Consider the following 72,089-nt stretch of genomic DNA (forward strand, 5'->3'; position numbering starts at 1 on the left):
TTGAGGGTATGGAAAAGATATTGTAATGATGGCAAAGAGCATAGACCACTCCTTCAGAGGACCTGTAGTTCTCAGCACACTTTTGGGTAACACGCAACTAAATGTAACTTCAGATCTAAGGGTTCTTATGCCCTCTTCTGTACTCAGCAGGTGCCTGAACACACACACACACACACACACACATTCTCTCTCTCTCTCTCTCTCTCTCTCTCTCTCTCTCTCTCTCTCTCCTCTCTCTCTCTCTCCCCCTTTTCCCTCTCCCTCTCTTTCTTTCTCAAAATAACAATGAATCTTCAAAAAAAAAATTCTTGAAAGGTTACCCAAGCTGTGACCAGGGCCAGTGTCCCAAAGTACATTATGAAAACCTCAGAGGATGGATTGTTTTACCCCAGCTTTCTCATTTTGCCCCACCAACTCCTGCTGTAATGTCAGCAGAGGTTGGAGAAGAGACAGAACCATAGTCCTAACTGGGAACCCTGCCTGAGTTGGACTCCTATCTTTCCCCTATTTTGCATATATATACCAACCAATGAACCTGCCTAAGACTACAGGAACCTCTTAACATGACCTTTTTATAGGCAACCCAATCCTGTGTGCCCTCCCAGTCACTTCCCTCAGCCATCAAGAGTTTTCTCTTCTGCATAGTAAGCCCCCTTGATTCGTTCCTCCTCATGGCCTCTATACCCCATTGTTAGTGGTCTCAAGGCAGAACCCAATAAAGAGAATCTGCATCTGTGTCACTTGCCTTGCTAATTTTGGGGTCTCAAAAGTTATGGAATCCTTCTTCTAATTCATTTACATGGCCCTGGTCACAGCTTGGTGTTTTGTAAAAATCACTTGTTCTACCTTGTTATCATATTCTGCTTTTCTCAGAGACCACTTCCTAGGCTATAAGCAAGTGAACTTGTATTTAAAACAGAAAATAAGAGATATAGCTACCATGTGTGTCTTTCTGAGTCTGGGATACCTCACTCAGGACAATCTTTTCTAGATCTCAACATTTGCCTGCAAATTTCATAATTTCCTTGTTTTTAATTGCTGAGTAGTATTCCTTTGTATAAATGTACCATGATTTCTGTATCCATTCCTCAGTTGAGGGGCATCTGTTTTTTTTTTTCAGGTTCTGGCTTTCTTTGGAAGAATGCCTTACTAATTTTAATATGATTGCTTTCTGTGTGTGTTTGAAAAGGAAATGGGGGAATAAAGTACTGGGGGATAAATGAATCAATGAGCTGAGAATTCGATTTATCAAATGGGATGATGTGGCATGCTCATCATCTCATCTGTAGTTTTCTTGACGCTTTAAGAGCAAAGGATTACACAGAAGCCACTATTAAAATGTGGCCAGTAAGGTGTGTTTATGCATTGCCTGCTCTTCCTGGTTGTCTTCCTTTTGTCACTCTACTACCACCACTCATATTTGTTTATGACCAAATTGCATAAAATTCTGGAATCTGGAGATATCTAGATAATCTGATTTCCACAAGGATAAAAGGTGTCTCTCATTTTTCAGAAACAGGTATTTGTTTTAAAATAAACTTTCAACATTTGATGCAGATCTCTTTCTACTCTCACCCACCCCAAAGAAACGACGTTTTTCTGTTTTTAAATATTATTTATTTTACCTCCCAACCACAGTTTCCCTTTTCTCCTCCCCTCTCAATTCTTTCCTCTCCCATCATCTCCCTCCTCTTTCCTTTTTCTTCAGAAAAGAGGAGGCCTCCCATGGATATCAATCAGCCTACCAAATATTAGATGCATCTGCCAGGCCCAGTGGTGCACACCTCTAATCCCAGTACTATGAGGGGCAGAGGCATGTGGGTCTCTGTGAGTTTAAGGCCAGCCAGCTCTACAGAGAAACCCTGACTAGAAAACAGCAAGAACAACAAAGATTAGATGTTTCTTCTTGTTTAATTAATTAAGTTATTTATTTATTACAATTTATTCACTTTGTATCCCTTCTGTAGCCCCCTCCCTAAACTCCTCCCAGTTCCACCCTCCTTCTTCTCCACCTATGCCCCTTCCTTAGTCCGCTGATAGGAGAGGACCTTCTCCACTACTGTCTGACCCTGTTCTATCAGGTCTCATCAGGGTTGGCTTCATCATCTTCCTCTGAGGCCTGGCAAGGCTGCACTCCCCAGGGGGACATGATCAAAGAGATGGCCACTGAATTCATGTCAGAGACAGCCCCTGCCCCTTTACTAAGGAACACACTTGGAAACTGAGCAGCCTATGGGCTTCCTCTGAGCAAAGGGTCTAGGTCCTCTCCATGCATGGTCCTTGGTTGGACTATGGGTCTCTGCAGGACCCCCTGGGCCCAAGTTTTTTGTCTGTTGTTCTCCTTGTGGAGTTCCTGTTCTCTCTGAGTCTTTCTATTTCCCTCTTCTTACATAATGTTTCCTTAGATGCATCTTCTTTTATTGAGGCTAGAGGAGGCGCCCCATTAGGGGTAAAGGGTCCCAAAAACATGCAACAGAGTCAGAGACAGCCCCTGCTCCCACACAAAGAGTGGGCTGCATAACTCTTACATATATGCAGTGGGTCTGGGTCAGTCTAGGTTGCTCCTGGTTTGCAGTTCACTCTCTGCGGTCCCCTTTGGGCCCAGGTTATTTGATTCTGTAGGTTTTCTTTGATGTCTTTGACCCATCTGGCTCCTATGACCCTTCCTCCACCTCTTTTTCAGGATTTCCCAAGTTCCACTTAATGTTTGGCTGTAGGTCTCTGCATCTGTTCCCTTCAGATGCTGGGCAAAGCCTCTTTCACAGCAGTTATCCTAGGCTCCTGTCTGCAAGTGCAGCAGAATATCATTAGCAGTAAAAAAAAAAAAAAAAAAAAAAAAAAAAAGCTGGGCTCCCTTTCACGGCATGGGTCTCAACGCTGAACCAGTTATTGCCTGTCCATTTCCTCAATTTCAGCTCCATCTTTACCTCTGCACGTCTTGTAGGCAGGACAAATTGCACTAAAGGTTTGATGGCTGGATTGGTGTTCTAATCCCTCCATTGGAAATTTTCCTGGTTACAGGAGATGGCCAGTTCAGGTTCCCTATCCCGCATGTGAGGAGTCACCCTCATAGACTCTTGGAAGTTTCCTTCATCCTCAGTTTCTAGTTCTTCTCAGAGATGCCCTCCCCATTCCAGTTGTCTTTCCCAGTAGTGTTTCCCTCAGTCCTCCCCCACCTGATCCCTCCTGCTGCCATCCCCAACCCTATCCAATCCCATTCCCTTACCCAACCACCCCCTCTACCACCCACCACCCAGCCCTCGCTCACCCATAATGCCTGTCCTATTTTCCCATCTCAGCGAGATTCACGAGTCCCCCCTTGATCCCTCCTTTTACATAACTTCTTTGTGTCTGTGGATTGTAGTATGGTTATTCTTTGTGACTATTATCCACTTTAAGTGAGTACAAACAATGCTTGAATTTCTGAGTCTGGGTTCCTCACTCAGAATGATCTTTTCCAGTTCTGTCCATTTGCCTGAAAAATTCATGGTGTCATTGTTTTTAGTGGCTGAGTAGTAGTCCATTGTGTACCTCTACCACATATTCTTTATCCATTCTTCAGTTGAGGGACATCTACATTGTTTCCAGTTTCTGGCTATTATGAATAAAGCTGCTATGAACATAAGTGAGCAAGTGTTCTTACAGTAGGATGGAGGGTCTTTTGGGTATATGCCCAAGAGTGGTATAGCTAGGTTTGAGGTAGAGTGATTCCCAATATTGTAAGGGACTGCCATTTTGATTTTCATAGTATCTGTACAAGTTTGCTCTCCCACCAACAATGGAGGAACATTTCACTTGCTCCACACCCTCACCAGCATGAGTTGTCACTTGACTTTTTGATCTTAGCCATACTTACAGGTGTAAGATGAAATCTCAGAGTCGTATTGATTTGCATTTTCCTGATAGCTAACAATGTTGAACATTTCTTTAAGTGCTTCTTGGCCATTAGAGATTCCTCTGCCAAGAATTCTCAGTTTAGATATGTACCCCATTTTCAATTAGGTTACTTGGTTTGTTGATGTCTGCTTTCTTGGGTTCTTTAACATATTTTGGATATCATCCTTCTGTCAATTGGTTGATTAAAATCTTTTCTCATTCTCTAGGCTACTGGAGAATCCACTTTTAAGTAATTGAGGTATCCCACACTAAAGTTCTCAACATATTTAATCATTAAATCTTTCCCCAAGGAGTAAAAAAAACTATGTATGAGTCAGAACAAGATGCATATTGTGTTAATAAACACCCACTCACCCCCAAATCTCAATAGCTTAAAGCAATAAATTAGTTCCCAGATAAGTTACAATGTTCAGTGCCAACTAACATGTGCATTTTGTACATGCGATCCTTGTTTCTCCATGGTCTTCACCAAGGACATGGGTTTACAAAGGATCCCTCTGATACAGGCCATCACAACCAAAGAAGCAAGAAAATCTGAAGGTGCTTCTTTCCAGGATAAGTGTCACTATGGCTCAAATTTCATTGCTTAGAGCAACTCACAAGGCCACACTTAAACTAGCAGTGCAAAGTAAATGTTCCCATAGAGAGGAGCACTAAAGGTTTTCAACAAGAAGGCCTTCCATCCTGACAGTCTAGAACAGGAGGTAATCTGTAAGAGGAAAGATCTCAACAGCGGATAAGAGATGGCCATGTCCTAATTAAACATAGTACTTTATCCATACAATAACTTGACTCTTCTGTAAAGTTCACATAAATGGTAGAAACACAGGCTCTGAATTGTCAGATAATTAAGGAAACTGAGTCAGCAACTAACACTAAAATATCACCATCAGTATGAGTTAAGGCTGGGGAAAAGACACAGCTCTTGACAAAAGCAAAGGGACTTGCCACCTTCCTACTTGTTCATCAAATGCTGTGACATCACACCCAAAGTTTGGCTCTATGTACTGAGGTTTCAGCTTCCCTAGAAAAATCACAATGGTTCATACTGTTGTTTTCATTCGAGCTAGAGAAGGAGTTTAGACCACTGACCACTGTCCACCATCGCTGTGCTTCCTTATAGAAAGGAACATAAAGGTACTTCAACATGAAAGTCCCTGGCCGATGACAGCAAAGTCTGTTCTACTGTGACTGAAACTCAAGGAACTGACTCAGCATCACATCACACTAGAATCCCGGCACTAATCGGAATAACTAAATTATTGGTTTTGCTTTCTGCTGTAATAAATGTGGACTCTTCACAGAACAAGCATCTTGTGTAGGTATGTGATCCCAGGACAGAATAAGCTAAGAAACAGATACATTAGATTTTTATACCCTTTTGTGAACAATAAGACAAACAAAAAATGTTAACTTCAGAAGCATGTATTTCTATTGTGTAGGGATAGCTATCCTATCACAGAACTGTATACATACTTCTAACCTTATCTGTCAAGCATATCAATTCACCCTGTAGTTCAGTGACACCCATCTTTAGAAATAAATAATTTTGCAGTAAATAAAAGAGGGTTTTTTTTTTTTAACAACATTACCTAAAAACAATTAGTTCTCAACAGCCCTATCTGGGGTCCTTATATAACATAAAATTAAAATTAAAAACTAATCAAAAAAAATTTATTATCAGCTCACTCCAAGCATAAGAAGGAAAGAACACACACAATTTCCAAGCCTATTAACCAAAAAAGAAGCAAAAGCATTTTTTATCCAAGATAGGAGGGATGACACAGAATCTAGTAAAATAAATTTATGATAAGACACATTAAATGGCAGCATTTGAATTGTCGGACTGAAACCAGCACACTTTAATATTTCCCTTTATGGAAAGGAAAATATTTTGGTACAATAAAACCAGGGCGTATACATTCCAAGTCTGTGCTGGCAGCTGACCAGACCGAAAGCTCATATAAACTGCACCTTTATTTTGTCTCGGTAGAGAAGCCTTCTCAGTCACGTGATAATCCACAAATGCAAACTGCGCTACTACTTGCCAGCATGCCTGGAATTACAATACAATACAATACAAACTGTTGATGGAATAGCTAACTACTCTCACATGTCGCTATTGGATATAAAACCAAAAGGCCACATGGAATAACAGCTGGACAATGTCTTATCTACTGCATATTACCCACCAGTCACACAAACCAGAAATTCCACCCTAGGCTCTTCCCTGAAAAAGATTAAAAAGTAATTCCCAAATCCACAACATCAATATCAACATACTTCAAAATTAACCAAGAAAAAAAAATACCCCTACACTGGATAAGTATGCCATGGTCTGTCTATACTATGTGAATATGTTCCCAATAATGACAGACTGCTGATATAAACAATAACATAAACAAGTGTTAAACCAGGCAAAAAACAAACACGAAAGTCTGCACTGAATGATTTCATTTATATGAATTCAAAAATAGCAAACTATTGTAAGAAGGGTCAGTAAGCTGAAGGGATGAGGTCTAGGTCTCCTATTTTGATTGTGAGGATACCTGTAAGACTATATAACTAAAAAATTCATGATCAGCTTGTATATATAATTAGTAAATTTTATTTCATTGAAGTTATATTTTAATAATCTCAGGAGAAACTTTAAAAATATAATTAAATATAGTAAAATGATGTCTTTAATCCCAGCACTTGGGATGCAGAAACAGGGGGATCTTAGGAGCTCAGAGAAAGACAAGGCTGCATAGTGAGACCATGTCTCAAAAAACCTAAATTAATAAATATCATCTACCAAATGAATATTTAAATCATATATAAAATTAATTGTATTTAGTGATTCATACCAACATTAAAATATTTCTATTATCACACTTCACGGGAGAACATTTTGGGAGCTGGAGAGGTGGCTCAGCAGTTGGCAGCACTTACCACTCATGCAGAAGAGCCAGGGTCATTTCCTGTCACCCACGTTTGGCCCACAATAGTGGGTAATTCCAGTTTGAGGGATACATTACCCTCTTCCGGCCGCCATGGGCACCACATGCACGTGATATAAATACATACATGGGCAAACACTTGTACACATAATAAAGAAAAAAAGGAACATTCAGTAGATTAGAAAAGTAACAATAATAAAGATGTTTGTGGTCTCTGGACATTTATATAAAAGTAGTGTTTTCAGAAAAGGTGCGACACATTGTATAAAATAGAAGAACCCAACACAACTAACTGAAAAATTACATTTTTGGAACATGGGAGCATATGCAGATTCTTTGTCTGCATCTCCCAAACCACCCAGAAGGAGCTTACTTAACAGTGACAGCTTCACTAATTAGCCAACAATGAAGTACATAGTTCTACTTTGTGTTTTGACTATTTTTAAATTGTGTTTTGACATATACTATAGGATAAACAGAGCATAGATTAAGTTTATTATAAGATAAAAATATTTTGAAAACCAAATCACAGCACTAATGTACATCTGATACAATCAGAGTGTCTAAGAATAATTATATGTTTATCAGCATCTATTTCCTACAGAGGTTGTGCCCACGGTTTTGTAGTTGTTGTTTTCTACACATTTATTCTAATTGGTTTTATTTTTTTGCCTTTCTTTTTTTATTAATTTATATTTTATTAATTACAATTTATTCACGTTGTATCCCAGCTGTAGCCTCCTTCCTCATCCCCTCCCAATGCCATCCTCTCTGCCTCTTCTTCTCCCTTGCCCCTCCCCCAGTCCGCATTTGCTGAAGGAGGCAGAGGCATGAAGATCATGAGTTCTAGGCCAGTCTGGGATACACATTTAGTCTATTTGGTCTTTTACTCTCCCTATCAAAATCTCAGCTCTACTTTCAAAAATATTTCTGAATAACACTAAATCTTAAAACGAAATGTAATTTCACACCAAGAAAATGACAAGGGGAAAAACCAAGCAAGATGTCATTTTTTTTTTTCAATGCAGTTTATTCAGGAACCTTGAACAATCCTCTGACCCTGGGGAAAGCCAGCCCAAAGCTTAAATAGCCTCTGGGTAGCCAACCCAGGCATGCCACGTGGGCAATGCAGATAGGTCCACATACATGGAAGCAAGCCAGATCCTCAGCCTTAGCCAAATGTGGAATTGTTCGTGACAGAGAGCACTCACCATCGGGAAGGTGGAAGGCAGAAACCAGCTCCATCTTTAAGGCATAGCATTCCGCAGCTCTCTACAGTTCCCCCTTTTTGTTTTAGACGCATCAGGCAAGAGTAGAGGTCTGATCTCTGATATTAGAAATAAATTGGGACTTTGTACCAATGTTCATTTAGGTGTCATCCACCCAAAGAGCATCAGACCCGTCTGATACCTTTTTCTCAGAGGCGGGACCTGGGGCATCAACCCGCATGCAATCAGACATGCTCTTCTCTGGGTCCAAAGCGGCTGACCCTGAGTGCAGTGCTTAGCCTCGCATCCTGAGCGTATCATTTTAGCTTTTTATGGTATCCAACCATGTTTGGGGAGAATGTCCTGCTTCAATGGCTGTAAAGGCCTGAATGATCATGGCTGCATCACACTGTTGTGAGACTCTAATCTTGCATATATACCACAGGCAAACCAAGGAGACCAACACTAGAAGGCCTGCTAAGGCTCCCATGCCCGCCCATTCCTTCAGATGATTCATGGCTGCAGCAATCCATGTTGATAATCCTGTGGCTAGTCCTGCGTCCACTCTGGTAGTATTTACTGTGACAATGGCCACTCTCAGCTGCTCCATCGTAGTATCGAATTCTCCAGTCCAATTACCTAAAATATAGCTCGACAATTGTTTAGACAGATTTGCAGCACAGGAAAAATTCTCATGTTGTATGCTAGTGACACAAAGTCCAGCATACTTTCATTGACAGCCAAGTTGAGCGATTTGCCATAGGGTATCAATTTGCTCCTGCACGAGGTCAATCCTCTGATTGAACACCATCAAGCTTCCTTTTAGTTGAGCATTAATTCCTTTATGTACAACTAAGGCATGAGCTACATTGGCTAAATGATTATTCAGGGTCTGAGTAGTCTGCCTAGTATGACTCATGGCTAATGCCCTTGTGGTAGCTCCAACAGCCGCCAATGAGATGGTAGTAACAATGGTGGCTGTAGTTCCAAGATCCCTTTTCTGTCTGAAGAGAGTCATAGCGTGAGGGGCATCAATGGGCACAGGCACCCAGTGAGGCATGCGAGTAACCAGGGCATACCTAAATTTACTAGCATTCCAGCATTGGGCAAAAAAGCAAGTATCATTACCACAATTACTTGGCTCTATCTGGCTAATAATGAATAAAAATGGGGGATATAGACAAACAGGTGTGGGCTTATAGGAAATATTATGAGAAGCCTTAACCCCTCGTTGGAACATCCTGCGTCAGTTCTAGAACTAGCAGTGGTGGTGTCCGAGGTCTGAGTAGGTTCAGGAGACCATTGCCCCCAGGGGCGAGACGTGTTCCATGCCAATTGACTAACTCCATGTTTTCCTCCAATTTTGAAAGTCATTTAAGGTTCTTAAATTATTTTTTCCCTTTTTTTTAAAATTTTTCATCAATTACACTTTATTCATTCTGCATCCCCCCATAAGCCCCTCCCTCCTCCTCTCCCAATTCCACCCTCCCTCCTCCCTCTGCTTGCATGCCACTCCCCAAGTCCACTGATAGGGGAGGTTCTCCTCTCCTTTCTGATCTTAGTCTGTCAGTTCACATCAAAAGTGGCTGTATTGTTCTCTACTATGGCCTGGTAAGGCTGCTCCCCCGCAGAGGGAGGTGATCAAAGAGCAGGCCAATCAGATTATGTCAGAGGCAGTCCCTCTTCACATTACTATGTAACCCAATTGGACTCTGAACTGCCCTGGGCTACATCTGTGCAGGGGTTCTGGGTTATCTCCATGAATAGTCCTTGGTTGGAATATGAGTCTATGGGAAGTTCCCTGTGTTCAAATTTTCTTGTTCTGTTGCTCTCCTTGTGGAGACCCTGTCCTCTCCAGCTCTTACTATTTCCCAGTTCTTACCTAAAATTCTGTTCACTCTGCCCAACAGTTGCCCATCCGGCTCAGCATCTGCTTTGATAGTCTGTAGGGCAGAGGCTTTCAGAGGCCCTCTGTGGTAGGTTCCTAGGTTGTTTCCTGTTTTCTTCTTCTTCTGATGTCCATCCTCTTTGCCTTTCCGGATGGGGATTGGACATTTTAATTAGGGTCCTCTCTCTTGCTTAGTTTCTTTAGATGCACAGGTTTTAGTGGGTTTGTCCTATGTTGCATGTCTATATGAGTGAGTATATACCATGTGTGTCCTTTTGCTTCTGGGACAACTCACTCAGGATGATCCTTTCCAGATCCCACCATTTACCTGCAAATTTCATGATTTCCTTATTTTTCATTGCTGAGTAATATTCCATTGTGTAGATGTACCACAATTTCTGCATCCATTCTTCAGTTGAGGGGCAGCAAGATATCATTTTTATAGAATATTCCAGACAACTTACCCAGAACTGTACAAAATATTTTTTAATATCTGCATCAGGGTCTCAGAAATGCACCAGGTTTTTCTTTTCCTTCTTTGAAAATTAGTATTGATCATATTGTCACCATAATCTTTTAAATTACTCCATACTAAGATAAATCACAAACACCATTTCTCTGTGCCCTCTGCTCTGATGTCCTTTTGATATTCTCCATCCCCACACTCCCCTAAACACACAAACACCCCAGTTGTTTATTTTTTTACCTCTCACTCAGACAGGTAATCCAAGTCCGGTCTGCCAGGAAGTTTTAGGTATGAAGACTTCCCTGACAGTACCTGTGGGGTTTTCTTTCTTCCTAAAAGGCTGATGAATGTTGAATATTCATGAATAACAAGGCCACAGAGAGACTCATTCAGACCTTCATACCAGCCCAGAATACTTTTCTGATATTTTTTTAAACAGGGAGATACACTTTATTATACACAGAGATTATTCAAAGTTAGCATTGTGCATTTCTCCTATCTCATGAAATATGAGGAGCTCCTGTACTCTCCAGGTCTTAAAACCACTTTGAAATCAATCTGGTGCTTTCTCAGATAATTAGGAATAGTGCTTCCTCAAGATCCAGCTATACCACTCCTGGGCATATATCCAATAGACAATCAAGTATAAAACAAGGACATCTGCCCAACCATGTTTGTAGCAGCTTTATTTGTAATAGCCAGAAGCTGGAAACAGCCCAGATGCCCCTCAGTAGAGGAATGGATACAGAAATTGTGGTACATCTACACAATGGAATACTAGTCAGCAATAAAAAACAAGGAAATCATGAAATTTGCAGGTAAATGGTAGGATCTTGAAAAGATCGTCCTGAGTGAGGTATCCCAGAAGCAGAAAGACACACAGGGTATATACTCACTCATAAGTGGATATTAGACATATAATATAGGATAAACATACTAAAATCTGTTCACCTAAGGAAGCTAATTAGGAAGGAGGATTCTGGCTAAGATTCTCTATCCCCATTCAGAAAGGCAAAGAGAATAGACATCTGAATATGGAGAAAATAGGGAACAGGACAGGAGCCTACCACAGGGGGCCTCTGATAGGCTCTACCTGCAGGGTATAGAGGCAGATGCTGAGACTCATAGCCAAATGTCCACTTCTAAACAATATCTTAGGAGGAAGCAATCCATTTTATCAGCAAGTAACAGAGACTCACGAGGAGAGTCATAATTTTCCCAAAATTCTGCTTTCCCAAAGTGTTCTGCTTGGATGTTTTACACAGCTTTAGTATAAAGACAAATGTAATGAGTAATGTCTTACATTTGCACAATATTGTAGAGTTTGATATGCTGTTCATGTGAGCACTCTTGAACTTAAGTTGCTCTGGGTTCACTTTTAGGCTTCCTGGACAATGGATTTTATAGAGTAAATTCTAACGTAATTTTAAAATTGTTTTGTACTATTCCACTGTGTTGTTAACTCTAAAAATATATTAATTTTAGGGACACATATTTGTTTACAATGTTCAAACTTGTTCATTATGCTCAATATTTAATCTCAAAAAAGGTTAAAAACTACTGCTTAGAAATAATCTTAGTCTTGTTTTCTGAATATGGTAATATTATTAATCTATAATAGAGCCTTAGACTTTTATAAGCTATGGTCATTTTACAAACTAAATCATGCAAAAAAAAATATTCTCTCTCTTTATGGGCTATGTTTGTGTTTTACAAGGCTCCAACTTAACAAGGATAAAACCTAAAGTCTTAGTCTTTAATGATTAAGATAAGCTATAAACCTTTTACTGATTAAATGGTTAAGCTTTATTTGGTATTTAAATCGGCTTAAAATAAACATGGTCCTCAAACACTTACCTCCAAAATATGACACAATCACAGATCATAGCATTCTATTTTACATTTCTGATTGTAGTTTAGAGTAGATAACTAAAGACAGACAGAGATTGTGTAACTCAAATATGCTAGCCTTCATACCCGTCAGAGACCCGCTGAACATGTCATTTTAACATGTTTAAGCTTATTATGACAGACAGAGACAAATCCTAACAGTAACTCCCAAGGTTGTCTCCAAGAAGATTTGGATGCGATGACAGATGACTTCAACCTAGATTATGGTATGCTAACCACTGGGAAAGACTGTCCCCAATGCCTTGCCCTCTGCTAGGGCCTACCCTGAACTGTGGACAAACTGGAGAGTTATTGCTGCCCAGAAAGTTATTATCTCATGTTGCAGAGAGCAAAGTGAGGTCAATCTCTCCCATACTCTTCCTCCTTAGAAAAAACTACTTATATTCTGCACATCATAACCAGACTGTCTGCCCCTGTTGCCATGGAGACCTGGGACAGCTGTCTAGTTAATGGACAATGGACTGACCAGTCAACTCTGTCATTGTGATAGATACATAGATTCATGTAGATTACAATTTACCCTTCTCAGGTCTCTGATTATGTGGACAGCTAAGCTAATGGTTGTCTGAAAGCTAGAAAATAGTCAGCTAGCTCCTTATCCCAAGGTAATCCGCAATGTTAGTTCATTAGTCAATTCGTTAGCTAGTTAAAACTACCAACTACCAGATCTCTTATTGTGATAAAGATAAACAGGCTTTAGATGCTTTCACATTCCTCTTCATGTGCAGGGGCCATGCCTTAAGCCTCACTCCTAGAGCTGCTATTGTCAAGTCTAGATACAGTCAACTTTATTACCAGACTGAAAAGCAGGTCTCAGATGTAACCCTTTTCCATTCATTTAGCTTAAGTACAGTGACTGCTCACAGTAGTTTCACCTGTCAAGGCCTAAGGATACAGACGTTTAAAGTATTAGGATCTAAGAAAATATTTTAAGGTCTAATAAGATATTTTAAGGTTAACAAGTACAAATAAAAGCCTAAATGGTATTTCTTCCTGTTGTTACTGTTGTATTAAGACTGCTCAGAGCTTTGATGTTAATATTTGGAATATTGATTTCTTTCCTTTTTCTTTTATTTCTCTTAATTAATTAATTTATTACAATTCCTACACTTTGCATACCTGCTGCAGCCCCCTCCCTCATCTCCTCCTACTTCCACCCACCCTCCCTCTTCTCCTCCTATGCCCTTTCCCTAGTCCCCTATAGTGGAGGACCTCCCCACCCCCAAATCTCACCCTAGCCTATCAGGTCTCATCAAAGCTGACTGCATCATCTTCCTCTGTGGCCTAGCAAGTCTGCACCCCAACCTCAGGGGGAAGTGACCAGAGAGCTGGACACTAATTTAATGCCATGTGAACTCTATTTCATTTTTTATTAATTTATTTATTTATTACAATTTATTCACTTAGTATCCGGCTGTAGACCCCTTCCTCATCTCCTCCTAGTCCTACCCACCCTCCCTATTCTCCTCCTATGCCCTTTCCCAACCCCCTTATAGGGAGGGACTTCTTCCCCTTCTATCTGACCCTACCCTATCAGCTCTCATCAGAGCTGACTGCATCATCTTCCTCTGTGGCCTGGCAAGGCTGCACCCCCCAGCCCAGGGAGAGGTAATCAAAGAGCTGGCCACTGAGTTCATATCAGAGACAGCCCTGTTCCCCTTACTAGAGAACCCACTTGGAAACTGAGCAGCCTATGGGCTTTCTCTGAGCAGAGGGTCTAGGTCCTCTGTATGCATGGTCCTTTGTTGGAGTATTGGTCTCTGCAGGCTGCCCTGGGCCAAGGTTAAAAAAAAAAATTCCACTCTAAGATCTGCTCTTATAGTTCCAAGATCAGGTTTTAAAATTTCCTTTAGTTTGTCTTTTAAATATAAACCTAAAAGTTATTCCTCATTGTGCTAGATTTATAAGCATATAGTCTTCTAGATAGAGAGAAAAGCCCCATTTCATGATGTGTGCTCATGTTGAAAATTAAGATCAAGTGAGTTTTTGCCCTTCTGCTTTGCTGAGGTTTCCCTCCTCCCTGAGGACACCCGCATTACTGTTTCACTGATGTCAGAAAGATTCGTGAGGTTCCTGCCTTTCCTAAGCTCACCTCAAAGAGTGCTTACATTTTTAACTCAAGTTTTTTCCTAAGCCTCTGCTATGCTATAACACAAAAATATATGTCTACTACCTTTTTTCAACTATGTGTATTTCTCTGCGGATAGCAATGATAATTCTAACATGTCTAAAATGTTAACATGTCTGAAATTTGACTCCCTCTGCAAACTTAAAAAGGATTCTCGTAAGCCACAGAAAAGCCACCTGAATCCACCTCTCAGGTCAAATGGATTCCAGATAAGTACTGCCAATCAACAGCCAAAGTTTCCCACCTGTTGCCTATTCCAGAAGGTGCTATTCCTTTCACTTTCCCTGGTTTTGGGACTTCTCACCTCCGATTACCAAAATCCTAAGTCCAAAGTATCAAATGTGCACTGAGACTCTATAGGCCTTCCCAATGTCCGTGCTCCCCATTTGTGGTCTGAAACACACCACTGGGACCCTATGCCCAGTCCACCCATGAGTGGCCCACTTTCTGGCTACCCCACTGCTGCATTCCTGCACCTAACACTGGTGATTTGTGAGTCTTCCCTTCTGGTTGTTGTAAATGCTTCCCATGAGTCCCACCAACCTACATTCAAACCCTTCATCTAGGAACTTTTCCCTTGGTTAAGACCCTCTCTAGCACGGTTTATGCTGCTGCTAAAAATCCTAGTACTAGGTAAACTGTGTCTGTCTGGATTATGCCCTTGGTTTCTGACCAGTACTGATGAGTTGCTGAACCAATCTCCTCCAGTCAAACCTTGCTCTTAGACACCTTGTTGGTCACTGACTCCACTCTTCTGGGAATAGTCCATTCACCTAGTCCTCCAGGCTCTCTAATGGGATGCCTTCTGGAAATTTTCAGATCCCCACGCCTAGCACCTGCTTTAAGGACTTCTAAGCTTATGCTCCTCTGCAACCAAACTTGGCCTCACTATCCCTTAGATAATGATTCAAACTGGGCACTTAATGGCTCTCTGAACCACTATATTATAGAGACCTATTTAATTACCATCAGCAATTGGACAGATGGTGGGGGGTTCTCTACGTTCAAGCTTTTTCTCTTCTTAGCCCCAAGTCTACCCCTTCTGCTTGCTCTCTCAAAAGGTTTCAAATGTATACCCAAGAAAAAATTTTTCCTTAACCTACTTGGCTTTGTCTTCTGCCCTTACAATTGTCAGTTCTCTACCAGGCCCAAGTGTTTCCTATATCCACAGCATCACCAGAGCAACCACCCACAGGTGCTCCAGTCTATGCTCAAAGACTGCATCAAGTTGGACTTGCATTTTTCTACCCAACCATAGATGATCTCACAGATCCTGCACAGCAAACAGAACAGCCTGCTGTTGGTACTTGGCCAATATTCCAGCCTTTGCTCCCTCCCCCCAATCAATGCCCCAATGTCACCTGGAAACAGCCAAAGACTGATTGATATCTTCACCCATTTAATAATTTATTTAATTTTATGTGCATTAGTGTGAAGGTGTCAGGTTCCTTGGAACTGGCATTACAGACAGTTGTGAGCTGCCATGTGGGTGCTGGGAATTGAACCCAGATCTTTTGGAAGAGCAGACAATGCTCTTATCCACTGAGCCATCTCTCTAGCCCCCAGCTATTTATTTTTAACAAAAGGCTGAGATGTTAGCCCTCTACCAGCTGCTGACATGGTAGGCAAACCCCACCCTCTAACCTGAACTTTCCAGGGCAGGTGCTTTCTTTCTTCACCAGGTAATCTGGACATTTTTTGTGCTCTTGCCTTGTTTTCTCTCTCTCTTACAGTGTTGCATGGCAGCTAAGAGCTGCTTCCAATGAACATACATTTACATACTTTGACTTGTCTTGCATGAGAAGAGGTCAAAATCCTCATTTCTGCCTTTACACCCCTTCCTAATTCCTCTTTTTTTTTTTTAAACAAAAAGGGAGGAATGTTATCATATAGGCAGGCCTACTAGCCTGCATGTAGGTTGCTTAGCAACCTGTGGTGTCATCACCTGCTGCCATAATAACACACACACACACACACACACACACACACACACACACACCTTTTTTCTCTCTACCTGTCCATCAGTCTGTCAGTCTGCCTGTCTGTCTCTTTCCCCACTTTGTTCTCACACATTGTCCGTTTGTCTCTCTCATGGCTCACTCAGTCTGTATCTTCTCTCCCTTTCTTTCCTGCCCTTCTCACAATAAATTTCCTTGTACTATACCTGTTGCGTGGTATGTAATATTTGTATCATAACAGAGATCCCATCCCATACAATGGCAACACAATTGGAGGAGGGGCAGTCTTACTAATTTAGAAACTCCCTCACAGACATACCCAGAAATTAATCTCCCAAGGGATCTTTAGATTCTGTCAAGCATACAATGAATATTAGCCACCATAATGAATAAACAAAGAGAGAAAACAATTAAAATTAGTATCTTCCATAAGCACCAAAGATTTAGGGTCTGTAACCCAGGCTAAAAGAGAGATATTGGATGGACAGAACAGACCACAGAGAGACATGTTGCTGTTATATCAAGCAGCAACAATGTGTCAGATCAATGCCACCTCGCCTAGTCACTCTGATTAGCTCTAGTACCAGTAATCCCATGTTGTCTTCAAATGGCAAGCTCATTATGTCTGTTTTGGCTCACAGCATCAGCAGCTGTCTGTCTACCAGCAGTATGTTCCAGGTGAGATGAAGCCTCGTTAAAAAGATTTAATCGTCTATGAACTCATGGTATTTCCTTCAGGAATTCATTTCCTGTTGAATATTTCTTACCAACTTTGTAAAGGATGTGACTATTTGGTATCTTGACTGTGAATTTATCTAAAATTTTTGTTCCATTGGATATTTCTTCCTTACTTAGCTAAGCGATGTTAAAAAATGTGCTGAGGATGTACATTTTGACACTGCTGGGAAATAGTTTTCATAAATAACTCTTCAGGCTGATCAATGTGGAAATCATTTAAAATGAAGGCCTCAAACTCAGTGACAGGTAGAGTCTTGTTTTATTCTGTTTTCCCGGAACACTCATGCTCTTTACTTCCCAAACATCAACCCAAACACAATTTGGTATATGGAGAGGAAAATAGTAGGATGAAGAGAATAAACTGGAAAAGAACAATATTAGATTCTCATATGCATAGTCACTCCTACGAGTGGCCTTGGGCTTTATTGATTAGATAATACGTAACTACCAAAAATATCCATTCAGGAAAATGACACAAGAGATCAATTTGACTTTGAGCAAGTTATGAACTATAATATGAATAAAAGAAGGAAGCATTCCATTATGCAATTTCCAGGGTGATTTGATTCTGGAATAAAAAAATCATTCTTAAAGAAAATGTTTCCTTTTGTAAGAACTTAAAAGAATGTTTTTCGGTTTTGTTCCTTCTTTTTATTTTTATTGTTGTTTTGTTGAATAAAAGAATTTATGCAAATGACATATGAAAAGAGACTAATAAATATTTCCATAAACTGTATTATTAATTGCTTTATGAGAGAAGAGACAGTGTCTTTGTCACTGAGTTCTATTGTTTTACAATTTTCCAATTTTATTCCAATTCCCCTATTATCTCAGATAATATTATAGTTACTGGATTCTAATTAAGCTTTTAAAGATGATTAAAATACTCCCACATTTCTTTCTCTTGTTGGTAAAGAAAACATTTGTTTGAATTTAAGTCATTTAGGAAAATCAGGCTTAGTGAAAAGACTGAAAGGGAACACAAGAACGGGAAGAACTACCCCCAAACTTAGGGAAATGCTGCAGATTAAACCATACACTCCCTTACTCATCTTTATTCATTATACCTCTTGGAGTTTGTCTTTTAAAAAGAGCTTGTTTTAAATGGTAAAAATAACAAGGGAAATTTAATAAATTTCTTCAAATCCTGCCGCCTGCGTTTGAATCGGTACAGTGCCAGCAGCCAGAACCAACCAAACAACAACAACAAAAACACAATTAGAATCTGGAGCTATTCACACTTGACATGCAATGAGACAAAGGGAAGTGGTAATAATACCAGTGCTGTAAGCTATAGACAGAGTCCTCAGGCTGCTTGAATAGTACCATTCCAGAGAGACACAGTGACATACACAGAATGTGTGTTTTCAAGTTCATTTTCTGGTTAAACAAAATCAGTTCCAATAGGCTTAAAAGCCAGTTGATTCATTGTTGGATATGCTGTCTCCTAAAGGCTGATACTGATACACACACACACACACACACACGCACGCACGCATCTTTCCAATAGCCATGAAATAAATAAAATACTCATCATGTTCTTAAATTGTATTGAGTCAGTATATGTCTTGATTGGTTCATTGGACATATAAGTCAGTCTTCCCATAGCTCCTCAGAGTTGTTGAGGACTTAGAGATTTTGGCACCATTTCATGTTCTTGAAGCCCTACCCGTGAGCTGCTTTGATATAAACTTCACAGATGAAATTTAAACTTTACAGTCAGGAAAAACAATGTTCAAAACCCAATTGCAGTCTGCCAATATGTGATCTTCAACAAGTTTTCTGTATGTCAACGTCTTCATATTTAGAGTGGAGATAGTGATGTCCAGTTTGCATCATGAATAAAATTAAATAAAAATAAATATAAATAATATATAAATAAATAAAATAAAAATAAAGTTAAATAAAGTAACAGCAGGAAACTTCTCAGCACCAAGAACCCATAGTCCAACCTCAGTCCTCTCTAACACCATCCACCTCCCCACACCAAACATCTCCATCTGGCTTTTGCCTCCTTCTTCTGGTATTTACATTGAATCCATGTATCAATCAGGTCAATAAATATACAGCAAAGTGCCTGTTTACACCTTCAAAACATCATTAACGCACTTTTGATTAAAGATGCATTTTAGACAGGTGCAATCTGCAAGTTCTGTGGTTTTCTGCTGCGCTCTGGGAAGAAATGAGAATGAATGGTTCCATTAATATTAATGCAAAATTACTCAGAAACCAGTGTTGTGTTTGCACTGCTTACCAAACAAAATGTTCCCTCAGTTTTTGCAAATGAGTGTTATTCTGAAGAGAAAATGAAATGCTGATCTGTTATCACTTCTAGGCAGCCATAAAGCAGGAAAAACTCAAAAAACAAAACTATGTGCATAATTTCTGCAGTTCACCAGAGATATAACCATTAATATAACAAGATAAAAATGTTTTTTCATTGTTAATAAATAACTCACTGGACAGTTTGGTCCAGAGTAAAGTCACATAATGATGTCTTGAAAATGGCTTTGCTTTTATTGCCTTAAAGGTTCTTCTGACAGCCTGAATTTATCAGATAATCATGTAACTCATCACATCTGTTTGGTTGTAGGAACACGGCCATAAATGCACCATGGATAAATGTGAAGGGTTGTTAGGACTCACTAGAGAAAATGAAATATGTACATAACTAGCCTTTGGGATATAAAGTTCTTTCATATGACAGAATAATAGGGAAGCTGTTTTTATTTTTAATAATTCATGAGTGTTAAATGTACTAGCAGTTTCTTACAGAGGATTATCATTATAAACATAACTTTACAGTTCTCCCACTCACCCTTTGCATCTTGTTTATATTTAACATCACTAAGAAGGACCCATTTCAATGCTGTTTGGCCACTAAGAAGCCTGTGACCTAAGCAAACTTACCATTCACTCCAAGGACGGGATGGCTCTGGCTCTAAGTCATTTGGCAAAGGCTGGGATTTTAATGACCTTAAGCAAGCAGGGCGGGCAGTTACATTGCCTGAGAAATCCAGAGCTTTTATACAGTTTATTCTTGTTGAAATAAGCTACAGCAAAAGTTTTGGCAGCAATCTAAACACAGGGGCAAAGGGTTTCAAGTGGCTATTTTTCTGCATGTAACTCTTTATGGCTGGTTCTAAAGGAGGGTGTTTATAGAAGCTTTGCCTGGAATAGAGTCAGATCTTTTTCGCTGGATAAAGTAAAAAAGAAGGAGTCCTCAGCTGGCATTTGTCTCCCCTAATATGGCCTTATAAGAACATGAAGAGCAAGTGTATGTGTGGTGGGGGTAAGGGAGAACCTTATACAAAGCTGATAATCCATCTGTCTTTTTCTTTGGAGATTGTTTTTAAAGATAAATGTGACATCCGTGACAAAGATCATTAAATATCTGTCCTTTCCTCCCTTCAGAGATGATCTGTATTAGCTAATTTTCTCATCACTGTGACAATATACCTGAGAGAAATAACTTGGGAGAAAGGGGATTTATTCTGAGTCTCAAAAAAAGAGGAGATACAGTCCCCATGATGGAAAAGACCTGGAAGTAGCAGTGAGGTGATTCCAAATCCAGGCAAGCTGAAAAAATGAAGATCAGTCTCCAGTGCCCAGTGGTCAAACAGTAACAATTGCTTTAGGCATTCTTGGTTTTCAATCTATGAGTTAGAAAACAAAAGATGACACTTATGTCATCTCACTTCAGTACTTGAAAGTCCTCAAAAGAACTTCTAGCAACATTCAAAGTCATACTGAACTCAAGAAGAGCAATTTCGAACTTGCCTCAACTGCCTCGCACCCAGAATTACTGTAAGGGAAATGCTGGCAGTCATACTTCCCAATGCCATCCCTCCTGGAGTCTAATTCTAAGACTATAATGAGTCAGACTATCTCTTCAATTTCTCAAGGAGAAGTTTGCAAAGCATTTACACATTGTATTTATGTAATTGTGTTTACATTTGCATTTATGCAACAATAGTTCAAGAAAAAGAGGCTATCAATCTGAGAGTGAGCAGGAGTGGGAAGGCTTGATGGAGGACCCTTGAGAAAGGCTAGAGAGAGAAAGGGGAAGAAAGAGTGATATAATTCTATTTTAATTAAAATATATATTAAAAAAATTCTTTCCTTAAAGTTATAAAAATTAAATGAATAAACATTCTATAACCGAACTTTAAATTCATAAAAATTATTAAAACAACCAATAGAAGCATAAGTAAAATATTTTCCAACACATAAAAATTAAAATCTGAAAGAAACACACAACATTTGAATGAATGTTTTTGCGTACCAAAGCTGGATATTAATGATGAAACAAGTAACAAATCAGAAACACAACTCCTCTGGTTCTGGAACCCCAGACTCTCTCATCTAGAGGACTGTTTGTCTTGGGAAAATCAGATTTTCATGATCATTTGTGTGATTATCATTTGAGCTAACATTCCCATTTAAGTCATGGGCTAAAACGAAGAAACTTAGAGAGCTTCAACACTGACCAAAGCTACTCATTACGAACAGAGCTGCCGAGAGAACAAGCACTTTCAGAAGAGCATCTCAGGCTGCTCTACTGACAACTACTTCCCCCCCACCCTTAAATTTTTCTATCCTAACTTCCCTCTTCCGAATAGATGCTCACAGTCCTACCGACTATACTGTAGGCTCTTATTCCTCTTATCATACTCTACTGCTCATTGTCTTCAGCTCTCAGTCCCTAAACATTCCAAATTCCTACTCTACATACTTTCCCAAAGCAATTTCATTAATTTCCATGACTTTCAATTCTGGTCATGTATTTTATATTTATAAGTCTACTCCGGATTCTACACTGATATGTGTGTGTGTGTGTGTGTGTGTATAAAATCACATTTGTAATATATGATATATATTATAACATGGCTTTCAAGTCCTCCTCTACCTATTGAATGCATGATAAAGTAGTTGTTCACATTATTCCTTGCTTAACACCCTTCTGCATTTTAATTAATTAATTAATTTTATTATTATTTACATTTTATTAACTCTGTATCCCAGCTGTATCCCACTCCCTCATTCCATCCCAATCCCACCTTCCTCCGTCATCTCCTCTCTGCCCCTTTCCAAGTCCACTGATAGGGGAAGACCTCCTCCCCTTTCATCCGACCCTGTTTTATCAAGTATCTTCAGGACTGGCTGCAAAGTCCTCCTCTGTGGCCTAGAAAGACTGCTCTTCCCTTGGTGGGTGGGGAGTTCAAAGAGCCCACCACTGAGTTCATGTCAAAAATTGTTCCTGTTCCCCTTACTAGGGTCACCCACTTGGTTACTGAGCTACCACGGGCTACATCCGAGCAGAGGTTCCAGGTTATATCCATACCTGGTCCTTGGTTGGAGAAACAATCTCATATAAGACCCTTGTGCTTGTGGAGCTCCTATCCTCTCCAGGTCATATTAACTCCCCCTTCTTTCATATGATTCCCTGCACTTTGCAAATCAAATACATATGTTGTCTAGCACAGTGGACAAAGCCTTCCACAATCAGCCCACTCCTAGCTTTAATTTTTTTTCACATTTTCCACTTACTCCATAATTAAGCAATACTGATCTGTAATATTGCTTAATAAGCAATACTGATCTGAAGACACTACCTTCCCACAAATTTATCGCATTTTGCTGTGTACATACTGTCCTATCTCCATCCATAAATGCTTAACCATAAATGCCCTGATTATCCTCTTTTGCTTCTTCAGGTCTGAGGTCCAAAATCAAAATTTCAGTCTATGTTTAATCCACAATGAGTAAGACCTGTGTAGTGTTACATTCTTTCATCGCAATTTATTGCATTTCCTTGTGAATATCTGTCAGCTCCAAATGGCAACAAAAGGCCTTTGAAACAAGTTCTGGCCTCCTGCTCTGTTCAAATCTGTATCCTCAGAGCCAAGCACATACTCCAGTAGGTATTTCCTGACTTTATTTTGTAATGAATAAAGAATAAGTATTATAAATAGATGGTAAGGAGAATAAAACAGGTATGTTGGAACCCCGTTGTAAAAGACTGATAATGTCATACGTGAACATGTAGAACTTATTTACAAACATGGGTACACATTTACAAAGCAGCTGGAGCCCACGGAGGCAGGATAAGTTGGCAGATTTGAGGCAGCTGACTACAAAGAACTCAGAGAGCTGATATGCCTTTCAGAGTGGTACTCCGGAAAGTTTTTCTAAGTTGCACTTTTTCTATTTCCTTTAAAGACCCCCAAGTTACAAAGTTAAAACATGGCTTAAATACAAAATTTCTCTGTGAAAACCGACTGTGTTTTTTTCTGAAGATGACATTGATTTGCAAGCAAGCAAAATGTTTAAGAAGCAACCGCACCTCAGTGTGTGGTGGTTGCATTGTTTATATTGTCTCCTTCTCCCACAAAGTTCCAGGTGTATCTTCCCATCCTGTCTCTAACCTCCTTTCAATGCAGACTCTACACCCCAGAAACAAAGGTCCACAAAGTCCAAGAATCCTGACGTATTTTTTTTTCAGTGCCTGAAATATTCTTTTGCCTGTTAGACACCTTCACATCTTCCTATAGTCTGTTTAATTTAAAATCTTTCAATTTTGAAGCTTGTGTAATTTTTGTCATCCTCTTCACAACTTAACTGCTACTTTCCCTGTTCTCAGTGAAATACTGGTATGGCTTTTATACAAATTGCTTTACAATTGCTATAAATCAATATGGCTAATGTTCCCATGATACTGTAAGTTATTTTAGCCAAAAGCATCCCATTATGTGTACTTAAAGTGTGGTCTCACTCTCAGCATACTTCAATTACTGTTCGAAATGCAGATACTCTGGTTCTAAAACAGCCTTAGACTCCACGTAATAATATCATCCAGTTTATTTTTGTCACAGTAAAGTTTAAAGTGTGACACAAGAGTGCCTACTAGGTTAACACTAGACATGCTCAAAACAGGCTTGAGAGGCAAACAAACAGGACACAACAGAAAGCTACAAGAGACATGTACTGTATTGCTGCCAGTACACCATTGTGGCTTAGGAATTTATATCAGAGTATCCAGTAGTAACCTGGACAGTGCATTACATTTATGGACCATCGAGCATGACTAAGAGCCATAAAATGATGAAAAACATTGATGCATACTTGGAATTTTTGGCAGAAAACATTATATAAAGTATTCTGAAATTCTTCTGAAAAAAAAAATCACTATAACTTGACATACTTTAGATCAGAACTACTTGACTGCATTCAAATATTTATTTTGATTTCTACATAGTTTCTTCTCCCTCTACTTCCTGCATAAATTTATATATGGAACTTAGCTAACTCGGACAGTCAGCTGGTAAAACTATCTTTTGAAGAAAATTGTGAAAGCATTCTCAAATCAAGGAAAAGAATTTGCAGGATTTGGGCTTATCAGAGCTACGCATTCAGAGCTATAACTCCAGCAGGATTTGGTACAAGGTAAGGATGAGAGAGGCAAAAGAAGGAAGGAGGTCAGCCATACACTCACTTCTTCTAGGAGAAATCAAATGAAAATACCAAGTATTTTCTGTCCCTGAGGCCAAGAGTAGCATACTGGATTCCAAAATGGTGTCTCACTCTTTGGAGAAATAAGAAAGCACTGAAGGAGAGCAACTGAGGACATATCAGAGGACAAGATACAGGCAAGCAAAAGGCTCTGACACCAAGATAAGAAAAGAAATGATGGGTTTGTTTGCTCTTTCCGTGAAAACTTTAATTCCCACGTTTCCATTACTTAATGTGTCGTTATTTTTGCTTCTCAGCAGCTGGCAGACCAAGAGCATTCCACCATTTATTTTAAACCACGCAGTCGACACGCAGTGCATCATATTCTTATATCGCCTCGCAGGAAACTTCTCAAGAGAACCAAATCCAAAAGTTTACTATAAATTTCCCTAGAGAAGTTGATCCTAAAATCCTTACATGTCAATATTTGCTCATGATTAAGGCTTAATTTCAGAGGCTAGGATGACAAAGAATGACAAAATCCAGCTACATGTTCCAGCCAACAATGAATTGGAACATTCTTCAGTGCCTATTAAATAAAGGCTGGCTCTCAAGCCTGGTAGGTGGGTTCCTTTATAACATGGCCCCAACCTAAGTTTCAGACTTTATTCCACCAGGTAAACAAACTGCCCTTTGCGCATGTCCTTCAATTCACTGCTTTGTCACCCTTTCATCTAAAACTCTCTTTCTTCTGACACTTATGGGCCTAAAAGTATCCAACAGTTAAGAGCATCTCCACTGAGCCTCCAAGGACCTTAAGAGCTGACAATACACTCCGTAATGCCGCGCCTGAAAGATGGAGCTGGTTTCCGCCTTCCACCTTCCCAATGGTGAGTGCTCTCTGTCACAAACAACTCCAAATTTGGCTAAGGCTGAGGATCTGGCTTGCTTCCATGTATGTGGACCTATCTGCATTGCCCACGTGGCACGCCTGGGTTGGCTACCCAGAGGCTATTTAAGCTGTGGGCTGGCTTTACCCAGGGTCAGATGATTGTTCAAGGTTCCTGAATAAACTGCATTGAAAAAAAAATAGAAATGTATATCATTCCTAAACTATAAATGTCTTAATAATGGAAACATTATCTTTAGTTGTGCTTTTCATGTTTTGTACAGTATCTTGTGAATATTAAGTACCCATAAAATATTTTATCATTCATTATTATTGAATGAATGTAAGTATTTATTGATATGATAAGACAACTATATCCTCTGTTCGTTATTCTTCCTTATTCTGACACTTTTGTCATCTACTCCCAAATTGCTTCTTCTTCCAAATACCTAGTTATTACTATCTAATAACTAGTAACCAATATGTTTTAATTATAACTTATCTACTACTCCACAGAATTCTTGTACCAAAAATGAAACTATTGCAAAGCACAAGTTCTTTCTTTAACTAAAAACTATATTCTTTGGCACAATGCCAATACTTGAGATTCTGTAAGCATCTGGTGGATATTTGAAAAAAGTGGTTAGTTAAAGGATCAGTTAGTCACCCACTCAAAAACATTAATAAATATGTTTTTAGCATATTAGTTACATTGTGTCAACATAGAAGTTTCTCTGACCTTTGGCCCAATTATTCCTTGTACATAGATTGTGACATATAAACTTTTCCGTATTGATTAAAAAATGTCTACTAATCACATTGATAATATGGGCCTTGTAATTTAGGAACCTGGCAATTCATGTCAATCTCTACTCATATCCGGAAGTGAAAGCCCCTATTTGAAAGGCAGTTCCAAGGACTGTTAGATTTTGAGGTATCTATGGTCTATAATCTTCATGAACCCTACATCCAAAAGGAAACATGTCTTCTACAGTTAGAGAATACATAGCAGAACGTGGGTTTATCACATTCTGCTGACATGGTTTACATGGCAGGCCCTTCTCTAAATTTAGACTTCTAGATATTTCAGGAGATGGGTTTTCTATTGGTTGTGATAGATACTTTTTCATAGCTTTTTACTATTGATCTTTCTTTAGTACTTCACTTGGGCCTTGACATTTCTCTTCATCACTGTGAGCAATACACAGGAGAAGACAATTTAACGATGAAAAGATTAATTTATCTCTCAGTTTTAGAGGATTTGGTGCCTGTTTGCTTGACCCTGTTATGTTGTTTAGCAGAACATCATGGCAGGGGGAAACTGTTCACCTAATGCCAGAGAGGAAGCAGAGAAAGGTAAAGGGACCGGAACACTTGTACAACGTTCAATAACTTCATGGTGCCTACATCATGGCACCACCTTCCAAAATAGTGCAACCAGCGGGGACCTAGAGTCAAAATTAGGGTCTAGAGGCTGAGCATGCTAGATGAGCACGGTGAGTACTGACTAAACATTGAACATACTAGCGATGAATAGCTGTCACTGTTAAATTCTGGAAGCCATATTAGATTAGGGAGGATTGTTTAAAAAAGATGATCTGGACAACAAACTTAGACACTACTGTAAAAACGGTGACAAGGCTCTGATCTCTAAAACTGTCTTTACGTCTAAATAAGAAAATTGACCTCAGGATAAAGTTGTGTGGAAGATGTCTTCCCATTGCTATTATAATTTGTCATCCAGGAGAGAGAAGAAAGGAGAACATGAGAGAGACTAAACATTTAGAATTCAGCTCATTTCTTCTTTCTGAGTATGTGTGATATAGTACTGTGTACAGTAAGAAAGGCGCCATGTTCCCTCTAAAACTCACATGCTGAAATTTAATCTCCATGAAATACTATCAGAAGGTAATCACTTCTAGAGAGAAGCGATTAACAATGCAGTCTATAACCTATGGAAGAAACAGGAAGCCATGAGAACTTTGCATCGAAGAAATGCAGGAGGTCCTCAGCATATCTTTATCTTCTGATATCTTGATCTCAGACTTCGCAGCCTCTGGAAGCATAGAAAATAAATCACTGTAGTAAGTAAACCAGTCTCAAGTATTTTGTTTTAGATGACCAAAACTGAGAGTTTGACAAGAAAAACTGAGAGAGTTGTTCAGACATTGTTTCTTTTATATATAAATTATTTTATTGTAAAGAATTGAGACACTATGCAGCTTGATTGGTGCAGCTACTAAGACCAGCACTTGCCCAGACTCAGTGAACTTCTAAGCCGTTAGAAGCACGCTGAGACCATGGAACTTTGCTTTGTATTTCACATTTAAAACTAGAATAACAATCAACTTTTTATCTTCTTTCATGACCCATGTGTCCTTTACTTGCTCAAATACTTTCCACCGATTGAGTAGCCATTCACACCAGCAGCTGTTTAGATCTTATTTTGAATCATCCACAAAAATAGGTAGAAGAATTACAAATGTTTAAAGGTCAACAGAAGTTTTAAAAAAATCTGTCTCTCCCTGTTTCGTATCAAAAAAAATAAACCGCAAATCCAATATATCTCAAAAACAAGGCTTTCAGAAAAATAGTGGAATTAACTATTGGAATATATCAAGTATGGTTTTCCATCTACTCTGTCAGATACCATTGTTGTAGCTATCAATATCCGCCTAGCATTTGATGTTGGAAAACAAAAACCAGACTGATTTTCTTTCTGTTCTGCAGATAACCAAATCAGGAAGCTGACTCTGAGCTGTGACTATCTACCCAACAGGCACTGGAAGCCTATGCTTTAGTGTCCTGAGTCAGGTGTCCACACTAAGCAGTCATTTCGCTGTCTTCAAATTACCTTGCCGTGAAAAGTTTCATCAGAACCAAAATAATAAGCACCTCTACAATATTTGATTAGTGGAGAGATGGAAAAGGACATTTCACTTCAGAATAGCTATGAGAACACCAGCAGGTACTGACTCTCTGAACCTCGTCTTTCTCATTTTTCCATAGACAACATCAAGTTCAAATTGGTGTGCTGACAAGAAACTCTCACACAGTGGCTGGCATTGTATGAGGCTCTAAATGATGATTCCTTAGCTCTTTCCACTTTTCCTATTTTTGAGTCATGGATGTAGCACAAACGTAAAACATATTACTAAGAAGATTAAGGCTTATTCACAGGCCATATATAGCTCACTGCCAGGAATTTTCAGTCTGTGTTTTCTCTTTCAAGTTCCAAAGGGCTGTTTCTGAAATCTAAGTCTGTTTATTCTAGCTAGCTATCCCTGGAGAATTTCTTATCATCAAAGATTTTTAAGCTGGAGTGCCCCTTTTTTCTTTCAGATAAATCTTATTGCACTTTTGTCCTTTCTCTAAAGAAAAAAGTTGTTGTTGTTATTGTTGTTTTCTTGAGGGGAGGGTTTGTTAAGTCCCCTGCTAACCACTCCCTTTTAACTCCTTATATCTCTATTTTGTGCTTTGACAAGGGATTCATATTTGCAGAGGTCAACAAACCTTTCCTTACTCTGACAAATCTCTATACCCACAGAGAACAGCCTTGGACAAATGGAAATTTTCTTTTCAGTCATTTGAATAAATGTATCAGATTTTCTTTCATGGAAATACCGTAGTGTTTGGAAGGTGATATCAAGTTACATGAGGTTTATCACAGGGGACATGTCTTCCAGGGTATATCTTGGCCTAGCCCATCTTCTGTCTGTCGTGAGGTAAGCTGCATCCCACTATCACATGACTGCATCATCATGCCTGGGCCCAGAAACCTGTAAAACAAAGTTATAGCAGATCATCCATTCTTTTAGGGTTTTTTGTTTTTGTTTTTGTTTTTATTTTTGTTTTAGTATTTATCATAGTGGCAAAACCAAAATCTGACCAACATGGGTAGGAAGAAGAGGGCCTTAGAAATCTATTTTGATGAGAAAAATAAATAAATTGTTGCTCTGAAAATTTTTTTTAAAAAAAAAGTTACTTTGGCAAGAAAATGAATATGTTTAGTGTTACCAGAAGATGTGACAAGCCTTCTGTTTTTTCATCCTAAAGCAGATAGGAATTTCCACTATGACTTGAATTCGTTATGCTAACTTTTGAACACTCCCTTTAAATACTTCTTTTTTCTTCTTGTAACTTATCCCCCCCCCTTTTTTCAGGCAGATAAGTCTGGGTGTATTTTATTGGTTCAGCAAACACTAGTTTGGAGAATCCTGAGAAAGTGGAGATAAGTTCCAGCAGTGTAATAGCAGAGACAGCCTAGGGAGAGTTGTCAACTGGGAAAATAAAGCAAAGGGCATCTTCTGGAAAGAAGCCACAGTCAAACTTCTTGCAAAGAGGATGAGCATTTACTATCTCTATTACTCAAGCCTCAGTCATTCCTGTGGTTAACTGATACTCAAGTGATGAGCACTACTTGACAAACCATATCTTAATTCTCACTTCCTCCTGCCTGGGTTCTATGCTGCTGGATGCCAATATCTCACAGCTACTCTCCGAATATTGCTCTTTGTTGAGATTAGTCATCTAGTGCTCTGGAGTTTATAGCTTTGCCGTCAGAGAGCTGCCCATCAGTTACGTTGACTTCATAACGAAATGTAAAAGGTTTGCTCTTCCATGGTCCCACACTTTCTACAATTCTCCCATTCTCATAGATGATTTCCATCACTACCCATCCCAGGCGCATCAGACCATAAACACCACCTCACACCAGTTTTTCTCAGCCTGGTCAACAATCTGCTCTGTTTGCTCTCCTCATCACTTCGGGGTCTAGCATATAGTATGTTTCCAAGCCCTAACATTTGTTTAAAGGATAGTTGCTGAGTTAAGGAAGGAAGTAATGAGCAAACTGCTGGTGAAGTCTGTGTGTGTATGTGGCATGGTTGCTTTCTATTGCCACACAAGTCATTGGCCAATAATTTATTAGGAATTTTTATGTGGTAAAACATAAAAACATATGATGGCAACAAAACATACACCCAAGAGTTTAAGCAAATGTTTTGTTTCTTTTCTCATACAAAGACCTTAGTCCAGACAGTGCCTGGGATTTCCAGATTTCCTTAGTTTTCTAAGGAAACTAAGTGCTTCATTCGTCTCTCCCTCTCTTTTTTGTTTTTATTCTTTTCTCATGTATTACATACAGACCAGTTTCCCCTTCATCCTATCCTCCCACTCCCTCCACCCACCTCCTGTCTCTCCCAGATCTACTCTGACTCTGCTTCCCTTCAGAAAAGAACAGGACTCCCAGGGATATCAAGCAAACATGGCACAACAAGTTGCAATACAACTGGGCACATTCCCTCATATTGAGGCTGGATAACTCAGCCCAGCAGGAGGGAAAGAATCCCAAAAGAAGTCAGATATAGCCCCTGTTCCCACAAGAAAATCAAGCTACACAATCACAATGTGTGTGTGTGTGTGTGTGTGTATGTGTGTGTGTGAGTGAGTGTGTGTGTGGAGGAGGTGAAACACATTTCAGCTCTTGGATTACCGATTCAGTCTCTGCGAGCCCCTATGAGCCCAAGCTAGTTGAGTTTTTGCTTTTTCTTGTGGTGTCCTTGAACTCTCTGGCTCCTACAATCTTTATCCCCCTCTGCCTCAGAATTCCCAGACCTCTGACTAATGTTGGGTTGTGGGACTCTGCATGTGTTCCAATCAGTTGCTGGATAACTCCTCTCTGATGATGATTATACTGGGCTCCAGGCTATGACTGTAGAAGAGTATTATCAGGAAATAATTTTGTTGACTTTTTATGGTCATGTTTGATTCTATCTCAGGCTTCTGGGCTATCTTGCCTTTGGTTCCTGGCCCTCCAGGTAATGTCAGGGGTTGGGTACTTCCCGGGGCATTGGTCTCAAGCTGGACCACTCATTGGTTGGCCATTCTCACAATTTCTGTGCCACTTTTATACCAGCACATCTTGCAGACAGGACAAAGGTAGGTCAAAGGTTTTGTGACTGGGTTAGAGCCCCAGTCCCTTTACTATAAGTCTTTCCTGATTACAAAAGATGGATGGTTCAGGCTATGTCTCCCCCATTACTAGGAGTCTTAGCTAGGGTCAGTCTCAAAGAATCCTGGGAGTTTCCATTGCACTATATTGCTACCTTGTTCCCAAAATGGCCAGTTCCAGTTGTCTCTCCCAGTGCACTTCTCTTCCATTGCTGACCTACTCTCTCCTGCTCCTGTCCCAACCTGTCCCCAGTCTACCGGCAATATCTACTCTATGTTCTCTTCTTAGAACATGAAAGCCCTCATGAATCCCCTTGGACTTAGCCTCTCTGGATCTGTGGATGTAACATGACTTTCCTTTATTTTACAGTTAGTGTCTACTGATAACTGAGTACATATCATGTTTGTCTTTCTGGGTCTGAGTTACTTCAGTCAAGATCATGGATGATTTCTTCTAGTTCCATCCATTTGCAGGCAGTGCTGTAGCTGGGTCTTGAGATAGATCAATTGCCAATTATCAAAAAAAAAATGTCATATTGACTCCGAAAATGATGTGCAAGTTTGCTCTCCCACCAGCAGTCCAGGAACGTTCCCCTTTTCCCACATCCTGCTCAACATGAACTATCCCTTGTGCTTTTTATTTTAACCATTATGACAGCTGAAAGATGAAATCTCAAAAGTTTTTTTAATTGTATTTCCTGATGGCTAAGGATATTGAACATTTCTATAAGTGTTTCCCAGCCATTTGAGATTCCTCTGTTGAAAATTCTGTGTGGATCTGCACCCATTTTTTTTTTTTGTTTTTTTTTTTTTTCATGAATAAAGTTTTTTGTTTGTTTGTTTGTTTTAATGCAGTTTATTCAGGAACCTTGAACAATCATCTGACCCTGGGGAAAGCCAGCCCACAGCTTTAATAGCCTCTGGGCAGCCAACCCCAGCGTGCCACATGGGCAATGCAGATAGGTCCACATACATGGAAGCAAGCCAGATCCTCAGCCTTAGCCAAATGTGGAGTTGTTTGTGATAGAGAGCACTCACCATCAGGAAGGTGGAAGGCAGAAACCAGCTCCATCTTTAAGGCATAGCATTCCGCAGCTCTCTACAGTTCCCCCTTTTTGTTTTAGATGCATCAGGCAAGAGTAGAGGTCTGATCTCTGATATTAGAAATAAATTTGGACTTTGTACCTATGTTCATTTAGGTGTCATCCACCCAAAGAGCATCAGACCCATCAGATACCTTTTTCTCAGAGGCAGGACCTGGGGCATCAACCCGCATGCAATCAGACATGCTCTTCTCTGGGTCAAAAGTGGCTGACCCTGAGTGCAGTGCTTAGCCTCACATCCTGAGCATAACATTTTAGCTTTTTATGGTAGCCAACCATGCTTGGGGAGACTGTCCTGCTTCAATGGCTGTAAAGGCCTGAATGGTCATGGCTGCATTATGCTGTTGTGAGACTCTAATCTTGCATATATACCACAGGCAAACCAAGGAAACCAACACCAGAAGGCCTGCTAATGCTCCCATGCCCACCCATTCCTTCAGATGATTCATGGCTGCAGCAATCCATGATGATAATCCTGTGGCTAATCCTGCGTCCACTCTGGTAGAATTTACCGTGACAATGGCCACTCTCAGCTGCTCCATCCTAATATCGAATTCTCCAGTCCAATTACCTAAAATATAGCTAGACAATTGTTTAGACAGATTTGCAGCACAGGAAAGATTCTCATGTTGTATGCTAGTGACTCAAAGTCCAGCATATTTTCATTGACAGCCAAGTTGAGCGATTTGCCATATGGTATCAATTTACTCCTGCACGAGGTCAATCCTCTGATTGAACACCATCAAGCCTCCTTTTAGTTGAGCATTAATTCCTTTTTGTACATCTAAGGCATGAGCTACATTGGCTAAAAGATTATTGAGGGTCTGAGCAGTCTGCAGAGTATGACTCACGGCTAATGCCACGGTGGTAACTCCAACAGCCGCCAATGAGATGGCAGTAACAATGGTGGCTGTAGTTCCAATATCCCTTTTCTGTCTGAAGAGAGTCATAGCGTGAGGGGCATCAACGGGCACAGGCACCCAGCGAGGCATGCGAGTAACCAGGGCATACCTAAATTCACTAGCATTCTAGCATTGGGCAAAAAAGCAAGTATCATTACCACAATTACTTGGGTCTATCTGGCTAATAATGAATAAAAATGGGGGATATAAACAAACAGGTGTGGGCTTATAGGAAATATTATGAGAAGCCTTAACCCCCTCGTTGGAACATCCTGCATCAGTTCTAGAAGTAGCAGTGGTGGAATCTGAGGTCAGAACACCAACAGCACAGGCTCTAAGAGCAACAATCAATAAATGGGACCTCATGAAACTGAAAAGCTTCTACAAAGCAAAGGACACCGTCATCAAAACAAAGCGACCACCTACAGATTGGGAAAGAATCTTCACCAACCCTTTATCTGACAGAGGACTCATATCCAGTATATATAAAGAACTAAAGAAGCTGAAAAGCAGCAAACCAAGTAATCCACTTAAAAAATGGGGAACAGAGCTAAACAGAGAATTCTCTGCAGAGGAATAGCGAATGGCAGAGAAGCACTTAAAGAAATGCTCAACCTCATTAGCCATCAGGGAAATGCAAATCAAAACAATCCTGAGATTTCACCTTACACCCATGAGAATGGCCAAGATCAAAAACTCAAGTGACAACACATGCTGGAGAGGTTGTGGAGAAAGGGGAACCCTTCTCCACTGCTGTAAACTTGTACAACCACTCTGGAAATCAATCTGGCGCTTTCTCAGACAACTAGGAATAGCGCTTCCTCAAGATCCAGCCATACCACTCCTAGGCATATATCCAAAAGAGGCTCAAGTACACAAAAAGGACATTTGCTCAACCATGTTTGTAGCAGCTTTATTTGTAATAGCCAGAAGCTGGAAACAACCCAGATGCCCCTCAACTGAAGAATGGATGCAGAAATTGTGGTGCATCTACACAATGGAATATTACTCAGCAATGAAAAATAAGGAAATCATGAAATTTGCAGGTAAATGGTGGGATCTGGAAAGGATCATCCTGAGTGAGTTGTCCCAGAAGCAAAAAGACACACATGGTATCTACTCACTCATATAGACACACAACATAGGACAAACCCACTAAAACCTGTGAATCTAAAGAAACTAAGCAAGAGAGAGGACCCTAACTAAAATGTCCAATCCCCATCCGGAAAGGCAAAGAGGATGGACAGCAGAAGAAGAAGAAAACAGGAAACAACCTAGGAACCTACCACAGAGGGCCTCTGAAAGCCTCTGCCCTTCAGACTATCAAAGCAGATGCTGAGCCTGATGGGCAACTGTTGGGCAGAGTGAATGGAATTTTAGGTAAGAACTGGGAAATAGTAAGAGCTGGAGAGGACAGGGTCTCCACAAGGAGAGCAACAGAACAAGAAAATTTGAACACAGGGAACTTCCCAGAGACTCATACTCCAACCAAGGACTATTCATAGAGATAACCCAGAACCCCTGCACAGATGTAGCCCAGGGCAGTTCAGAGTCCAATTGGGTTACATAGTAATGTGAAGAGGGACTGCCTCTGACATAATCTGATTGGCCTGCTCTTTGATCACCTCCCCCTGGGGGGGAGCAGCTTTACCAGGCCATAGTAGAGGACAATGTAGCCACTTTTGATGTGAACTGATAGACTAAGATCAGAAAGGAGAGGAGAACCTCCCCTATCAGTGGACTTGGGGAGTGGCATGCATGCAGAGGGAGGAGGGAGGGTGGGATTAGGAGGGGAGGAGGGAGGGGCTTATGGGGGGATGCAGAATGAATAAAGTATAATTGATGAAAAATTTAAAAAAAAGGGAAAAAATAATTTAAGAACCTTAAATGACTTTCAAAAGTGGAGGAAAACATGGAGTTAGTCAATTTACATGGAGCACGTCTCACCCCCCTGGGTGCTGCACCCATTTTTTAATTAAATTATTTAGTTTGTTGATTTCGAGGTTTTTAGTTCTTTATATATGTTGGATTTTAGCCCTCTGTCAGAAGCAGAGTTGGTGAAAATATTTTCTCATTCTGTGGACTGTTGTTCTGTCCTGTTGACGGTATCCTTTGCCTTACAGAAGATTTGCGATTTCATGAGGTCCCATTTATTGTTGATCTTAATGCCTGAGCTATTGGTATTCTCTTCAGCAAGTTGTTTCCTGTGTCAACGATTTCAAGGCTATTCCCCATTTTCTTTTCTGTCAGGTTCAGTGTGTCTGGCTTTATGTTGAGGTCATTGAACCTCTTAGAGTTGAGTTTGGTGCAGGGTGATAGAGATGGATCTATTTTTTAACCTTATTTTTTATTTTTATTAATTACAGTTTATTCACATTACATCCCCCATGTAGCTCCCTCCCTCTCCTCCTCTGAATTCCATCCTCCTTCCCCGTTCTTCACCCATATCCCCCCCCCAAGTCCACTGATAAGGGAGATGGATCTATTTACATTCTTTTACATTCAGACATCCAGTTATACCAGCACCGTTTTTTGAAGATGCTGTCTTTTCTCTATTGTGTATTTCTGGGTTCTTTACAAAATATCAGGTGTCCATAGATGTGTAGATTCATGTCGGGGGACTTTAATTCTATTCCAGTGATCAGCCTGTCTGATATTATGCCATTACCATCTGTTTTTCATTACTATAGCTCTGTAGTACAGCTTGAAATCAGGGATGGTGATACCTCCAAAAGTTCTCTTATTGTACAGGATTGTTTCAGCTATTCTGGATTGTTTAGTTTAGTTTAGTTTAGTTTAGTTTTTCCATATTAAGTTGAGTATTGTTCTTTCAAAGTCTGTAAAGAATTTTGTTTCTATTTTGATGGTAATAGCATTCAATGTGTAGATTGCTTTTGCTAAGATGGCTATTTTTACTATATTAATCCTACTGATCCATGAGCATGGGAGATCTTTCCATCTTGTGGTATCGTCTCCAATTTCTTTCTTTGGAGACCTGAAGTACGTGTCATACAGGTCTTTTACTTACTTGGTTAGAGTTACACCAAGATATTTTATTTTATTATTTTTATTGCTTGTGTCTATTGTAAAGAGTTATTTTTTCCTTGTTTTCCTTCTCAGCTTGTTTTGTTTTGTTTTTTTTTTTAATTAGTCTTGTATCCAGACACTTTGCTGAAGGTACTTATCGGTACCTACATCAGTAGGAGTTCCCTGGAAGAATTTTTGGGCTTGATTACGTATACTATCATATAATCTGCAAATAGCAATACCTTGATTTCTTCCTTTCCAACTTGTATCCCCTTTATCTCTGTTTGTTTTCTTAATGCTGCAGCTAGAATTTCAAGAACTATATTAAATAGATATGAAGAGACTGGGCAGCTGTGTCTTGTTCCTGATTTTAGTGGAATTGCCTTGAGATTCTCTCTATTTAATTTAATGTTGGCTATCGGGTTCTTGTATATATGTTTAGGTATGTACCTGTGTACCAGATCCCTCCAAGACTTTTATCATGAAGGGGTGTTGGATTTTGTCAAAGGGTGTTGTAGCATCTAAGGAAATGATATTTTTTTTTCTTTCAGTTTGTTTATATGGTGGATTACATTGAACATTTTTTGTATTTTGAACAATCCCTGCATCTCTGGGATGAAGGCTGCTTGGTGGTGGAGGATGATCTTTTGTATGTGTTCTTGGGTTTTGTATGTGAGTATCTTTTTAATATTTTTTCATCAATGTTCATGACACAAATTAGTCTCTAATTCTCTTTATTTGTTGAATCTTTGTATGGATTGAGTTTCAGGGTGACCCTGGCCTCATAAAAGAAATTGGGTGATGTTCCATGTGTTTTCATTTTGGGAAATAATTTAAGGACTATCAATCAGGATGAGGTCTTCTTTGAAAGCCTGGTAGAATTCTGTGTTAAAACATTTTGGCTCCATTTTTGTTTGTTTGTTTGTTTGTTTTTGTTTGTTTGTTTTCTGTTTTTTTTTTCTTTTTAGGTTCTTCAATTTTTTGGAGTACAAGTTTTTGAACTATGACCTAGTGAATCTTTGAATTTCCTAGTGTCGTTGTTATGTCACCCTCTTTGTTTCTGATTTTGTTAATTTGGGCCTTCCTTTTCAGCCTAGTTGGGATAAAGATTTGCCTGTCTTATTGATGATATCAATTCTTCTTTCTCAAATAACCATTCTTTGTTTCACTGATTCTTTGTAGTGTTCTCTTTTTTTTCTATTTTCTTGATTTCAGCCCTCAGTTTGATTATTTCCTGTGGTCTGCTCCTTGCTACTTTTTGTTCTGGAGCATGCAGGTGTGCAGTTAAGTTGCTAGTATGAGTTCGCTCCAGTTTCTTTAGGAAGTCACTTAGTGTTTTCCTCTTAGTACCACTTTCATTGTGTCCCATATGTTTGGGTATGTTGTGCTTTCATTTCCTTTTTAATTTTCTTATTTATTAAAATTTATTGACTTTGTATCCCAGCTGTAGCCCCCTCCCTCACTCCCTGCAAATTTCACCCTCCCTCCCTCATCTCCTCCCATGCCCCTTCCTCATCCACTGATAGGGGAGGTCCTCCTCCCCTTCCATCTGACACTAGCCTATCAAGTATCATCAGGACTGTCTGCATTGCCTTCCTCTGTGGCCTGGTAAGACTGTAACCCCCTTAAAGGGAAGGTGATCACAGACTCAGCCACTGAGTTCAAGTCAAAGACAGCCTGTGTTCCCCATACTAGGGAGACCATTTGGAGACTGAGCTTCTATGGGCTACACCTATGCAGGGGTTCTAGGTTATCTCCATTCATGGTCCTTGGTTGGAGTATCAGTCTTAGATACTGGGCCCAGATTTTTTGGTTCTGCTGCTATCCTTGTGGAGCTCCTGTCCTCTCCAGGTCTTGCTATCTCTCCCTTCTTTCCTAAAATTCCCTGAGCTCTGCCCAAAGTTTGTTTATGAGTCTCATTATCTGCTTTCATACAATGATGGTTACAGTCTTTCAGAGGCACCCCATGGAAGGCTCCTGTCCTGTTTCCTGTTTTCTCCTTCTTCCAAAGTCTGTCCCATTTGCCCTTCTGAGTGAGGATTGGTCATCTTTCCCACGGTCCTCCTAGCTCACCTTCTTTAGGTGTTCAGATTTGGGTAGGTTTATCCTATATTATATGTCTAGTGTCCACTTCTAATTAAGTATATATAATGTGTGTCTTTCTGTTTCTGGGATACCTCACTCAGGATGATCTTTTCTAGATCCCATCATTTGCCTGCAAATTTCATGATTCCTTGTTTTCAATTCCTGAGTAGTATTCCATTGTGTAAATGTACCACAATTTCTGTATCCATTCTTCAGTTGAGGGACATCTGGGTTGTTTCCAGGTTCTTGCTATTATGAATAAAGCTGCTACAAACATGGTTGAACAAATGTCCTTGTTGTGTACTTAAGCATATTTTGGATATATGCCTAGGAGTGGCATAGCTGGATCTTGAGAAATGCTATTCCTAATTGTCTGAGAAAGTGCTAGATTGATTTCCAAAGTTGTTGTACATTCCCACCAGCAATGGAGGAGGGTTCCCCTTTCTCCACATCCTCTCCAGCATGTTTTGTCACTTGAATTTTTTCATCTTAGCCTTTCTGATAGGTGTAAGGTGAAATCTCAGCATTGTTTTGATTTGCACCAAAAAGAAGAAAGAAGGAGAAGGAGGAGGAGAAGAGGGAGAAAATGAAGGAGAAGAAACTCTTAAGAAAGAATGGATTATTAAGTTTCTGACAAATTTGACTAATAGCTTCAATTTGAAGGTAAGATTTCTGGTAAGGTGGCTAGGTAACATGAGTGCAGGGAAGACCCATCAAGACAATCATGAGAATGAGAAAGACCATCTTTTAATCTCTGCAAAGGAAGACAGCATATCCATCCTTGACCCTCATTTTCTGAGAACACTATAATAACCTGGAAGAAGCAGTCAAAACTGAAAGGAGTGGTGCATAGCCTGCATGGATGGCGCTGTCCTCTACACTAGACATCTGAGGGTGTCTCACAAATTGAGCAGACAAAACCTCTATAGTGGCAGACTGACTCGTGCCCTCACCCCACTGCTGTGAGTGCAGACAACATCATGGCAGCAACCACAGGCTAGCCTTTCCTTTACCCCACCCCAGTACATATTTGGCTATAGTATAATGGAGTTTGTCTAGAGAATTTCTATTGCTAAAATGTGCAGTTTTTAAATACTACACACATTTTTAGGTGTGAGAGTGGGTGTGTGCGTGTGTGTGTGTGTGTGTATGTATGTGTGTTGTAAGAGCATGTTAGTATGCCCAGACACACACAGCAATGTGCCCCCTTTCTTTTTTACCTTATTGCAGAAGTTCACCACCTTGGCTAAATTTCAGACCAGTGAACTCCCAGCATCTGCCTGTGTCAACAACTGATGGAGTTACAGGCACTTTTAGACATACCTGGCCTTTTTGTGCATGAGTTGGGGATTAAATATCAGTCCCAGTACTTGCAGAACGATCTACCCAGCTCCACAGACATGTTTAGTATTGAAAAGAACAGGAGAGGAGAAGAAAATCAGAGTAAAATAAAATCAAAAGAATGTTTAAATGCAGCAATAAAGCAAGAAATGGTGGTGTGCAGCTGTAATTCCACATGTGAGAGGTAGAGAGCAAAGTATGACCACGAGGTCAAGACCATCCTGAGTGGTGTAGCAAGTTCAAAGTTTAGGCTTTTAGCTAGAGTTATGTTACAAGACTCTCTCTCTCTCTCTCTCTCTCTCTCTCTCTCTCTCTCTCTCTGCTTTCCTTCTTCCTTTCCTCCCTCCCTCTCCCCTCTCCTTGTCATTAAAAAGAAAGAAAAATACCACAGCAAGATCCCAATACAAAAGAAAAACTATCCAAGGAATAACAGATAACTTTGAAGAATTCAAGTTATTAAAGATTTTATTGAGACTATAAAGCCAATTAAAAAAAAGCTATACTAGAACCAAATAGATGATCTTTAAAAACAAGGTAGTAGATTCAATAGACTAACAGTCATCATAAATTAAATAAATAAATAAAGAAATAAAGAAATAAATAAATAAATGGTAAAAGTCAAAGATAAAGATAGCTTCTGTGATCAAAATAACTGACCTGAAGTACAAGTGGGATTTTTTGTTTTGTTTTGTTTTGTTTGAGCTAGAGTCTCTAGTGGCCCCAGCTCCTTTAACTCCTGACCCTGATGACCTCCCAAGTGCCACCATACCCACACCTGTCACTTTTTTCCTAACCTTTAGCTGGAGCCTAACACAGATGTCCTCTAAAAGATTCCAGCAGAAGATTGAAGCAGATGACTTACAGCCAAACTGTGGACAGAGCACAAGGAGTCTTATGGAAGAAGGAGAAATAAAAGGACCTGGAGAGGATAGGAGCCACACAAGGAGAACAACAAAGCCAAAAAAAAAAAAAAAGAAAACAGGACTCAGAGGGACTGCAGAGACAGATGCATCAACAACCAAAGACCATAATAGACATAAATAGAGAGAGAAGACCTAAACTCCCTGCTCAGATATAGCCCAAGAACAGCTCAGTCTCCATGTGGACTCCCTAGTAATATGAGAAGAGACAGTTTCTGACATGAACTCAGTTGCCTGCTCCTTGAACACTTCTCCTTGGTGGGGTGACCTAGGTAGCCCACTGAGGAAGAGAATTCAGCTAGTCCTGATGGGACCTGATAGGCTAGGATCAGACAGTGGGGATCCACTGATCCCTATCAGTGGATTAGGGAAGAGGGATAGGGGAGGAAGAGGGAGGAAGGGTGGGACTGGGAGGAGATGAAGGAGGGGCCTACAACTGGGATACAAAGTGAACAAACTGTATATAATAATAAATAATAATAATGTAAAAAATTAAAAAAAACACAACACAACAACTGCAAAAAGAAAGATACCAATTATGAGTGCAGAGAAAAAATACCAAAATGATTAGAGATGGTTGATATAAAGAATGAAGACACAATGAAGAATATTTGACATAATGGCTGGGTAGAATCAAAATGGAAAGTCCAGTAGAATCTGGGAATGAATTCAGCAATGGATTTTCGTTGTCTTAAAGCCAAAGCAGAAAAAAAAAAAAAAAAAACTATGTATATAATGAAATTTGCTTGGCTCATTAAAGGCACAAAGTTTAAACCATGTGAACAACTAATTCAGTCTTCAGTATGACTTTGAAGAACATACATGTGGAAATTTAAATGCGAATGGCACCCACACACTCAAGGATTTGAATACTTAATTGGTGGAACTGTTTGGGAAGGATTAGGAGGTATGCTCTTTCTGGAGGAGGTGTGTCACTAAGGTTTTAAAAGGTCATGACATCTCCAGTTACCTCTCTCAGCCTCTCATCAAGAGGTAAGCCTAAGCTACCAACCTAGCACCATTTGTGCCTAAAATTCTCTACCGTGATGGTCAGGGACTCTAACACTCTGGAACCATGAGCTCCAGATAAACACTTTTTTTTTATAAGTTGCCTTATTCATCATGTCTTATAACACACACAAGAAAGCAACTACAACAATAATAGTCTGTTGATTTCTTATATTATAGAAATAGTTTTCCTGAAAAAGAGAAAACTTACCACTCTATAGCATATATACACTAAGATAGATGGTGAAGTTATACAGTTTTATTGGTTAGTTTAACTCATCTATAAATTTGAGTAAATATATAGTGCTAGTTTTCTGAAACTGTTATTAATGCTGGTTTTTAATTATCTAAATTTCAATGAGATTCATTTTTAAGTCATGTAAATTTTATTATATATGTTTCACATGTCATTGCTATTTTAAGTTCTAATAATGAAAATCAAAATGTTTGCAACCTATTCTAATTTTACCTCCCTACTCCTCCATACTTAACCAAAGGTACTTATTCTCTGTATGATATTCACACTGTATGATATTCACACGGCAACAGACATATAAAAATGTTAAATGGATTAAGAGAATCAGAAGAAATGTAACTGATATAGTAATTTGTTGTTTTCTAGTCTCTAGACTCAACTGAGATTTCTAAGCTTTTGACACCACCTCTTCAACCCACAAAACTGTAGTTGTGACCTGCTCATCGACAATGACCTCCCTTTGTTCCTTTTCAAGAGATTTCACTGTCTGATTCAGACAGCTGCTTGTTCATTATGAGATGTCTTCCCACATAGAGCAGCTGCAGGCCAAGATTTTTCCTACTTTCTGCCATCAAACACAAGCTCCATTGTTGAATAATTAGCACAGTGGAGTTTCTCTTGAACTGGACTGTACTGTAGAATTACCTCAGAAACTTTTCATGATGTGCATAAAACCAGCTTCTACTCCGATCAGTGATTTGGAATTCTGGGGAAAATGAAGCCTGACCATCACAGTTTATACATCTCCAAGGAAACTGTAGCACAATTACAAGAAGCACTGAGCCCTAACTTCCCTTAGCTTTATAAATTGGTGTCAGCATCAAAAGAGAATCATGGAAACGCATTTCATTTACAACATTTAAAAAAATAGTTTTGTTGGCTATTTGTGAAGACTTAAGCTGCAGGGAAAGGCTTCCCTGTGGTGGAGTCTCTTTGTAAGCTTTAAGTGTAAACTCTCAAGGCCAGAAAGAATTCAGGGACCTCTGTGAGGAGCTCTAGCAGCCAGGCCCCTCCTCCACAGCTCTCTAACTGTCATAACCTTTTTCAACCTTTAAAACTGTCACAAAGTTTATCTCCAGCCCCTCAGTAGGACCCTTCCCAGATTATGCTAATTTTAGGTGAAAAGCCTAAGTAAAAAGTCACCAATCCCTGAGCAGAAAAAAATACCATCAATCCCTGAACAGAAAAATGTAACAATCCCTCAGCCTCCCCAAGCTCAGCACTTGAAATCCCACCAACTTTCACCCTGGAAATCTCTGCCCTAGAAAGCTCTACCACCTATGAAATCCCATATAAAGACTGTGTCTGCTCAGTTCCCTGCTGTCCTGTCCCAGGAGCAAGAGCAGCAACCCTAGATTCATTTCCTCCACACCCTGAACCGTCCCAATAAATCTCTTTTATGATTTGCTGTCTGGTGTGATTCTTCCATTGGAAAAAGCCAAGAAGCAATGAAGAGAAGAAGAAAAGTGAAGAACTGGAGCAGGGCTGGGGCTCCTGAGTACCTCAGCTCATCTGGGGATACCCTACCCCTGAGAGCTGCAATGCCTCTGCTGAGGTGTCCTCTCAAGAGCTGTGTGGTTCCTGGATCCGCGTGTCTCAGGATGCCCTTTCACTAGGACACTGCCCTTCCTTCCTCAGAGATGTGTGGTTTCTAGGCTCCCATGCCTCAGAATACTCTTCCACTGGGGCCCCTTCTCCCTCCTCTCAGAGCTGTGGAATTCCTGAGCTCCTGAGTCCCGGAACACTCTGCCTTCTGAGCAAGAAGGCCATCAAGTTTCATATCTAGTCATCTTAATAAAAAGTATTGAAAGTAGAAATCACTCTATTTATACTTCAAATAAAGTGATGCGAATCTTCCTCCTTTTCTAAAGACAGTCTAGCATAGCTAAAATGACCAAATCCCCTGATTCCTTGATTTGAGTAACAGCATGAAACATGACAGAGAGGGTGATCATCATGCTGAAGAAAGACTCTGCTGAGAATCTGATATGACCTGTGGGTCAAGAATAACAAAGTGCACAAATCACATATGAATCCCCTGGCCTTTTCTTCCGGGGGAGAAGGACCAACTCATGCCTTAAAGCTCAACTTTAATTCAAATCAAGCGTTTCCACCTTGGATTCCAAAAAGGGGATAGCAACTAATGTTTTGTTCATTTTAGTTTCTAAAGGCCTGGAAGACTAAAGCAACTTACTAAAGCTTAAGGGTATTTTTTCATGCTTATTTTATGGTTATTGGAATTTACTCAAACATCTATTCTTGGAATGCCTCTTTCTCTGGTAAACAAGTTCATTTCTGATGAGAACAGTTAACATCGCCTTCCTTCACTCCTGATAAGAAGAATAGCAAACAATCTACAGAACTCAGAGCTTTGCCTCCAGGGATTCTTTTGAGTTTCTGTGCTGTAGCATTTGAGCTCTGCTACACTCAAAGCTCCAACCAGTGAGCAGTGAGCAATTCACAGAAATGTGTACTGTACATCTTCTCCAGTGGCGAGGAAGTAAGAACACCATATGGACAGTTCTTCCCATCATTACAGCTAATGTCTCCCAATGGATTAACAATGTGCATCACATGGTGACTTTTATAACCAGTTATTTATTCATTGTAGAAACTATTGTTCACTGCTTAAGTTGGCCATATCCAGATATGCTATACGATTAGTCTTTTGTCATGTGAACTCTTTTCTACCATGAAGCGTCTCAACTTAAGAGGAGATAATTTGATGGCTTTCATCTCATCTAATAAAACTATTCTGCTTTCAGACAACTTTGTATATTCTACTCTTGCTATGACTTATTACTTATAACTTTCTTTGCTATGAACAATTATTTTAAAATAGTGTATCATCTACCAAAATGCAATGCTAAGGTGGTCATTTTTGTTTTAAAATTGGAATCTGGTACCCAAAATTCTGTTATGTCTATGTAATGGTTTAGTGGTAAATATTTAACAGCTAGCTTTCCAGACAGGTTCAAAAACCAAAGGAAAAAAAAAAGGGTAAACAGAAAGAAAGGGAAGGAGAAGAAGAAAGAGAGGGGAAGGAGGAGGAGCAAGAAGAAAAGCACCTGCTAATTTCCATAGGGAAAACACTTTCACCACCATCAACAATGACAAATACCCAAAATATTCTCAAACTATCTAACAAAGTTCTTGAAAATGGAACAGTAAGCTCTCACAGCGAACTGCCAACTGATTTTGGCATTTCATTTATTGATCTAATCAAACTTGTTCCTTATCTCCCCATGTTTTATCTTGTGCAATGCACGTTTAAAAATTATTGAACCTTTTGCTGTGGAACTCCATCCCTTTAGACACTATACTTACTCACCTGGAAAGTCCATGTCTCCTCTTCACACTTCACATAGCTCATACCCTTCAAAGAAGTGCTCACAAGAAATACTTCACATCAACATACTGTATGCTTCCATGTAAGTGAAAAACCATTCTTTTCTGATATCACCTCGCGTAGTTATGAGACACATTAGTATCTACTTTACAATAACATATTTATGTAAGTTTTATTGTCCCTAAGATGTTGAAAATACTTTGAGGATTGTATGTTTGTCTAATTCATCTTCAATACTTACAAAGTATACAATAATTCAGTAGAATTAGGTATATAAATTTTACCTGGTATAAATGATATAAAATATACAATGGTGATAATACAAACAAAATACGAACAAAATTTTTATGATTTGATTTCATAGGGTTAATTAATATAGCGAGATTTATCTTAGAACTGCCAGAAGTTAAATAAAGACAGAGACTTAGTGATATTTAGAAAAGCTTAGGCCTTTACCTTGGCATATTCTCAGCTAGCTCATAAATTAACCCAACTGATCCTAGCCTACATTTCACCATATGGCCAAGTCTACCTCTTTGTTGATGTTAATGTCTGCCCACCTCGGTGTCCCACAGGCAAATCCTCCCGTCTGCTCTTCTTCTCCCAGAAAACCCCTGTCTGTACAGAAGTTTCGCCTTCCCCTTCCTGTCTCAGATACTGGCCATCAGTTCTTTATTAAGCCAGTCAGCAAGTGAGGGAGAAAGACTGTTTACAAAATACAAGGCTGGTGATGAGTCATAAAAACAATACCAAAATCTGGCCAGTACCCAGCTTTCTGCCAGTACAGAATTAACAGAGACATGTCTTCACACGGTGTACAAAAGTCACACCCAACAAATTAATAAGACTGTGCTTTAGTTCCATTCATTTGCCTGTAAATTTCATGGTTTCCTTGTTTTCAATATCTGAGTAGTATTCCATTGTGTAAATATACCACCACATTTTTTATCCATTTTTCATTTGAGGGACAATTGGATTATTTTCCGTCTCTGGCTATTCCAAACAAAACTGCTATAAATATGGTTGAGCAAATGTCCTTGTTGAATGGTGAAACATCTTTCGGCTACCTGCCCCAAGAGTGGTATAGCTGGGTGTTGAGGTAGAGCTATTCCAAATTTTCTGAAAAAGCACCAGATTGATTTCCAAAGTGGTTGTACAAGTTTCCATTCCCACCAGCAATAGAGGATTATTCCCCTTGCTCCACATCTTTGTTAGCATGTGCTTGACTTGAGGTTTTGATCTTAGCCAGTCTGATGGGTGTAAGATGGAATCTCAGAGTCATTTTGATTTTCATTTCCCTGATGACTAAGATGAGCCAACTAACCTAGATACATAGGGCCTTACAGAGACTGAAGCAGCAACCAAAAAGCATGCATGGGATAGACCTAAGCCCCCAATATATGTAATTGATAGGCAACTTGGTCTTCAACATGGGTCCACTAGCAATTGGAGTAGGGGCTGTCTCTGACCGGGACTCTTTTGCTGGCTTTTGCATCACTTTTCCCTAACTAGGCTGCCCTGTCTGGCCTCAATAAAAGAGAATGTGCTTAGTCCTGATGCAAGTGCGTAGACATATATACACATATATGCAAACACACATATGTGCCATAACAAGCACCAATATATGCTGAGAAAAGAAAACAAAAATAGTTTATAAGGAATCAAGCATAGTTATCTAGAAAAGATGTTGTTTTGGCCAAAGGAAAGCGTGTTTAGCTTCTCCAAGTGGCTGTTGGGCCCATGACATTGCCTTAATAACGAAGGCTCAATCCAAGGCAATTTTCCCACCATAGTGCTCCTGACACAGTCCAGCTTCACTGTGTAGATTACTACAACACTTTAAGTGTCTGCATGAAGAATATCTTATGAACAATTCTGTCATTCTCAAAATTTTTTTACATTGTTTATTTTTAAAACATTTTATAGTGTAGCAGATAATCAGACATTCCACTGGAGTTTTGATACATATTTACCTAGTAAAATATTTGATATGATCATATTCTTCATCCAAAACTAATCTAATGCCAACACAAAACAGACTCCATGTTGTTGTTGAGTTACCATTGTTGTTGTTTTCTTGTGGCCCTTTTGTTTCATTTTGTTTTGTTTGTATATCTTTTTGTCTTATTAGTCTTTTGTTTGTTTTGATTTTTGTTGTTTTGTATAACATTTGGAAAGAGAGGAAGAACAGCAAATTCAGTAGATAGGAAAGTGGGGAGGATCTGGGAGGAGTTCCATACATTGTATGACAAAATAATAAAAAAAGAGATAGGCAAATGAACAAATGATCACTAACTGCTTTTGAATAAATCATCTTTCTAAGGGAAACTATTCTAAGAGGAGTACCAAGCTTTTATGTGAACTGTCATCTTGTTAATCTAAACTTGTTGCTGTTTCCATTAGCTATTTGGGGAACATGTCCTTTTTGGAGGTATATAACAGTTTCAGTTTCTCAGACTACTTTCAATGTTGTCCCTAATTAAAGTTTTCCGTTCATACCTAAATTCTAAAATAGCTCCATATTTCATCACTGGAATTGGTTCACAAGTATTATAGTTTACTGCTGTTGTTCTTCCAGCATGGGAAAACAGGATGGCATGGAACAGACATTTCTATATTTATGCACAAATAGGGACTAGGGAGAAATATTCAGAGATGAGAAATAAGGTAAAAACCATAAGAAAATAACTTTAACTCTCCTCATATTCCTGCTTCTGAATACCACAACTAGTGACATTAGGTTGATTTCTTTTTTTAATTTGTATTAATTACAATTTATTCACTTTGTATCCCACCTGTAGCTCCCTCCTTCATTCCCTCCCAATCTCACCCTCTCTCCCTCCCTCTTCTCCACCCATATCTGTCCCTCAGTCCACTGATAGGGGAATTCTTCCTTCCCTTCCTTCTCATCCAGATCTATCAGGTTTCATCAGGAGTGGCTGCATTGTCTTCCTCTGTGGCCTGGTAAGGCTCACCCCCGTAAGGGGGAGGTGATCAAAGAGCAGACCAATCAGTTCATGTCAGAGACAGTCCCTGTACCCATTACTATGGAACACATTTGGACAATGAACTGCCATGGGCTACATCTGTGCAGAGGTTCTAGGTTATCTCCATGAATGGTTCTTGGTTGGAGTGTCAGTCTCAGAAAAGACCGCTGTGCCCAGAATTTTTGGTTCTGTTGCTCTCCTTGTGGAGCTCCTGTCCTCTCTAGGTCTTTTTCATAAGGTTCCCTGCACTCTGCCCAAAGTTTGGCTATAAGTCTCAACATCTGCTTCGATACCCTGCAGGGTGGAGTCTCTCAGAGGCCCTCTGTGGTAGGCTCCTGTCCTGTTCTCTGTTTTCCCCCTCTTTTGATGTCCATCCTCTTTGTCTTTCTGAATGAGGATTGATCATCTTAGCCAGAGTACTCCTTCCTGATTAGTGTCCTTAGGTGTACAGATTTTAGCAAGTTTATCCTAAATTATATGTCTAATAGCATCTTCAAATGGATATCTACATGCAGAAAAATGGAAACAGATTCATACTTATCACCCTGCACAAAACTAAAGTCCAAGTGGATCAAAGATTTCAACATAAAACTAGACACACTAGACCTATTAGAAGAAAAAGTGGGGAAGAGCCTTGAACTCACTGGCACAGGAGACAACTTCCTGAACAGAATACCAACATCACAGGTTCTAAGAGCAACAATCAATAAATTGGACCTCATGAAACTGAAAAGCTTCTGTAAAGCAAAGGTCACTGTTGTCAGAACAAAACAATAGCCTGTAGACTGGGAAAGGTTCTTTACCAACCCTATATCTGTCAGAGGACTAATATCCATTATATATAAAGAACTCTAGAAGTTTAACAATAACAAATCAAAGTAACCCAATTAAAAAAAAATGGCCTACAGAGCTAAATGGAGAATTCTCAATAGAGGAATATAGAATGACAGAGAAACACTTAAAGAAATGCTCAAACTCATTAGCCATCAGGGAAATGCAAATCAAAACGACCCTGAGATTTCACCTGACACCCATCAGAATGGCCAAGATGAAAAACTCAAGTAACAACACATGCTGGAGAGGATGAGGAGAAAGGGGAAGCCTCCTCCTTTGTTGGTAGGAATGTAAACTTGTACAACCACTTTGGAAATCAATCTAGTGCTTTCTCAGAAAACTAGGAATAGTGCTTCCTCAAGACACAGCTATACCACTCCTAGGCATATATCCAAAAGATGCTCAACTATACAACAAGGACATTTGTTCAACCATGATTGTAGCAGCTTTATTTGTAATAGCCAGAAGTTGGAAACAACCCAGATTCCCCTCAGTTGAGGAATGGATACAGAAATTGTGGTACATTTACACAATGGAATATTACCCAACAATTTAAAACAAGGAAATCATGAAATTTGCAGGCAAATCGTAGGAAATGAAAAAGATCATCCTGAGTGAGGTATCTCAGAAGCAAAAAGACACACAGGGTATATACTCACTCATAAGTGGGTTGATCTTTTTTTAATTTGATAATATGCTCTTGCCTAAATCTATGCCTTAAGTCCATTTCACTTCAAGAACATGTAAGCTAAATTATATTTATTAATGTTATTTATAAACACACATGGCTATAATAGCAATTATATAAAACTTACAGTTTTATACAGGGTAAAATATTTCAAACTATTACTAAATCAATTTTGAAATAAAAGAGAAAACTGGAACATAACAGAGAAACAACTTGGTAACAAAAATTATTGCTGTAAAATCTCACATGGTTTGGTTTGGTTTAGTTTCCTTTGGTCTGCTTTCATTTGATCTGGTCTGACTTGATTTTGAAATAAGGTCTATGTAGCCCTGGCTGGTCTAGAATTTGCTATGTAGTCCTATAAGACTCAAACTTGCATCAGTTCTCTCCCTCTGTCTTCCACGTGCGGGAATTTCAGACGTGTGTCCCCAACCTCACAGTCCTCAGTTTTGAGATTTCCCCTCTTCCTGTCTTTATCCCTAAAAGATTAACAAAATAAGATACTAGGATTTGAAGAACTTTAAATGTTAAGAGAGAGCATGACCTTCTCAGATGAAAAAAATAGCATACCCCCTCCTATCAATCTTTCTGGTGAGAACCCTTTTCAAAGTGATATTTCAGGAAAGGAAACAACTCAGTGATTCAGCCTGAAATGACCAACTTCCAAGTAACTGTACAGTAGGAACATTGGCAAAGTGACCCTAATAGGTAAAAAAGCAAAGAAATGACACAGAGATGGTGACAGCAGAGGACTCACAGATACCAAGACTCTTTTTCAAGCTAGGTGGAAATACACTCACAAGGAGAATGGCCTTGAAAGTCAAGAGACAAACTTAAATGAATACTGCTTTCAAAATAGAACTAGTGAATGCAGGCAGTAGACAATGTGGTCTTACATCTTACATCATCTAGAGGATGAGACTCTAGTTTAACAGCTAGTATTCCCTGTGACATGACAAGAAGTTGCTAGAGTGGACAATGTTATAGGCAGCACAGAAAGGGATTTTGAGTAAAAATATCTTCCACCTGTAGCTAAGTGATACAACTGAAAAAAAAAAAAACAAAAAACCTCCCTAACATAACTCCCACTCCATCCACAAGAACAGCTACACCAAAATGAGAAAATCTTCCTCATAGACTCCATAAACGTGGGTTTGTTGGCTTTAGTGTTTGAATGATTTTTTTTAATCTAACATTCTTGATCTCTTAAATTTATTCTGGCAGATGAACCAAATTTACTCCAAGCCCTATAAATGCATGCCTCTCCCATATAAACACAACAAATGATTTTTATTCACCATGTTTTTCTTAACAGACAGAAAGACACACATATCCAATAACTTTTTACCACACTGTAAAGTCTTTTTCAAATCTCATTCTTTGCATTGTTGCTTGTCATTTCAAGTATACTCAGAGTAAACTATAAAAAAGAAACCAATTTTCTATGGTCTTACAAAGAAGGCAACCCCTTTAGTTTTATTGGTGGGTTTATACTCTCATACCTATCAGTGCATACATGTCAATTATTCAAAAACAAAAAACTATGTTCATATTTTTGTGGTCCATGTAATGGAATACTCATGCTATTTCATGAGTATTCACCTGGGCCATTACTGGTCCCTTGTCACTGTCTGAAGCACCTATAGAAATCCTGTAGAAATCCTGTCCTGACTCTTTCAACTGCACTGACAGCTAGAAACCTGCTCCATGGGGACAGGGGTAGAGCAGAGTCAGATTAGTGTTTTTTGCACAAGTGTGAGGACACAAATTCAAACTCCAGAGGCCACATTTGTAAAAAATAATCTAGGTGTGGTGATATTTTGCTTATAACCATGACACTGGAGGAGGCCGACACAGGCAGATGTCTGAGTAGCCATCTGAGCTGAATTGACAAGCTCCTGTTCCACATGAGACACCATCTCAATAATATAGGAGCTGACAAGATGGCTCAGTGATAAAAGCACATATTGCCAAGCCTGGAAACCTGAGTCCAATCACCCAGCCTCACTTGGTGACTCCTGCAAGTTGTCCTCTGACCTCCATACACATGGTATGGTAGGCATGTACCCACAATAAATACATAAACAGATATAATAAAATAATAATTATAATGATCCTTAGAAATGACTTCCAAGGTTGTCCTTTAGTGCTAACTTGTGCGACCACATATGTATGCTCATGTGCACACACAAACACATACGAAAATAATTAAATTTTAAAATTTACTATGTCATCTTCTACATACCTTAAATGATTGTTTCCTTATACATCTCTGTCCACATACACTAACAGCTAAGATCACAGATCTTTAAGGGCAGATGATATGGTATTGTTCACTGCTCTTAATAAGCCTGTTAATCTTAACATTGTGCTTAAGAGGTGTTCTGGAAGGTGAGTGAGTGTATAAAACATCACAGTTTATCAAACACATCATCACATTCGGCCTTTCTACATTACAGATACCTACGGAAGACATCATTACTGACATCTAAGAAAAAAAGAGGTTCAAAACACCTGGTGTTCAAGACACTAGAGCTGAGACAAGCACATTTTACAGCAAGCTTCTTCTAGTACTAAACCACCTCCCACTGGACAGCTGAATACGTTCTGGAAATTGCGCTGTTTTAATCTGTAAATGATTTTGGCACAACTATTGATAAATTATCTGCTATACATATTTGGATCAAGGAATATATTTTCCACATTTAGAAAAAGAAAAGCCTTGCATAAACCAAAAGTAGTCTCAGCACAGCACATATTTCATGTAAAGGATGGATCAATGGGTTCTTAGTGCTTTCTCTTTTCCACCCTAAGCTGAATCCTCCATGCCATGCCAGATCAAGGTAGTCCAACTCAGGAAGGCAGCCTCTATTCACACAGCACAAACTAACATTGGCATCACACTCCTGAATAAGAACTACCTTTGACCAAATAACTTGCTCTGTGATGCATCTCCACAAAAGGTCATTCTGTTATACTGACAGAAGTAGGGTCATGTTCCCATGAAACAAAACAAAACAAAACAAAAATATGCCTCAGCCTTGGAAGAGTTTGAAACGCACCACTCTGAAACACATTACTCAGACACACTGACCATTGTTAAAGACAAAACAGCAAATGCATGAAGTGTTCTGGTCTTACTTTAGCACCTTAGAGCCAGCAGACAGAACGGCCATACAGGAGATGCTTTCCTTGAGCTCCTTTCTAATGGTTGTGCTGGGCACAGAAATGAGAGGACCATTAGCAACATTCTCTCCTGGGAAATTATGTCCCATGATGAGGGGAGGGGTGGAAAATAAAGGGTTTCAGATAGCCTGGACCCAATCAGATGTAAGTAACACTTTCTAGTGCTGTGTGGCACAGCGTAGGTATAAATATAGTTCAAAATAAGCTGCGGTTCTGTTTATATATACCCAGAAAAGAGGCTCTCAGAGGCTCCGCACACTAAGTAATGGTAAGAAAACAGAAATGACAATCATAGAACTTGATCAGCAGTTAAATCCAGTGTGTATCTCTCCGACCACCAGAACAGGTTTTAAAGAATTATTCCCACTTGTAGTTTGTAGTTCCAGGAACATCTCTTCTCTGTTTCTCTGCTATGAAGCCTACAAGCATATATCTGGTTTCTAAAATGAAATCACGTGACTTAAGAAGTGTTTCAAGTTCTTCTCTAGACTGTTGGGTTGATACTGCAATAAGTGGAATGAAACAAGGGCCTTTTTCCTGGCCTTCCACCAATGACCTCACCTGCTTACACACATTGCCAAGAGGACAGAACACTTGTTCTTTCCACAGCTGGGGCACTAGTGATGGATGGCTCAGAGCCCTTAAGCTGGCTACACACCTGAACGGAATATTGTATTCAAGAAGCAAGCCAGTGAAATGACTATTGGTGAAAAATAATGTCAAAGGCACTAGGATCCAAATCAACACAGCACAGGAGTTAACCAGCAGCAGGATTCTTGCCTTTGCCTCAGATGCCCACTCAGCGTGTTTCTATATACTGTCGGGTCAATGAAACGCATTGTTCGTGCCTTTGAAAGTAACAGACTGCTCTGGTCTATTAAATGGGGACTGCCCCCAGAGGCTTGTGCATTAGTCCACAGCTGACCGCAGTGTTGTAGAACCTTTTGGACATGGCGGCCTAGCTAGCGATAGTTGAATACTAGGCACAGTTTTTAGAATACAATAGCTGTTTCTGGTAGATCTGCTGAGATGTGAACAAGCCCCCCACTGCAGCTCTCTCTTACTGACCAGTCCACTCTGGTCACCATGCTTTTCCCACCATGATTATCTCTCAAATATGAGCCAAAATTAGCCTCTGCTACCTTAAATTGATTCTGTGCACATGGTATTCGGTCACCATGATAAGAGAAGTAACTAACACAGCATCCAAAGAAGCTAACCAGCCTCTAAGAAGATTCTATATCAGGGCACGGGGTTCCTCTATGAGACTGTTTCTCTAACCAAGGACTATACGGATATAACCTAGAACCCCTGCTCAGATGTAGCCCATGGTAGCTCAGTAACCAAGTGGGTTTCCTAGTAAGGAGAACAGGAACTATTTCTAACATGAACTCAACAACTGGCTCCTTTACCTCCCCCACCCCCGAAGGAGGAACAGTCCTGCTAGGCCACAGAGGAGAACATGGCAGCCAGTCCTGAAGATACCTGATAAGCTAGGGTCAGATGGAAGGGGAAGAGGACCTCCCCCTAGCAGTAGATTTGGAAAGGGGCAGGGAGGAGATGAGGGAGGGAGGGTGGGATTGGGAGGGAATGAGGGAGGGGGCTACGGCTGGGATACAAAGTAAATAACCTGTGATTAATATAAAAAAATAAAAATTAATAATAAAAAAGAAGATTCTAATTCAGTCATAAATAGGCACAAGGCACTTTGACTGAAGGTTTTGATAATCTGGTCCCTGTGTGCTATTATAACATTGGAACCCTTTTGCCATATACTCACATAAACACATATTTGAAATATAATTTTTTAAATGGGGATAGAGAAGACTACAGTTAAAACAAATCTATAAACAAGCTAAGATGTGGTAATGGCAATTGATTTAACTTAAAGCTCCAGGCGCAATGCATTTGTTGCAGTAGATAAGGCAGGAACAGCTCTCAGCCCTCAGTCTCTTCTTACTTACCGCCTATGATCCCATCCATAAAACAAGCCCAATCAGTTAAATGAAAGAGATAACCAAAATAACAGTATACAGACTTAAAAGGAAAAGTTGAGGTCATGGAAGTGAGAGCACCTCTTTATCTGCAAAGCACTGTAACAAGGGAGTGGCATTGTTTATTGTACTATAGGTCTCTGGTGCTGATTTAACCTGCCTTGCTGGCAAGCACTCAAAGCTGCAAACCAACACAGAGACAGCTCATGCTGTGGAAGTTTGTTTTCCTGCATTAAAAGAAAAGGTGTTCTTTCACGCTCCTCTGAAGAATAACCAAGTAGAATGGCAATGGAGTCCTGAATTTCTAGTTTGTGTGTGTTTTAAACTATTGCTATTTGCAATGAGCTATGATGGCACTCTGATACATAAAACGGTTTTTGTTTCTCAGCTGAGGCTGTCCACAAACTGCCTTCAAGCTCCTGTCCTGACCTCCCTTTCTCACACAATCATTCCCGGCATCAGGAGACTGTAATCAGAAGCCTCAGTCTGAACTCATAAGAACCCTGCCCCAAGACTCTTCTGATGCCAAGCTCAATATTCACTTTCACAGCTTTGCCTCCAACCCAACCTTCCACCTTCCCAGCAACCCATACATGTTTGCACTTAGGATTTTTTCAAATTTTGTTCACTGTAGACCACCCATCAAGCTCAAGCCTGGCCTCAGGATCCTTGTATAGCGTATGTTCTTTGACTGCTGCCTTCCTTCCAAGCTTATGACAGTTTTCAAACCTGAGCGTGTAGGACAAGCCAATGCAGGGTCTATTACAAGGTAATGATCACGGTTCCGATGAGATAATACTCCCTAATCTGCCTCACCCCCTCAAACTCTGCTTCTCTGCTTTTCCCAGACCTCCATAATGCACTTGTTACAAGCACACTTTCGTAGCCAAAGTACACAGGTGGCCACAGAGTTTCCCTCTGTTGATACGAGCTTTCTGCAGGCTAAACCTCAAAGCCAGTGTCTATCTGCCAAGGCGCTGCAAAGCTTCCAAGCTACAGATGAGATCATTAACTCTGAAGTTTCCCTTATGAGATAACCACAGCAAGCCTTCCTGACCCTTGCTTTTGGCCCGCACTTATAAGTTACGGCTATACTTCCCATTGCCAAAGGTGTTGGTGTCAGCTGCTGGCTGGGAACGAGGGAGTGAGAAGATCCTGTAATCTTGCCTCCTTGGTAAGCTTTGAAGAATGACCCCAGTGGGCTAGATTCATACTTGCTGCTCACTTGTTTTTGCCAGGTTTTTATCCTTAGCTGGAAGACAACTGACTCGTCTCTCATCAGCCTAAAATCCATGCTGACAATCCTAGGAAACAGGGGGCATGCAGCTGCCTCACCCTCTTGGCTTTCAAGTGATAGAACACATGTAAAATATCACCACCATTCTGCTTCAGTGTCATAAACAAAATGTTGTGTTATGCCTCTTTGTTACAAAAATTTATCTTATACTTTTTTTTTCTTTCTTTTTTTTAATTATTTTATTATTATTATTTTTTTTAATTTTTCATCAATTACACTTTATTCATTCTGCATCCCCCCATAAGCCCCTCCCTCCTCCCATCCCAATCCCACCCTCCCTCCTCCCTCTGCTTGCATGCCACTCCCCAAGTCCACTAATAGGGGAGGTTCTCCTCTCCTTTCTGATCTTAGTCTGTCAGTTCACATCAAAAGTGGATGTATTGTCCTCTACTGTGGCCTGGTAAGGCTGCTCCCCCCCCCCAGAGGGAGGTGATCAAAGAGCAGGCCAATCAGATTATGTCAGAGGCAGTCCCTCTTCACATTACTATGTAACCCAATTGGACTCTGAACTGCCCTGGGCTACATCTGTGCAGGGGTTCTAGGTTATCTCCATGAATAGTCCTTGGTTGGAGTATGAGTCTCTGGGAAGTTCCCTATGTTCAAATTTTCTTGTTCTGTTGCTCTCCTTGTGGAGACCCTGTCCTCTCCAGCTCTTACTATTTCCCAGTTCTTACCTAAAATTCCGTTCACTCTGCCCAACAGTTGCCCATCAGGCTCAGCATCTGCTTTGATAGTCTGAAGGGCAGAGGCTTTCAGAGGCCCTCTGTGGTAGGTTCCTAGGTTGTTTCCTGTTTTCTTCTTCTTCTGATGTCCATCCTCTTTGCCTTTCTGGATGGGGATTGGACGTTTTAGTTAGGGTCCTCTCTCTTGCTTAGTTTCTTTAGATGCACAGGTTTTAGTGGGTTTGTCCTATGTTGTATGTCTATATGAGTGAGTATATACCATGTGTGTCTTTTTGCTTCTGAGACAACTCACTCAGGATGATCCTTTCCAGATCCCACCATTTACCTCGGCAGCACATATATCTTATACTTTTACCTTACATTTTTAATTTTTCCTCCCTCCAACCCCTCCAACATACTTTTCTATGCTTTTGTGCTCTCTCTCCCCCTTTCTCTCATTCCTCTCTCTCTCCAACTCTTTTTTCTTTCCTTTTTCTTACACATATATGTATCTCTGTACGTATACACACACAAATATACATACACGTATATAATATAAATTACTAAATATGTAAATACAATCTGCTCAGTCTTATAATGTTTCCCATACATATATGATATCATAAACATTTTTTCTTTCTGTCCTTATTACTCAGCTATAGATTCTGTGTTGAAAGTATTGTTTCTGTGAGATCCTTTCTAGCCTCTGAATGATGAATGAATGAATGATGAATGAATGAATGAATGTGATTTTCTAGGATCACCCCAGCCTAATGTATTACATTCATAGAAGATTGTTGGAAAACACAAACTCACATATAAAATACAGCCCCAATGTCCTCAATGGTCCAGGGCTGCCTCAAATGTTATGGATAATCACAGACTTTGTCTTTGCAGTCAGAAAGTAGCTGAGAGAATTTCTGTATGGGTTTATCCTAGTTCACCGATGTAGAATAATTCATATATCTGGGATATATGAACTTATTTTGGGATAGTTTATGTAGTAACAGAAAAGCCAGAATGTTTCCATCTTAATTGAAGAGAATGACAAGGTCTCTCTCAATTAAGCAGACTTGCTTGAGTCCACTAGCGAGTGTTTGTAAAGGATCATAACGTGAACACATTGTCTGTCATGTGCTGGATCAGTGATTCTCAACCTGAGAATCCTGACCCCTTTGGAGGTCGAAGGATCCTTTCACTGTGGTAGCCTAAAACCATTGGAAAACACTGATATTTACATTATAATTCAAAATAGCAAAATTAAAGTTATGAAGCAGCAACAAAATAATGTTCTGGTTGGAGCTCACCACAATATGAAGAACTGTATTAAAAAGTCACAGAAATAGTCTTTCAGAGTCCTGTTCCCTGTCTTCTCCTGCTTCTAATGTCTTTCACATTTGTACTTCTGAATGAGGATTGAGCATCTTCCCTAGGGTCTTCCTTGTTGTTTAGCTTCTTTAGGAGTACAGATTTTAGTATGTTTATCCTTTATTATATGGCTAATATCCACTTATAAGTGAGTGTATACCATGTGTGTCTTTCTGCTTCTGGGTTACCTCACTCAAGATGATCTTTTCTAGTTCCCACCATTTGTCTGCAAATTTCATGATTTCCTTGTTTTTAATAGCTGAGTAGTATTCCATTGTGTTAATGTACCACAATTTCTGTGTCCATTCCTCTGTTGAGTGGCATCTAGGTTGTTTCCAGGTTCTGGCTATTATGAATAAAACTGCTATAAACATGGTTGAGCAGATGTCCTTGTTGTATAGTTGAGCATATTTTAGATATATGCCTAGAAGTGGTATAGCTGGATCTTGAGGTAGCACTATTTCCATTTTTTCTAAGAAAGCACCAGATTGATTTCCAAAGTGGTTTTACAAGTTTACATTCCCACCAGCAATGGAGAAGGGTTCCCCTTTCTCCACATCCTTTTTGAAGCAGAGGCTGAGACTGATATCCAAACTTTGGGCAGAGTTCAGGGAATCTTATAAAAGAAAGGGAAGATAGAAAGACCTGGAGGGGAAAGGAGCTCCAAAAGGAGATCAACAGAGCCAATAAAACTGAGCCCTGGGAGTCCTGCAAAAACTGATACCCCAACCAAGGGCAATGTATAGAGAGGACCTAAAATCCAGGCTCAGATGTAGCCCATAGATTCAGTCTCCAAGTAGGTTCCCTAATAAGGGGAGCAGAGACTTTCTCTGGCATGAACTCAGTGACAGGCTCTCTGATCACTACACCTGGGGGGTGCAGCCTTGCCAGGCCACAGAAGAAGACAATGTACGCAGTCCTGGTGAAAGCTAATAAGCTCGGGTCAAATAGAAGACCTTCCTTATTAGTGGACTAGGGAAGGGGCATAGGGGGAGAAGAGAGAAGCACTGTGGGACTGAGAGGAGATGAAAGAGGGGGCTACAGCAGGGATACAATTTGAATAAATTGTAATAAATGATAATAACAATAAAATTTTAAAAATAAAAAGAGTCACAGCAGTAGCAAGGTTAAGAACCACTGTGCTAGACACTTTTCTTCATGGTTAACGCCTTTCAAGGAAGGAGCCTTTCTCTCTCTCTCCCTTTCTTTCCCCATCTGTCCCTTTCTCTCTCCTTTTCTTCCTTCCTTTTCCCTACAATATGAGAGCACACCAAGAAAGCAGCCAACTGCTTTCTCTAATGCAACTGAAGAAACAAGCACCTTTATCCTGAAAGTCCTTGCTTCAAGAATGATGAGAAATAAATTAATATCAGTTGTTTAAGCCACCGAGCTGGTGGCATTTTGTTAGAGAAGTGGGAAAAGACTAATGTGTACATACCCTCTTACAGGCTGTGAGCAAAAATGAACACTGCTTCTGAAGACCTAGATGTAACACCCAAGTGAAGATAACAAGTATTTCCAAACAGGAGCAAAAAATGTTTTAGCTAACCTGCTTCTTTTGTATAGTACCTAAAATTCCTTTGTCGTAAAACTTGTAGTGCAAGAAGCCTCCACTTTGACTTTTTAAGTGATTAAATTTATTTCACTTAATGAATGATAAATGGAAATATTGAACCCACAATTATTGAATTCTTATTGGGGCTTTTCTTACATTTTTTTTTATTTTTACAATTGTTTGCATCACAGAATCCAGTATCTTAACCACTTTATTATTTATTTATTTATTACAGTTTATTCACTTTGTACCCAGCTATAGCTCCTCCCTCATTTCCTCTGAAACCCACCTTCCCTTCCTCTTCTTCTCCTATATCCCTCCCCCAGTCCAGTAATAGGGGAGGTCCTCCTCCCCTTCCATCTGACACTAGCCTATCAGGTCTCATCAGAGTTGGCTGCATCCTCTTCCTCTGTGGCCTGGTAAGGCTGTGCTCCCTTCAAGAGAAGGTGATCAAAGTGCCAGCCACTGTGTTCATGTCAGAGACAGTCCCTGTTCCCATTATTATGGAACCCACTTGGACACTGAACTGCCACGGGCTACATCTAAGCAGGGGTTCTAGGTTACATCCATGCACGGTCCTTGTTTGGAGTATCAGTCTCAGAAAAGACCACTGTGCCCAGATTTTTTGGTTCCATTGTTCTCCTTCCTTTGCATCAGAACAGTCCTTCTCATATGAAGCAGTAAGTGGGTGAGTCTGTAGGACAAGGTGCCATGTAATATGGATGATATCCTGCCTGGCATCATGTTTGTCGTTAGCCTTAGTTTAACCCCAAATCACTTTCTTCTTACTGCTCAAATGAATCACTTTTTTCACCTGCACATTTTAAATAATATATGAAAAGCTACGTTGCGTCTACATTTCTAATGACATAGCCTAATGACAATTGCAGAAGAGAGCCATCCATGGTCGGAAGGAACAAGTAAAAGGACTGTAGAGAACCATGTTTTGTCTACTGAGACTGGTTTGCCTATGTTTTGTGGCTCTCCATGGAGTCATCCAGAGGGGTCACGCCCAACGCGCAGGACAGGAGGAAGAAGTCCCTCTCTCACTTAGGGTCTGATGCCATGGAGCCTATCAGCAAAAATACCACTGAAAACACCTTGATTAAAAAGTCCAGAACAGCTTTCTGGCTCATTAGTAAAAGCAAAAGCTGGCACCTAGTGACAGAAATGTCACAGGCCATTTATATTCATTGTCCTGCAATATGCATCGATTGTGCAGAACAACATGGGGTCCTTTCATTTACAGAAGAATGACACATGTGGCCTGTTAGGTAGTGATTTTAGGATATACTTTAACATGTTCAAAAGAGAGTAATTTCCCTTTTCAGTAGAAAAGAAAGAACACAATGAGCAGAGGGCAAGAAAAAGCAACCTCTTATTGGGGCTGTACCCTTTTCTACTCTAACAGCGGAATAGGAACTTTCTTGAAAATTGGATAACTGAATGGAGACTTGCCTAGAGCCAGCAATATCTGGGGCAGGGGTAAGGATGCATTTCTATCTGGCTCCTAATCCACACAAGAAAATGACCCAAAGGAAGACTGTGGAGTGACAAGGCGGAGGCTTTACTTAGATGGCAGCATGAAAGGCAAAGCCAAATAGGCATGTCATCCCTCCCCTCAGCGTTTCTGCCTCACTCGCCTGTGCATATGTATTGTTTTAACTTGTGCTCTGAATCTTGAGGGGGAAATATTTATCCCATGAAGAGTTTTATTCTACCCACTGCATCAGATAATATTAAAGCTAAGCCAAATAAACTTTTCGTCATTATCTCTATTCATTAAAAACAATCACATACTTGACTTTTAAATATCTGAAGCATCTGGCCAATACATTAGAGAGTGCAGAATACAGAACCTCAGGTCATTATTTTACATCATGAAAAGATGAAGTAAATACATTTGTGTACCCAAACAATAGTCATAGTACATGTTTGAATAATGGTTGGATCTTACACGTGGTAAAAGGATGTCCCTGGAATTTTACAAAAGTAGAAACTAGGTCCATGTTTCTGGTGATCCTGAGACTTATGTCCTGAATAGATCCCATTATCTCAAAATCAGTGCCCATTACATTGAAAGCAGAAACAGGGCAGGCAGGTAAGGACAGGGACCTTGAGCTCTTGTTCTTGGCTGGAAGCCAGAAATGTTCTTGTTTCTACCCAGGCCAGAGGTTAAAAGTACCAGAAGTTATTTGGGAAGTCTGATCCATCGTCTTCCTTTCAGTTATCTTTCCTCTCCCTTTACACAACTGCCTGAAAGTTATAATTGAGGGTGAGACTCAAACTCCAGTCCAGACACCTAAAAAGTAACAACACCTCATGGGTGAGTCAAAGGAACTGAGCAGTTCACCTGCACTGCCTCAAGCCAAGCAAGCCCTCTCTTAGCCCCTAGAGCATTATAGTCAATGATAACCCTTTCCTTAGTACCTTCTCTTCCATTCTCACCTTAGAACCAATAATAAGTCCTTTCCAGAACTCACCCTCCCTGTAGTTCATGATACTCAGCTTTCAAGTTTGCGAGGCAAAGGACACCACAGACATTAGCTTGGGTTGCTTTGATGGCTGTTACTTCATTAGACACTTAGCAACTTTGAACTTACCTGAAGCAACAAAGCCTACATTATTCTCAAGGGCCCCTGCTCTCTCCCCAAGCCTCTACTACTCAAGGGTCCCACCCTCTCCCCACTTTCTGCCCAAGCTTCCATCACTCTCAAGTCTCTTGTTTTCTCTCTGAGCCTCCATCACTCTCAAGGGTCCGCACTTTCTCCCCAATCCTCTACCTCTTAAAGGATCCTACTTTCTCTCCAAGCCTCTGCCATTCAAGGGCCCCTACCTTCTTCCCAAGCCATCAATTAGGTGAGAAGCAGAAGATGTCACCATTCCCTCTTCTCTGTTTCACTTAATCTCCTTTCGTATAAGAAATAACTGTGCCGATACCTAAGGAGATTTGGACTATAAGGTGAATGTTCAGCGTTTTTCTAAGTACAATCATATTGCTTTAAAATACTAAAAACCACTAAGATATCTACACGGGTGGAGAAGCAGCAATAGCATAAGGGTTGATGAGAACCAAACCAAAGCAGGACAATGGAAACAGTGGGCAAACTAAGATAGCGTGGCAATTGCTTCCTTTTAGTTTAAATTAAATTATAAATTGTGCAACATGTAAAATGAATGATATAAAAATCTTGTATATAATAGGTCTTCAATAATTAAGTAGGATATTAACAACAGATTGTCAGCTTGGCAAGGGCTCATTTCGTCATGACTCCCACACCTCAGACTCAAGATTTCTGGGTCATGCTGACTTCCATGTTATCACAAGCTGCCCTCAACTACCCTCTGATGTTCTATGTCAGCTCTTAGGTTCCACACACAACTGACCTATTTTCTATTACATGATAATAATTTCATTATGTGGATTAAGAAAAATAGTTACTAGGCCTATGCTTCAAAGCATCCTTTATTTCTTTTTAGTGTTTTGTTTTGAGACAAGTCTCACACTTTAGATCAGGCTGGCCGAGAACATAATATGGAACCCAACTTCACAGCAATCCCTTTGCCTCAATTCCTGGGTGTTGAGATTATTGATGTGAACCACCCTACATAGCTAAACCATCATATTTTAAATTGTATATAAGGAAAAGCAAAATCTTGAAAAACTAAAACAACTTTGCTAAGTCGGGTTCAAAATTAGTAATGATGCAGAAAAGGCATTGCATTGAGCTAGGGGATTATAATGCCCCTCCTAGAAATCACCACCTCTGACCTTCGTCTTTTATTTACATTCTAGATTCTCTTCTTCCTTGTGGACTCTTCTCTAAAAATAATTCAGAATCTATGTCTTAATTATTACTAAAAATAATTATTGCTAAAAATTCTTTGCTTCATAAAAAACAAGGAAATCATGAAATTTGCAGGTAAATGGTGGGAACTGGAAAAGATCATTCTGAGTGAGGTATCCCAGAAGCAGAAAGACACACACAGTATATACTCACTCATATAGACATATAATATAGGATAAAACTACTAAAATCTGTACACCTAAAGAAATTAATCAGGAGGGAGGACTCTAGCTAAAATGCTCAATCCCCTCCCAAAAAGGCAAAGAGGATGGACATCAGAAGAAGGAGAAAAAAGGGAACAAGTTAGAAGCCTGCCACAGAGGGCCTCTGAAAGACTCTGCCCTGCAGACTATCAAAGCAGATGCTGAGACTTATGGCCAACTTTTGGGAAGAGTGCAGGGAATCTTATGAAAGAAGTGGGAAACAGTAAGATCTGGAGAGAACAGAAGCCCCACAAGGAGAGCAACAAAACCAAAAAATCTGAGCACAGGGGTCTTTCCTGAGTCTGATACTCCAACCAAGTAGAATTCATGAAAATAACCCACAACCCCTGCACAGGTGTAGCCCATAACAGTTCAGTCTCCTAGTGGGTTCCATAGTAATGGGAACAGGGACTGTCTCTGACATGAAGTGATTGACCTGCTCTTTAATTACCTCCCCCAGGCCACAGAAGATGACAATGCAGCCACTTCTGATGAGACCTGATAAACTAAGATCAGAAGAAAAGAAAAGAAGCCCTCCCCTACCAGTGGACTTGGGGAGGGGCATTCGTGGAAAAGGAGGAAGAAGAGAGAGGTTGGGAGAGGAGGATGGAGGGAGCTACAGGGGGAATACAAAGTAAATAAAGTGTAATTAATAAAAAAATTAAAAATAATAATAATAAATAAAAATGCAAAAAAGAAAAATATTCTTTGCTTCACTATAACTTATCCAACACTACAAAAAGCAAACAAAAGCATTTAAAATCATGGGGTATGGAGAACTTATATTTTAGAAGTACTTTTTCTATGATCAATAAATATCATGATTTTCCATTTACTCAGTTTGAGCTTTGATGTTTTGTAAACATCATGTCTCAAAACCAGAACTGACTAGAAATTACACTGCATTTTCTTTAGGATATTCTTGTTTCTACCGTGTTTTCCAGACAGGGGGCAGCATTTGGGGAGAAATGGTGAGAAGTCTGATGGCAGCCAATTCAGAGCTCCATGAAGACGCACTGTGAGGCCAGTGCTTACGCCAGGAGAGGATGAAGAGTCTTTGCATTTACTTAGCCTGGCAAATGTCAACCTTTTTTTTTTCTGTTGTTATCGGTGCCTGACTGGCTTGCCAATTATTTCCAGTAGTCTGCAGTCTGCTTTACCTGTTATTTGGAAACAGAGAAATATTGTAGTATCTGAGACAAAGAATGACTTCAATCTCTAAAGTTGAACAAGTGTTTAGTCTTCTACTTGAAAGATACAAAATAAAATGCAATTTGAGAGCATAATTATGTATATCAAACACCCAATTACATAAATGCTCTCTTAAGTCACAGGACTGAGATTTAATCATGCTTACCTTTAATCTAAAAACTGGAGTTACTAGGTCTATAACTATGCACATAATATGAAGTAAAACAAAGTTCGTCCACCGTTTCTTTACCAGGAAGCACCAGTTCTCTTTGTTCTGAGCTCTTCATCATTCATCGTAGGACCAAGAGAGAAATTACACTGCATTTTCTTTAAGGTATAATAATGTAGGTGACATTATCCTGTTTTTCTATATATTCAGCAGGTATGCAAGCCCTCCCAAATGTAACTTCAAGGTTTCTGCATACTGGGGGAACTTATTTGTTTTAATGAAAATGGTAAATAAGGGATCAGTGCAGGGCTGGGGAGTGGTGCAGTTGGCGAAGTGTCTAATGTGCAAACAGAGAACCTAAATTCAGATCTCTGGTATACATGTAAAAAGCCCGGCATGGTGGCATGCAACTGTAACTCCAGCACTGGGGAAATCCTTGAAGATCATTGGGAAGAGCCAGCCTCACTAAACTGACGAGCTTCAGGTTCAATGGGAAATCCTGTCCTAAGATATATGTATGTATGTATGTATAAACGTAGAGAGCAATGGAAGAAAGAAATTGGGTATTGACTTCAGGCCCCTACATGCACACGTGTTCATACACTCACATGCACATATGCATGCACACATACATACATTCACATGAACACATACATACAACAAACACACACACACAGGCACACACACAAATAAAAAGAATCAAAACACCTAAACTTCTGTCTGAACTCTACCAAGTGCCCCTGTGAACTTGTGTAAAGAACTTGAACTCTCTGTAACTACTTATCTGATGTGTCTTGTGGAAGCTCACTGCAGTGGACTAAAAGACCCACTAATTCAAATTTGTCTATGGCTTGCTTCCGTTGGGACCTCCTGATAGCTCACCAAAGACAGAAATGTAGTAATTCTATCAAATTAAACTGTTCACTAACTGAACTAGATAGAGGAGGAGAAAAAAGTTTGGGGATTAGCACAGGTCAAAATGAGACTAAACATAGTGGACTGAAATGATAGGAATTAACACAAATAACTGGTTCAGACATAAAGCAAAGTTTATTCATCTACCTACCTTTGCCTATCTGGACTGGATAACAAAGCGCACTTCTTCCTAAGAGAATGAATGATCGGTATGGTCTTCGTAAGAGAACTGTAATTTCTGTGTTCTGCCATAACACTTATTTTAGGTCGTACTTTACAGACGTATTTTCAAACAGCTTTTTTGTGCATAACAATAGTGTTACCAAGGTGTTCCAATCACCATTACTTTGGTGATGCCAATTACATCATTTATAGTTGAAAATCACTAAAAGTGCTTTTCTGGGCATTATCATATTAATTAAAGTGACTGGCCTATAGATAAGATTATCTCATCATATATATATCACTGGAAATCAGATAGGAAGAGGTTAAGATGACTGATATGATGCCTCCATCAAATCTTTCCTCTCAGAGCTCAGAGAACCATGTAAAAATGGAAGTGGAAAGAAAGTAAGAGCCAGAGGGAATGGAGGACATCAGAAGAACAAGGTTCTAAATAAACTAATCAAAGTTCTTATGAACTCACGGACACTGAAGCTGCAAGAACAGGGCTTACACAGTTCTGCACCGAGTCCTCTGCATATACATTATAACTCTCAGCTTAGTACCTTTACAGGACTCCTGAGTGTGGAAATGAATGGGTCTCTGACTCCTGTGACTTCTGTTGGGACATTTTGCCTCCTGTTGGTTGCCTTGTCCAAATTCAATGTAATGATCCTTGTTTTATTTTCTTTTATGCTTATTCAAAAAAAATCAGAACAGAGTTGGAAAAAAGTTAAGAAGTTTGATATTGGCATAAAAACAAACATATTCACCAATGAAATAGAACTGAAGACACGGACAGATGTGCATACCTCTATGAACAGCTGATTTTGGACAAAGAAGCCAAAATATATGCATTGGTGAAAAGCAAGCATTTTCAACAAATGCTGCTAGTCAAACTGGATGTCTGCATATAGATGAATGCAGGTAGGTCCATACTCATCACCCTGCACAAAACTCAACTCCAAAGCAATTGAGGACCTCAACATAATATCTGTTACATTGTATATGACAAAAAGAAAGTAGAGGCTACACCTGAAGTCACGGACACATGGAAGGACTCCCTGGACAGGGCATTAAGTTTGACAGTTAAGAAACAGGGATTCATGAATCTGCGAAGCTTCTGTATGGCAAAGGACACCATCATTTGAGCAGGAGGCAGCCTACAGAATTTGAAAAATTACTAATTATACATATGACAGATGGTTAATATCTAGAATATATAAAGAACTAAAAGACTGACCATCAAGAAAAAAAATGAGTTAAAATGGGACATTGCACCTTGACAATAATTGAGACAGAATTTCAAACTATTGCCTTGGGTATTTCCATTATGAAATGTAGGGGGTGACTGGTTTGTAGAATTATGAACCCAACAGAAATACTATGCTAACAGTGTTTTCAAGAAAGGATGTTTAATATAATTTTTGCTATTTACACTCAAAACAAGGAAGCCATGATGAGGCACTAATGTGATACAGATGAAATAAAAGAGCATTTGACTTTCCCCCTCTGTCAACTAATGGCCTTGTGTACACACACACTTACACACACACACACACATACACAAACTCCAGTGATAATTCTTTTCCTTTCTTTTTTATTTTAATTTTTATTAAATACACTTTATTCACTTTGTATCCCCCCTGTAGCCCCATCCCTTCTCCCCTCTCAATCCCACCCTCCCTCCCCCTTCTCCACACATGCCCTGCCCCAAGTCCACTGATAGGGGAGGTCTTCCTCTAGTCTATCAGGTCTCATCAGGAGTGGCTGCATTGTCTTCCTCTGTGGCCTGGTAAGGCTGCTCCCCCCTCAGGGGGAGGTGATCAAAGAGCAGGCCAATCAGTTCATGTCAGAAACAGTCCCTCTTCCCATTACTATGGACCCCACTTGGACATTGATCTGCCATGGGCTACATCTGTGCAGGGATTCTAAATTATCTACATGAATGGTCCTTGATTGGAGTATCAGTCTCAAAGGTGGGAACTGGAAAAGATCATTCTGAGTAAGGTATCCCAGAAGCAGAAAGACACACACTTATAAGTGGATATTAGACGTATAATATAGGATAAACATACTAAAATCTGTACACCTAAAGAAACTAATCAAGAAGGAGGACTCTGGCTAAGTGCTCAGTCCCCATTCAGAAAGGCAAAGAGGATGGACATCAGAAGAAGGAGAAAACAGGGAATTGGACAGGAGCCTGCTACAGAGGGCCTCTGAAAGTCTCTGCCCTGCAGGTTATCAAAGCAGATGCTGAGACTTATGGCCAACTGTTGGGCAGAGTGCAGGGAATCTTATGAAAGAAGTGGGGAATAGTAAGACCTGAAAAGGACAAGAGCTCCAAAAGGAGAGAACAGAAAAAAAAAATCTGGCCACAGGGGTCTTTTGTTTGAGTGATAATTCTATATCCTCACTGCTAATGCTGCTGGCAGGTGGCCGTTAGCTGTTATTCTGCTGGTGGAATTGCTTGGCTGAAGATGAAGACAGCCATCTTGTTCAAATTCACGCCCTTTTCAATGGGGTGACCACATCCAGTGACTGATTAGAATCCCTTTGACCTATCCTAGGTAAAGTAGGCTAAAGAACTTCAGAATTTATACATTCACTCTATTTCGATCTCAGTCAAATTCTGCATCCTTCCCTTCACAATTGGTCCCAAGAACATCCCTAAATTGCCCTCCTACCTGCTAAGTCCCCACCTCAGAATCTTCTTCTTATTGAGCTCAACCTGCAATAACTATTTATTTATCTCAAGATAAATATTTAAGTATTTATTAAATATTTATCGAGATTAATATTTATTAAATATTTATTAAGATTAATATTTAAATATTTAAATTTGATCGATACCATCTGCTGCATATCCCCTACATCACCCAGTGATAGGAGCCCTGGCTCTCCTCTCCCACAATGTTTTCATACATTTGCTTTATTATAGTTTCGAAAGTAACTCCAGGAGGAATATAGATCAAGTAACACCAGTCTCATACCTTCTAAGAGGATAGGTTAAGTACCACCAATCACATTAAAAGAGGCCTTGAGGCTCACTACATGAAGGCCTTCACCAGGCTAGAGAATGTGTGTAAGGAGAAAAGTAGTCAGTTGTTCAGATGGTGGAAAACAGACTCCAACTCTGACTTATGACTTCTCATCTACACTTCAGACTTCCTCGGGAAAACTTTATGTATGTTTACGGTCTCTCTCCCATGTAAATTTTATTTGATGAGTCACCTGTAGAAAACTGTTAAGGGTTTAATCTTATGAAGTCTCTTATGAAGGCTGCTAGCATCCTGAAATATCAAGAGAGAACTTGTGTATATCTTCCATGATTTCAGATGGTTTCTTTCTACAGTGTTTTTTTTTTAATTGGGAAAATTTGGAGTTGTTTTATTTCATGGTTAATCTTTATTCATTAAAAAAAAACTGTCTGGCACAGGAGCCTAGCATAAATGTCATCACAGAGATTTCACCCAGGAACTGAAGGAAGCTGATGCAGAGACCCACAGCCAAAAGTTACACAGAGCCTGGAAAATCCTGCAAAAAGTGGGGAAGAAGGATTAAAGGAGCCAGAGGGGTCAAGGCCACCATAAGAAAACCTACAGAATCAACTAAACTGGGCCGATAAAGGCTCATAAAGACTGAACTGCCAACCAGAGAGTATGCATGGGCTTGGCCTATGCCCTCTGCTCATATGGAACAGTTAAATTGCTGGGCCTTCATGTGAGACTCCTAAAGTGGGAGCAGGGGCTGTCTCTGATTATATAACCTGCCTTTGGATCCCTTTTCCCTAACTGGGCTGCTTTGTCCAGGTTCAATAAGAGAAGGTGCACCTAATCTTTGCAACTTGATATACCAAGGCTGGGTGATAACTTTGACAGGGCTCCCTTTTCCAAAGAGAATGGAAGGAAGGGTGAATAGGGGAGAGGAGAGGGAAGAGGGACAGACTGGAAGGACAGGAGGGAGGAAAACCTGTGATCAGGATGTAAAGTAAACAAACAATATAAGCAATAAAAAACTGCCTGTCACATGTAGAATAAGAATATGAACCAGAAAAAATGAAAAATAATATTTGTTTTCTTTACTGCATGAAAAGTTATGTCAAGTTTTATATGTGTACATATGATGATATCTCTACAAGTAACACCATGCTAAACTATCTTGAAATACAACTTCTGTCCTTATCTCTTGCTGTGCTGCATACATCACACCACACACATCACACCATACACTAACACATACGTACATACACTCTGACTGTAGTGCCGGGGATCAAGCCCACAGCAAACGCATGCTTAGCAAGTACTCTACTGCACAGCGAGATCCACAGCCCTCTTTTTACTGTGTATAAAATGCACAGTAAAAAAGATAGAATTTATGAAGTTTCCCAGGCTGGTGTTGAACTCCCTCTGTAGGCCAAGAAGACTGAGCTTAGAATCCTCCTTCCTCAGCTTCTGAGTAGCTGGGATAACAGAGCTGATTTGCTAGCCCTGGCTTATGTGCATTTTTGTGACAGCAAGTGTTTAGGCTTTTGCTTTGTGAAATCCTTTTAAAGACCCAGTTCTCACTGACATGAAAAATATTTCTTTTAGCTGACAACTCCAAGCATCTCCACCTGGCTTTGGCCTCCTTCTTCTGGTATTTACAATGAATCCATGTATCAATCAGATCAATAAATATACAGCAAAGTGCCTGTTTGCACCTTCAAAACATCATTAATGCACTTTAGATTAAAGGTCCATTTTAGACAGGTGCAATCTGCAAGTTCAGTGGTTTTCTGCTGTGCTCTGGAAAAAAAATGAGAATGAACACGTTCATTAACATTAATGCTGGGAAATGGTAGGAACTAGAAAAGATCATCCTGAGTATGGAAAGACACACATGGTATATACTCACTTATTAGTGGATATTAGACATATAATATGGGATAAACATACTAAAATCTGTTTACCTAAAGAAGCTAAGCAAGAAGGAGGACCCTGGGTAAGATGCTCAATCTTCATTCAGAAAGGCAAATGGGATAGACACCAGAAGAGGACGAAAACAGGGAATAGGACAGGAGCCCTACCAGAAAGGGCTTCTGAAAGACTAACCAGCATACTGAAGCAGATGCTGAGACTCATAGCCAAACTTTGGGCAGAGTGCAGGGATTCTTACAAAAGAAGGAAAAGATGGAAAGACCAGGAGGGGACAGGAGCTCCACAAGGAGAGCAAGAGAACCAAAAACTCTGAGCACAGGGGTCTTTTCTGAGACTGATAATCCAACCAAGGACCATGCATGGAGATAACCTAGAATCCCTGCACAGATGTAGTCCATGGCAGCTCAGTCTCCAAGAGGATTCCCTAGTAAAGGGAGCAGCGACTGTCTCTGACATGAACTCAGTGGCTGGCTCTTTGATCACTTCCTCTTAAGAAGGGGTGGGCAGCAGCCTTACCAGGCCACAGAGAAAGACAATGCAGCCAGTCCTGATGAGACCTGATGGGCTAGGATCAGATGGAGATCCCCCCAATCAGTGTACTAGGGGAGGGTCATGGAGGGAGGGAGGAAGGTTGGGATTGGGAGGGATTGTGGGATGGGGCTACAGCTGGGATACAAAGTGAATAAATTTT

At 39.9% G+C, this 72,089-nt stretch overlaps 1 long non-coding RNA gene across 1 annotated transcript; it reads right to left on the reverse strand.

The window, feature by feature from the left end:
• Positions 1-22,187: 22,187 nt before the first annotated feature.
• LOC132654749 (uncharacterized) lies at positions 22,188-46,060 on the reverse strand. The gene is made up of 3 exons (XR_009592461.1): positions 45,981-46,060; positions 29,102-29,256; positions 22,188-27,533 (listed from the first exon to the last, which is right to left on the reverse strand). It is a non-coding gene; the product is annotated as an uncharacterized LOC132654749 (long non-coding RNA).
• Between the last annotated feature and the right edge of the window lie 26,029 nt (positions 46,061-72,089).

This window comes from Meriones unguiculatus, chromosome 6, assembly GCF_030254825.1.
Source record: "Meriones unguiculatus strain TT.TT164.6M chromosome 6, Bangor_MerUng_6.1, whole genome shotgun sequence".
NCBI lineage: Eukaryota > Metazoa > Chordata > Mammalia > Rodentia > Muridae > Meriones > Meriones unguiculatus.